General features: G+C 42.7%; 1 protein-coding gene across 2 annotated transcripts; it reads left to right on the top strand.

Moving 5' to 3' along the window:
* Window positions 1-27,426: 27,426 nt before the first annotated feature.
* On the top strand, window positions 27,427-66,196 carry ETS1 (ETS proto-oncogene 1, transcription factor). 2 transcript variants are annotated; one of them, XM_063436737.1, is made up of 8 exons: window positions 27,427-27,642; window positions 52,023-52,142; window positions 52,448-52,648; window positions 53,532-53,606; window positions 55,603-55,851; window positions 58,213-58,473; window positions 62,462-62,580; window positions 63,060-66,196. In XM_063436737.1, exons 1-8 carry the CDS (start codon window positions 27,561-27,563, stop codon window positions 63,273-63,275), a joined length of 1,323 nt encoding a protein of 440 aa, XP_063292807.1. In that variant the 5' UTR covers window positions 27,427-27,560; the 3' UTR covers window positions 63,276-66,196. The 2 variants fall into 2 exon arrangements, with proteins under 2 accessions (XP_063292807.1, XP_063292806.1); XM_063436736.1 differs by having other exon boundaries at window positions 53,529-53,606.
* Window positions 66,197-72,089: the final 5,893 nt, after the last annotated feature.

Here is a 72,089-nt window from a genome sequence, read left to right as displayed (position 1 = left end):
TTACTAGTAGAGGATGTAGGTTCAGTGTTACTAGTGGAGGGATGCAGGTTCAGTGTTACTAGTGGAGGGATGCAGGTTCAGTGTTACTAGTAGAGGATGCAGGTTCAGTGTTACTAGTGGAGAGATGCAGGTTCAGTGTTACTAGTAGAGGAGGCAGGTTCAGTGTTACTAGTGGAGAGATGCAGGTTCAGTGTAATTAGTGGAGGATGCAGGTTCAGTGTTACTAGTAGAGGATGCAGGTTCAGTGTTACTAGTGGAGGGATGCAGGTTCAGTGTTACTAGTAGAGGATGCAGGTTCAGTGTTACTAGTGGAGAGATGCAGGTTCAGTGTTACTAGTGGAGGATGCAGGTTCAGTGTTACTAGTAGAGGATGCAGGTTCAGTGTAATTAGTGGAGGATGCAGGTTCAGTGTTACTAGTGGAGGATGCAGGTTCAGTGTTACTAGTAGAGGATGCAGGTTCAGTGTTACTAGTGGAGAGATGCAGGTTCAATCTTACTAGTGGAGGATGCAGGTTCAGTGTAATTAGTGGAGGATGCAGGTTCAGTGTTACTAGTGGAGGATGCAGGTTCAGTGTAATTAGTGGAGGATGCAGGTTCAGTGTTACTAGTAGAGGATGCAGGTTCAGTGTTACTAGTGGAGAGATGCAGGTTCAGTGTTACTAGTGGAGGATGCAGGTTCAGGGTAATTAGTGGAGGATGCAGGTTCAGTGTTACTAGTGGAGGATGCAGGTTCAGTGTAATTAGTGGAGGATGCAGGTTCAGTGTTACTAGTGGAGGATGCAGGGTCAGTGTAATTAGTGGAGGATGCAGGTTCAGTAGTACTAGTGGAGAGATGCAGGTTCAGTGTTACTAGTGGAGAGATGCAGGTTCAGTGTTACTAGTGGAGGATGCAGGTTCAGTGTAATTAGTGGAGGATGCAGGTTCAGTGTTACTAGTGGAGAGATGCAGGTTCAGTGTTACTAGTGGAGGATGCAGGTTCAGTGTTACTAATGGAGGATGCAGGTTCAGTGTTACTAGTGGAGGATGCAGGTTCAGTGTTACTAGTAGAGGATGCAGGTTCAGTGTTACTAGTGGAGAGATGCAGGTTCAGTGTTACTAGTGGAGGATGCAGGTTCAGTGTTACTAGTGGAGAGATGCAGGTTCAGTGTTACTAGTGGAGGATGCAGGTTCAGTGTTACTAGTGGAGATATGCAGGTTCAGTGTTACTAGTAGAGGATGCAGGTTCAGTGTTACTAGTGGAGAGATACAGGTTCAGTGTTACTAGTAGAGGATGCAGGTTCAGTGTTACTAGTGGAGAGATGCAGGTTCAGTGTTACTAGTGGAGGATGCAGGTTCAGTGTAATTAGTGGAGGATGCAGGTTCAGTGTTACTAGTGGAGGGATGCAGGTTCAGTGTTACTAGTGGAGGATGCAGGTTCAGTGTTACTAGTGGAGAGATGCAGGTTCAGTGTTACTAGTAGAGGATGCAGGTTCAGTGTTACTAGTGGAGAGATGCAGGTTCAGTGTTACTAGTGGAGGATGCAGGTTCAGTGTAATTAGTGGAGGATGCAGGTTCAGTGTTACTAGTGGAGGGATGCAGGTTCAGTGTTACTAGTGGAGGATGCAGGTTCAGTGATACTAGTGGAGAGATGCAGGTTCAGTGTTACTAGTGGAGGATGCAGGTTCAGTGTTACTAGTGGAGGATGCAGGTTCAGTGTTACTAGTGGAGGATGCAGGTTCAGTGTTACTAGTGGAGAGATGCAGGTTCAGTGTTACTAGTGGAGGATGCAGGTTCAGTGTTACTAGTGGAGAGATGCAGGTTCAGTGTTACTAGTAGAGGATACAGGTTCAGTGTTACTAGTGGAGGATGCAGGTTCAGTGTTACTAGTGGGGAGATGCAGGTTCAGTGTTACTAGTAGAGGATGCAGGTTCAGTGTAATTAGTGGAGGATGCAGGTTCAGTGTTACTAGTGGAGAGATGCAGGTTCAGTGTTACTAGTGGAGGGATGCAGGTTCAGTGTTACTAGTAGAGGATGCAGGTTCAGTGTTACTAGTGGAGGATGCAGGTTTAGTGTTACTAGTGGAGAGATGCAGGTTCAGTGTTACTAGTAGAGGATGCAGGTTCAGTGTAATTAGTGGAGGATGCAGGTTCAGTGTTACTAGTAGAGGATGCAGGTTCAGTGTTACTAGTGGAGGGATGCAGGTTCAGTGTTACTAGTGGAGGATGCAGGTTCAGTGTTACTAGTGGAGAGATGCAGGTTCAGTGTTACTAGTAGAGGATGCAGGTTCAGTGTTACTAGTGGAGAGATGCAGGTTCAGTGTTACTAGTGGAGGATGCAGGTTCAGTGTAATTAGTGGAGGATGCAGGTTTAGTGTTACTAGTGGAGGGATGCAGGTTCAGTGTTACTAGTGGAGGATGCAGGTTCAGTGATACTAGTGGAGAGATGCAGGTTCAGTGTTACTAGTGGAGGATGCAGGTTCAGTGTTACTAGTGGAGGATGCAGGTTCAGTGTTACTAGTGGAGAGATGCAGGTTCAGTGTTACTAGTGGAGGATGCAGGTTCAGTGTTACTAGTGGATAGATGCAGGTTCAGTGTTACTAGTAGAGGATACAGGTTCAGTGTTACTAGTGGAGGATGCAGGTTCAGTGTTACTAGTGGGGAGATGCAGGTTCAGTGTTACTAGTAGAGGATGCAGGTTCAGTGTAATTAGTGGAGGATGCAGGTTCAGTGTTACTAGTGGAGAGATGCAGGTTCAGTGTTACTAGTGGAGGGATGCAGGTTCAGTGTTACTAGTGGAGGATGCAGGTTCAGTGTTACTAGTGGAGAGATGCAGGTTCAGTGTTACTAGTAGAGGATGCAGGTTCAGTGTTACTAGTGGAGGATGCAGGTTCAGTGTTACTAGTGGAGAGATGCAGGTTCAGTGTTACTAGTAGAGGATGCAGGTTCAGTGTAATTAGTGGAGGATGCAGGTTCAGTGTTACTAGTAGAGGATGCAGGTTCAGTGTTACTAGTGGAGAGATGCAGGTTCAGTGTTACTAGTAGAGGATGCAGGTTCAGTGTTACTAGTGGAGGGATGCAGGTTCAGTGTTACTAGTAGAGGATGCAGGTTCAGTGTAATTAGTGGAGGATGCAGGTTCAGTGTTACTAGTAGAGGATGCAGGTTCAGTGTTACTAGTGGAGAGATGCAGGTTCAGTGTTACTAGTAGAGGATGCAGGTTCAGTGTTACTAGTGGAGGGATGCAGGTTCAGTGTTACTAGTAGAGGATGCAGGTTCAGTGTTACTAGTGGAGAGTTGCAGGTTCAGAGTTACTAGTAGAGGATGCAGGTTCAGTGTTACTAGTGGAGAGATGCAGGTTCAGAGTTACTAGTAGAGGATGCAGGTTCAGTGTAATTAGTGGAGGATGCAGGTTCAGTGTTACTAGTAGAGGATGCAGGTTCAGTGTTACTAGTGGAGGGATGCAGGTTCAGTGTTACTAGTAGAGGATGCAGGTTCAGTGTTACTAGTGGAGGATGCAGGTTCAGTGTTACTAGTAGAGGATGCAGGTTCAGTGTTACTAGTAGAGGATGCAGGTTCAGTGTTACTAGTAGAGGATGCAGGTTCAGTGTTACTAGTAGAGGATGCAGGTTCAGTGTTACTAGTAGAGGATGCAGGTTCAGTGTTACTAGTAGAGGATGCAGGTTCAGTGTTACTAGTGGAGGGCAGGCCCGGACTGGCCATCGGGCACACCGGGCAAATGCCCGGTGGGCCGCGGTGGCCAGGGGCCGAAGCCGGCAGGGGAAGTCCCAGGATCTCCCCTGCCGGTCTATGCAGGGCCGGCACTATCCGAGCGCCGGCCCCGCTGTTTTCAATGAAGGGCCGGTGAGGAGATCAGAGATCTCCCTCACCGGCCCACTTGGAGAGACATGCGGCTGGGGAGGGATGGAGAGGACCCGGCGGAGCTCTATCTTGCAGCTCCGCCGGGTTCCACTCGCGAGATCCGGCGCGTTGCCATGGCAACGACCGGATCTCGCGAGAGTGAACTCTAGCCTCGCAGGCTAGAGTTCACTCACCCACTGGACCGCCAGGGAAGATACCAGCGTGCCGGTTCCCCCCTCTCACTCACCAGCGTGCCGGTACCCCCCCATCTCCCAGGCTACAGGTAAGAAGGGAGGGGGGGGCATAATGCTACATTTTATTTTACCCCCCCAACACTCAATCCCTTCTAACATTCACACACAGCACACACAGCACTCTCACTCCCATCACACACAGCACTCTCACTCCCATCACTCTCACTCCCATCACACACAGCACTCTCACTCCCATCACACACAGCACTCTCACTCCCATCACTCTCACTCCCATCACACACAGCACTCTCACTCCCAGCACTCTCACCCCCATCACACACAGCACTCTCACTCCCATCACTCTCACTCCCATCACACACAGCACTCTCACTCCCATCACACACAGCACTCTCACTCCCATCACTCTCACTCCCATCACACACAGCACTCTCACTCCCATCACACACAGCACTCTCACTCCCATCACTCTCACTCCCATCACACACAGCACTCTCACTCCCAACACTCTCACTCCCATCACTCTCACTCCCATCACACACAGCACTCTCACTCCCATCACTCTCACTCCCATCACACACAGCACTCTCACTCCCAGCACTCTCACTCCCATCACTCTCACTCCCATCACACACAGCACTCTCACTCCCATCACACACAGCACTCTCACTCCCATCATTCTCACTACTATCACACACAGCACTCTCAAACCCATCACAGCACTTTCACACACAGCACTCTCACACACATCACACTCAGCACTCACACACAGCACTCTCACACACATCACTCTCAGGACTCACACACACATCACACTCAGCACTATCACAAAACACATCACACTCAGCACTATCACAAAACACATCATACACAGCACTATCACACACATCACACTCAGCACTCACGCACATCATCCACAGCACTATCACACTCGGCACTCTCACACGCATTACCCTCAGCACTCACACACATCATCCACAGCACTATCACACTCGGCACTCTCACACGCATTACCCTCAGCACTCACACACATCATCCACAGCACTATCACACTCAGGACTCACACACATCACACTCAGCACCCTCACACACATCATACACAGCATCCATCATACACACATACTGCACCCCTCACATACACACAGAACCTCCCCAACACACATACACAATACTTCCAAACATACACACACACACACACACACACACATATATATATATACACACACACTCTGGATGCCCTATACACACACTAGATTCCTTGTAAGCAAACGCATACTACACCCCTAAACACACACTCTCTACAAACACTACATCACATATATACACACACCCACACACACACACTATAGCCTGTATGCACACACTTGCTACATCCCCTATACACACATTCTCTACAGCCCCTAGCCACATATGCATTACATTACACCACAAACACAACACGACTAAAACCGACCTTATTACACAATACCACACCACAATCAGCTCACACTATACACACACACAATCCCACAAGCAAGCTCCAAACACATGCACAATACTCTTTCCTGGCATTTTTGTCTCCTGGTATCCATTTATAGAGACACCAGAGACAAGTTGCAAGGAAACACAGTGCAAGCATGTTATTAAATTTGCTTGCACTGTGCAGAACAAATACAGGGCTTTTTTCTAATGCTAGAGATCTTTAGCAGAGCTCTGCGCATGGTCTGCCCTGGCCTGCACTTTGAGAAGGGGGCGTGTTTGTCGTTAGTGATGACAAAACACACCCTCTCTGCCCCGCCCCTTCTTAGTGGGCCGCTCTGATAAAAAAATGCCTGGGCCGAATTTTTATCCCAGTCCGGCCCTGGTGGAGGGATGCAGGTTCAGTGTTACTAGTGGAGGATGCAGGTTCAGTGTTACTAGTAGAGGATGTAGGTTCATGTTACTAGTAGAGGATGCAGGTTCAGTGTTACTAGTGGAGAGATGCAGGTTCAGTGTTACTAGTGGAGGGATGCAGGTTCAGTGTTACTAGTAGAGGATGTAGGTTCGGTGTTACTAGTAGAGGATGCAGGTTCAGTGTTACTAGTGGAGAGATGCAGGTTCAGTGTAATTAGTGGAGGATGCAGGTTCAGTGTTACTAGTAGAGGATGCAGGTTCAGTGTTACTAGTGGAGGATGCAGGTTCAGTGTTACTAGTAGAGGATGTAGGTTCAGTGTTACTAGTAGAGGATGCAGGTTCAGTGTTACTAGTGGAGGGATGCAGGTTCAGTGTTACTAGTAGAGGATGCAGGTTCAGTGTTACTAGTGGAGAGATGCAGGTTCAGTGTTACTAGTAGAGGAGGCAGGTTCAGTGTTACTAGTGGAGAGATGCAGGTTCAGTGTAATTAGTGGAGGATGCAGGTTCAGTGTTACTAGTAGAGGATGCAGGTTCAGTGTTACTAGTGGAGGGATGCAGGTTCAGTGTTACTAGTAGAGGATGCAGGTTCAGTGTTACTAGTGGAGAGATGCAGGTTCAGTGTTACTAGTGGAGGATGCAGGTTCAGTGTTACTAGTAGAGGATGCAGGTTCAGTGTAATTAGTGGAGGATGCAGGTTCAGTGTTACTAGTGGAGGATGCAGGTTCAGTGTAATTAGTGGAGGATGCAGGTTCAGTGTTACTAGTGGAGGGATGCAGGTTCAGTGTTACTAGTAGAGGATGCAGGTTCAGTGTTACTAGTGGAGAGATGCAGGTTCAGTGTTACTAGTGGAGGATGCAGGTTCAGTGTAATTAGTGGAGGATGCAGGTTCAGTGTTACTAGTGGAGGATGCAGGTTCAGTGTAATTAGTGGAGGATGCAGGTTCAGTGTTACTAGTAGAGGATGCAGGTTCAGTGTTACTAGTGGAGAGATGCAGGTTCAGTGTTACTAGTGGAGGATGCAGGTTCAGTGTAATTAGTGGAGGATGCAGGTTCAGTGTTACTAGTGGAGGATGCAGGTTCAGTGTAATTAGTGGAGGATGCAGGTTCAGTGTTACTAGTGGAGGATGCAGGTTCAGTGTAATTAGTGGAGGATGCAGGTTCAGTGTTACTAGTGGAGAGATGCAGGTTCAGTGTTACTAGTGGAGAGATGCAGGTTCAGTGTTACTAGTGGAGGATGCAGGTTCAGTGTAATTAGTGGAGGATACAGGTTCAGTGTTACTAGTGGAGAGATGCAGGTTCAGTGTTACTAGTGGAGGATGCAGGTTCAGTGTTACTAGTGGAGGATGCAGGTTCAGTGTTACTAGTAGAGGATGCAGGTTCAGTGTTACTAGTGGAGAGATGCAGGTTCAGTGTTACTAGTGGAGGATGCAGGTTCAGTGTTACTAGTGGAGAGATGCAGGTTCAGTGTTACTAGTGGAGGATGCAGGTTCAGTGTTACTAGTGGAGATATGCAGGTTCAGTGTTACTAGTAGAGGATGCAGGTTCAGTGTTACTAGTGGAGAGATACAGGTTCAGTGTTACTAGTAGAGGATGCAGGTTCAGTGTTACTAGTGGAGGATGCAGGTTCAGTGTTACTAGTGGAGAGATGCAGGTTCAGTGTTACTAGTAGAGGATGCAGGTTCAGTGTTACTAGTGGAGAGATGCAGGTTCAGTGTTACTAGTGGAGGATGCAGGTTCAGTGTAATTAGTGGAGGATGCAGGTTCAGTGTTACTAGTGGAGGGATGCAGGTTCAGTGTTACTAGTGGAGGATGCAGGTTCAGTGTTACTAGTGGAGAGATGCAGGTTCAGTGTTACTAGTGGAGGATGCAGGTTCAGTGTTACTAGTGGAGGATGCAGGTTTAGTGTTACTAGTGGAGAGATGCAGGATCTGTGTTACTAGTGGAGGATGCAGGTTCAGTGTTACTAGTGGAGAGATGCAGGTTCAGTGTTACTAGTAGAGGATACAGGTTCAGTGTTACTAGTGGAGGATGCAGGTTCAGTGTTACTAGTGGGGAGATGCAGGTTCAGTGTTACTAGTAGAGGATGCAGGTTCAGTGTAATTAGTGGAGGATGCAGGTTCAGTGTTACTAGTGGAGAGATGCAGGTTCAGTGTTACTAGTGGAGGGATGCAGGTTCAGTGTTACTAGTAGAGGATGCAGGTTCAGTGTTACTAGTGGAGGATGCAGGTTCAGTGTTACTAGTGGAGAGATGCAGGTTCAGTGTTACTAGTAGAGGATGCAGGTTCAGTGTAATTAGTGGAGGATGCAGGTTCAGTGTTACTAGTAGAGGATGCAGGTTCAGTGTTACTAGTGGAGAGATGCAGGTTCAGTGTTACTAGTAGAGGATGCAGGTTCAGTGTTACTAGTGGAGGGATGCAGGTTCAGTGTTACTAGTAGAGGATGCAGGTTCAGTGTAATTAGTGGAGGATGCAGGTTCAGTGTTACTAGTAGAGGATGCAGGTTCAGTGTTACTAGTGGAGGATGCAGGTTCAGTGTTACTAGTGGAGGATGCAGGTTCAGTGTTACTAGTGGAGGATGCAGGTTTAGTGTTACTAGTGGAGAGATGCAGGATCTGTGTTACTAGTGGAGGATGCAGGTTCAGTGTTACTAGTGGAGAGATGCAGGTTCAGTGTTACTAGTAGAGGATACAGGTTCAGTGTTACTAGTGGAGGATGCAGGTTCAGTGTTACTAGTGGGGAGATGCAGGTTCAGTGTTACTAGTAGAGGATGCAGGTTCAGTGTAATTAGTGGAGGATGCAGGTTCAGTGTTACTAGTGGAGAGATGCAGGTTCAGTGTTACTAGTGGAGGGATGCAGGTTCAGTGTTACTAGTAGAGGATGCAGGTTCAGTGTTACTAGTGGAGGATGCAGGTTCAGTGTTACTAGTGGAGAGATGCAGGTTCAGTGTTACTAGTAGAGGATGCAGGTTCAGTGTAATTAGTGGAGGATGCAGGTTCAGTGTTACTAGTAGAGGATGCAGGTTCAGTGTTACTAGTGGAGAGATGCAGGTTCAGTGTTACTAGTAGAGGATGCAGGTTCAGTGTTACTAGTGGAGGGATGCAGGTTCAGTGTTACTAGTAGAGGATGCAGGTTCAGTGTAATTAGTGGAGGATGCAGGTTCAGTGTTACTAGTAGAGGATGCAGGTTCAGTGTTACTAGTGGAGAGATGCAGGTTCAGTGTTACTAGTAGAGGATGCAGGTTCAGTGTTACTAGTGGAGGGATGCAGGTTCAGTGTTACTAGTAGAGGATGCAGGTTCAGTGTTACTAGTGGAGAGTTGCAGGTTCAGTGTTACTAGTAGAGGATGCAGGTTCAGTGTTACTAGTGAAGAGATGCAGGTTCAGTGTTACTAGTAGAGGATGCAGGTTCAGTGTTACTAGTGGAGGGATGCAGGTTCAGTGTTACTAGTAGAGGATGCAGGTTCAGTGTTACTAGTGGAGGATGCAGGTTCAGTGTTACTAGTAGAGGATGCAGGTTCAGTGTTACTAGTGGAGAGATGCAGGTTCAGTGTTACTAGTAGAGGATGCAGGTTCAGTGTAATTAGTGAAGGATGCAGGTTCAGTGTTACTAGTAGAGGATGCAGGTTCAGTGTTACTAGTGGAGAGATGCAGGTACAGTGTTACTAGTAGAGGATGCAGGTTCAGTGTTACTAGTGGAGGGATGCAGGTTCAGTGTTACTAATAGAGGATGCAGGTTCAGCGTTACTAGTAGAGGATGCAGGTTCAGTGTTACTAGTGGAGGATGCAGGTTCAGTGTTACTAGTAGAGGATGCAGGTTCAAGGTTACTAGTAGAGGATGCAGGTTGAGTGTAATTAGTGGAGAGATGCAGGTTCAGTGTTACTAGTAGAGGATGCAGGTTCAGTGTTACTAGTAGAGGATGCAGGTTCAGTGTTACTAGTGGAGGGATGCAGGTTCAGTGTTACTAGTAGAGGATGCAGGTTCAGTGTAATTAGTGGAGGATGCAGGTTCAGTGTTACTAGTAGAGGATGCAGGTTCAGTGTTACTAGTGGAGAGATGCAGGTTCAGTGTTACTAGTAGAGGATGCAGGTTCAGTGTTACTAGTGGAGGGATGCAGGTTCAGTGTTACTAGTAGAGGGTGCAGGTTCAGTGTTACTAGTGGAGAGATGCAGGTTCAGTGTTACTAGTAGAGGATGCAGGTTCAGTGTAATTAGTGGAGGATGCAGGTTCAGTGTTACTAGTGGAGAGATGCAGGTTCAGTGTAATTAGTGGAGGATGCAGGTTCAGTGTTACTAGTAGAGGATGCAGGTTCAGTGTTACTAGTGGAGGATGCAGGTTCAGTGTTACTAGTAGAGGATGTAGGTTCAGTGTTACTAGTAGAGGATGCAGGTTCAGTGTTACTAGTAGAGGATGCAGGTTCAGTGTTACTAGTAGAGGATGCAGGTTCAGTGTTACTAGTGGAGAGATGCAGGTGCAGTGTTACTAGTGGAGAGATACAGGTTCAGTGTTACTAGTGGAGGGATGAAGGTTCAGTGTTACTAGTAGAGGATGCAGGTTCAGTGTTACTGGTGGAGGATGCAGGTTCAGTGTTACTAGTGGAGGATGCAGGTTCAGTGTTACTAGTGGAGGATGCAGGTTCAGTGTTACTAGTGGAGAGATGCAGGTTCAGTGTTACTAGTGGAGAGATGCAGGTTCAGTGTTACTAGTAGAGGATGCAGGTTCAGTGTTACTAGTGGAGAGATGCAGGTTCAGTGTTACTAGTGGAGGATGCAGGTTCAGTGTTACTAGTGGAGAGATGCAGGTTCAGTGTTACTAGTAGAGGATGCAGGTTCAGTGTTACTAGTAGAGGATGCAGGTTCAGTGTTACTAGTAGAGGATGCAGGTATAGGGTTACTAGTAAAGGATGCAGGTTCAGTGTAATTAGTGGAGAGATGCAGGTTCAGTGTAACTAGTAGAGGATGCAGGTTCAGTATAATTAGTGGAGGGATGCAGGTTCAGTGTTACTAGTAGAGGATGCAGGTTCAGTGTTACTAGTAGAGGATGCAGGTTCAGTGTTACTAGTAGAGGATGTAGGTTCGGTGTTACTAGTAGAGGATGCAGGTTCAGTGTTACTAGTAGAGGATGCAGGTTCAGTGTTACTACCGGTAGTGGAGGATGCAGGTTCAGTGTTCCTAGTAGAGGATGTAGGCTCGGTGTTACTAGTAGAGGATGCAGGTTCAGTGTTACTAGTGGAGAGATGCAGGTTCAGTGTAATTAGTGGAGGATGCAGGTTCAGTGTTACTAGTAGAGGATGCAGGTTCAGTGTTACTAGTGGAGGATGCAGGTTCAGGGTTACTAGTAGAGGATGTAGGTTCATGTTACTAGTAGAGGATGCAGGTTCAAGGTTACTAGTAGAGGATGCAGGTTCAGTGTTACTAGTGGAGGATGCAGGTTCAGTGTTACTAGTAGAGGATGCAGGTTCAGTGTTAGTAGTGGAGGATGCAGGTTCAGTGTAATTAGTGGAGAGATGCAGGTTCAGTGTTACTAGTGGAGGATGCAGGTTCAGTGTTACTAGTGGAGGATGCAGGTTCAGTGTTACTAGTGGAGGATGCAGGTTCAGTGTTACAAGTAGAGGATGTAGGTTCGGTGTTACTAGTAGAGGATGCAGGTTCAGTGTTACTAGTGGAGAGATGCAGGTTCAGTGTTACTAGTAGAGGATGTAGGTTCGGTGTTACTAGTGGAGGATGCAGGTTCAGTGTTACTAGTAGAGGATGCAGGTTCAGTGTTACTAGTGGAGGATGCAGGTTCAGTGTTACTAGTGGAGGATGCAGGTTCAGTGTTACTAGTTGAGGATGCAGGTTCAGTGTTACTAGTGGAGGGATGCAGGTTCAGTGTTACTAGTGGAGGATGCAGGTTCAGTGTTACTAGTAGAGGATGTAGGTTCGGTGTTACTAGTAGAGGATGCAGGTTCAGTGTTACTAGTGGAGGATGCAGGTTCAGTGTTACTAGTGGAGGATGCAGGTTCAGTGTTACTAGTGGAGGATGCAGGTTCAGTGTTACTAGTAGAGGATGCAGGTTCAAGGTTACTAGTGGAGGATGCAGGTTCAGTGTTACTAGTGGAGAGATGCAGGTTCAGTGTTACTAGTGGAGGATGCAGGTTCAGTGTTACTAGTGGAGGATGCAGGTTCAGTGTTACTAGTAGAGGATGTAGGTTCGGTGTTACTAGTAGAGGATGCAGGTTCAGTGTTACTAGTGGAGAGATGCAGGTTCAGTGTTACTAGTAGAGGATGTAGGTTCGGTGTTACTAGTGGAGGATGCAGGTTCAGTGTTACTAGTAGAGGATGCAGGTTCAGTGTTACTAGTGGAGGGATGCAGGTTCAGTGTTACTAGTGGAGGATGCAGGTTCAGTGTTACTAGTGAAGGATGCAGGTTCAGTGTTACTAGTGGAGGATGCAGGTTCAGTGTTACTAGTGGAGGGATGCAGGTTCAGTGTTACTAGTGGAGGATGCAGGTTCAGTGTTACTAGTAGAGGATGTAGGTTCGGTGTTACTAGTAGAGGATGCAGGTTCAGTGTTACTAGTGGAGGATGCAGGTTCAGTGTTACTAGTGGAGGATGCAGGTTCAGTGTTACTAGTGGAGGATGCAGGTTCAGTTTTACTAGTAGAGGATGCAGGTTCAAGGTTACTAGTAGAGGATGCAGGTTCAGTGTAATTAGTGGAGAGATGCAGGTTCGGTGTTACTAGTAGAGGATGCAGGTTCTGTGTTACTAGTAGAGGATGCAGGTTCGGTGTTACTAGTAGAGGATGCAGGTTCAGTGTTACTAGTAGAGGATGCAGGTTCGGTGTTACTAGTAGAGGATGCAGGTTCAGTGTTACTAGTGGAGGATGCAGGTTCAGTGTTACTAGTGGAGGATGCAGGTTCAGTGTTACTAGTGGAGGATGCAGGTTCAGTGTTACTAGTAGAGGATGCAGGTTCAAGGTTACTAGTAGAGGATGCAGGTTGAGTGTAATTAGTGGAGAGATGCAGGTTCGGTGTTACTAGTAGAGGATGCAGGTTCAGTGTTACTAGTAGAGGATGCAGGTTCGGTGTTACTAGTAGAGGATGCAGGTTCAGTGTTACTAGTAGAGGATGCAGGTTCGGTGTTACTAGTAGAGGATGCAGGTTCAGTGTTACTAGTGGAGGATGCAGGTTCAGTGTTACTAGTGGAGGATGCAGGTTCAGTGTTACTAGTGGAGGATGCAGGTTCAGTGTTACTAGTAGAGGATGCAGGTTCAGTGTTACTAGTGGAGGATGCAGGTTCAGTGTTACTAGTGGAGGATGCAGGTTCAGTGTTACTAGTAGAGGATGCAGGTTCAGTGTTACTAGTAGAGGATGCAGGTTCAGTGTTACTAGTGGAGGATGCAGGTTCAGTGTTACTAGTGGAGGATGCAGGTTCAGTGTTACTAGTGGAGGATGCAGGTTCAGTGTTACTAGTAGAGGATGCAGGTTCAAGGTTACTAGTAGAGGATGCAGGTTCAGTGTTACTAGTGGAGGATGCAGGTTCAGTGTTACTAGTGGAGGATGCAGGTTCAGTGTTACTAGTGGAGGATGCAGGTTCAGTGTTACTAGTGGAGGATGCAGGTTCAGTGTTACTAGTAGAGGATGCAGGTTCAAGGTTACTAGTAGAGGATGCAGGTTCAGTGTTACTAGTGGAGGATGCAGGTTCAGTGTTACTAGTGGAGGATGCAGGTTCAGTGTTACTAGTAGAGGATGCAGGTTCAGTGTTACTAGTGGAGGATGCAGGTTGGTGTTACTAGTAGAGGATGCAGGTTCAGTGTTACTAGTGGAGGATGCAGGTTCAGTGTAATTAGTGGAGAGATGCAGGTTCAGTGTAATTAGTGGAGAGATGCAGGTTCAGTGTAATTAGTGGAGAGATGCAGGTTGGGTATGATATAGTGTAATAGTGTGAGGTGCAGCACGATTTACACATATTGCTCTTTAAATTTCTATTGGTTTAATTTGATTTAATGAAACACAAAGCTACAGTAGATAATGTGTACTCTATAAATCAGCCTATACTGAGCTTTAGCTGGGAATTCCCTGTTGTTGCTTGTCGGTTGGATTGCAGCAGGTAAGATTTAATGCACATATTGCAGAGCTGACAATGGTTTATGGCTGTTCTGACTGCGACCTTTGTTAGCTTGCCACATGCGCACTAGCTGGAAGACAGATTTATTCCTGAAAACCATGTCAGGATTTTAATTGATATCAGTCACCTCCTTAGCAGACAGTGTTGTCACTACGGTTGCTTCCCAGCCAAGTTTGGCTATTTTGTTTTTCCCAGCCATGATACATTTTTAGGGTCGAGGTTGCGTTTTTTTTAAATTTGTCATCTTTTTATTTTATTGTGCAGAAAAAACGTTGTATTTGTTAACACTATCCTGTCTACCGCCGCTTCCCGGTTTGGGACTGCCCTTAATGTCACTTTTACCCTACTCCTGTGAACTGCGGGGGTCACTTCTTCCACCGGATTGTCCCCTCTAGAGAGATATCCCTTTTCTCTTCCCTCAGTCACACCTTCCTGACCTCCCTCCCTCACAAGGGTCTTCCTCAGACCCCAGTGAAAACTCAGCTGTCACTCTCCAGAGATTTGGGGGGCAGGTTGGCTGGCTGAAGAGTCCATCAAAGAGCGGGCTATGGGACGAGTATGGGGAAGTGCTTATTGAAATAAATCAATAAAGGATACAGGACTCAGTGGAAAGGACTAGAGGACGAGTAGGCACACAGAGTGAGCAGCCCGTGAGTGAGGCGAGTAGCCGCGTCCTGTCACTTTTGCTGGAGGTTGGCAGGGTGTGAGAGGGGGTGCAAAGGGAGGCATTTTACTCCCCAAAAAATCCAGCAGAAATTGCTGATTGGGGTTTTATTGGGCTGCAAAATTGAGACCTACTACTAGAGAGAGAATCTATTAAAGAGAGACTGTCAGAATCTGAACAAATTGAGTGCAGCTTGTAAAATATGTTTTGGGAGGAGTCTGGCACTGGATAGGGACTGGGAGTCCGGTGAATTTCAAACAGTGAAGAACGTCACAAGTGTCTGTACAGTCAGTGAAAGAATTAAAGAACAATTCGATACCGTAACTGAATTCCAGACAGTGAACATCGACCATTTTGTCACTAAACACAAAGTTACTTTCATGTGTTGCAATGAGTTTGGGGAATAATTGGGCTATTTTTGGTTACATTTTGGGAGCAATCGAGGTAGATTTTATGAAGGACTTGACATTAGACAGCAAGAGACCTAGGCAGAACCACCTTCTTATTCACCCCTTATCTGCTATCTAGGAATCTACGCTCTTTGTGACAATCAAAGCTCCTGTGATAAAGAGTCGAGTGACAGTAGGGGGTCAGTGGGTATCAGGAGGGCATCGATGACCTGAGCAGGGATGTATCAGGAATGAAGTATAGAGGGCATGACACACGCATAGCTAGGGAACGCAGGACTGGAGCCTCCAATGCTTACTTCATTAACACAAAATGGGATCTGTACCATTAAATTGGGCTGAATGCCTGTTTTGTCTGGAAAGTTACTCATGAGACCATGTTCATGAAAACATGAGGTTATCACGGGGTATCGAAGTGCAGTTATGCTCTCTTGGTTTTTCATTGATACATGCTAAATGTGTTAATCTTAATAATAAAGGGGAATATTTCATTCACCCCAGAACCGACAGGCACTTCCCCATTAGAAACTTCTTCACATGTCCGTCAAGCTTCGTGTTACACATGCTAAAATGTCCATGAGGACTTATTTACATCGGGGAAACTACACATAAGATTAGCAATGGTTTGGCAAGCTTTAATCCACTACTGAAACCGGAAAGACAGAACTCCCCCCCAGAATATTTCATCTCATGTGACCATTCTATTTCTCCACACCGATTTCAGATTATTGACTGCCCCCTCCCCACCCCCCAGGAGGAGCTGAAGCAAACGTAAAAACCTTTTGCAGAAAAGGAAAAAATTCTGGATTTTTTTTGACATATATGTTCATATGGTTATTTAACTATACTTGTTAATCCTCTCTTCCAGGTGCCGTTGGTACTTCATCCCCCCCCCATGGTACTTCATTCTCCCCTGCACTCAAAACAGGTGGTGTTGTGGGTCGTGGCACACCAACAGCTTCCTTGAATTTGGGGATTTTGTTTACTGTATAGTAAAATACTTTGCTCAATATATATCATATTGTGATATTTTCATGTCTCATACTATTCTTAGAATTAGGAGAATTACTTCATGCAATAATATATACATGATTGTTTAAAAAATATCTTAAATTTTTTTTGTATTATACTTTGTGTTTTATATTTGTTAACTATTATGCACTGCTTAGTAAGCATACCACTTTTCATATAATCATAGATTGATTTGAGGGGCTGGGGGAGGAATCTGTGGTCATGCGGATTTGTTGACCAGAGTTATGTGTGTCTGTATACTTTGCATTTTCCCATTGTAATTATTTGCATGATTAAGGCGACAGCCGAAACGTTGCATGTATTTGTGTTTTCCATGTTCTCTGGCTAAAAGAATAAAGACAGCCCTTTAAATGCATTATCCTGCGATTCTGCTTTCCAGTAGTTCTATTTTCGTGACTGAGGGAATTTGCAGGGAGGACGGTGTGTGTGTCACTCCAGTTATTACTCAGCATCTGGCTGGGACTCCTGGCAGTAAATGAAAAGATTTCTCACGTGTCCTTCCGGTTGCCAGTTTCACAGATAATTTCCCTATCTGCTTATTTAGCGGGCTCATTCTAAGAGCAAACAGTGACCCCATCACCACTGCGCCCAGGCAAAAACATAGCTTACACCTCATGGGCAGGGGGGCAAAGTGGCCAAACGTGGGCAGAGCGGGTGATTCATGGCATGTTACAAAATCATACAATTCTAGAAATTGTGACGTAGACTAAGGACTGAGAATTGCCATGAGTCCCCCCATCAAGGGACTGGCCACAATGCGAAATGCCAACAAAATAAATAATTAGTAGCTCTGGTGGGAGAAATGTCATTAACCAAAAATAATGAGATGGAAACAAACTGCACTTATGGGGAATAATTTACTAAACAGTGAGCTATGTAAATACAAATCCAGAATGGCAGAAATGTGACAAGAAATGCACGCGACTTGCCAGAACAAATAAGGAAAGGCAGGATAATAATAAAAGCTGAATACAGAATTGCAGTTAAAGGGTTATTCCAAACACCATAACCACTACAGGCCACTGGAGAGATTATGATACCAGCAGTGCTCTGACATCATTCCTGGTATTGGGGTTCTGAGCCTCCTGTCATGGCAGCTTGTGGAGAGCTGCAGGAGCCAGATACCTCCATATGCCCAGATCCCGCCGGTACAACATTAGCTAAGAGCCAAAGTGTGTGGAATATGCACAGAATTGACATTAGACAGCCACAACTCTTATTCCGGGCTGGTTACTGATGGTTACACCCCCAGCAGAAATATGAAATATCTCTGTATGTGTTGCATATACAGACTCCAAGCACCATGACCACTGCTCGTCATGTCATTTCTTCATTTCATCCATTAAATGCAATGGATGCACAAACTAGCCTAGCAGGGAGATCAAAAGATCGGCACGTCCCCGCGCTTTATCACAGGGTTGTGGTCAATACCAATTATGGTACAGACCACTTTAAGCATGCCCTTCTGGTCTCCTAGTGCTTCTTGATGATGCACAGGACCACAGCCAGTGCGGAGCCAATGACAGAGCACTGGAACCATTACGGCTTTTTTAAAGTGGTCTGTAACTGACATTAGTGCAAACGATGGTGTTTCCACACCGGACCACAAGGGATCTAGCTTACTGACCTCTAGACCACCAGGGATTCAGCTTGCCCGACACTAGCAACCACAGATCCTTCTCAACCTCAAATGTATCAGCAGGGAAGGTAAATGGGATGGGGGCGGGGCAAAAGGGGGCATGCACACACATAACACTCGGACTCCCCACACACAGAAACACACATAAAATGCAGCCACCACACTACTCAGCCTCTGTCTATATACAGTTGTACTCAAAATGATTCAACCCCCATTAAAAACTAGGTTTATTGTCCATATTTACAGACTCTCAGCTGTTTGCAATGAACAAATCAAAGTTCAACTGAAAATGCAACATATATTGACTTCTCCAGTCTCAAAATTATTCAACCCCTTCATGGCAAGCATCTTTAGTACTTAGTACTTTTGCTGTTATGACCTACTCCAATCGAGATCCATAGTCAGACACCAGCTTCTGCCAGCGTTCCTGAGGAATCAGTGTACTCTAGTTCGGTATATGTTTTGGTTTTCGTGCTACAAATGCCTCCTTGAAATCCCACTGAATAGTATCTATGGGGGTCAAGTCAAGTGACTGTGTTGGCCACTGAAGACATTTTCAGGACTTCTTCTGCAATCAAACCTTGGTGAAATTTGAGGTATGCTTGTGATCATGTCTTGTTGGAAGGCCCAATGATGCCCAAGCTTCAGCTTCCTCACAGATGGCATTACGCTTTCTCCTAGGACAGGGGTAGGCAACCTACGGCACTAGTGCCATGCACGGCACTCGAGGTGTCTTTCCACGGCACTCAAGGCTGCTAGAGCCAAACAGGGTCTGGCCTATCAGGAGTCTCAGTGAAACTTCAGATATCTGCTAATACAAAGAGGTAGTGAAGGACAATCCTCAATTTATGCATTGCAGCACTTAGAGAAAGTGATCTCAGATCACTTCCTCCCAGCATTTGTGAATGGGAATCCACACTGTAGTAGAGCAGCCCACAACTGATGTTGCAGCTCCTGTCCTTGACCTGTACCTGCCCAGGCTGGTCCCCACTGGAACCCAGGGAAGCCACCCACACTGCTAGATATCCACAGACCTGCAGAATAAGCCTCCCCTCATACAAATAATACGAAAAGCCCACACACAAACATACACACAATCCCCTCAAACTCAACACCACTACCAATCTACATACATGCACACAATCCCACATGCAGCCTCTCACGTGCAAAACCCCAAACAGCCTCCATACACTACCTAACACACAATGTGACATATCCATCTACACACAATTTCACAAGCAGCCCTCATACACAGCCCACATTCATATGTATCATACATGATACCATAAACTACTAATGAACATATACAATATAATAGCTCATTTACGCACAAATACAACGATACAAAGCAATTACAGTATAAATAACACAAGCAGAATACGGCAGCACACACACCTCAATTTAAAAAAATAGGATCCGCATGGCCGTTTGAAGGAATTTGGGGGCCCCAAGCAAAATGGACATGGTGCCCCCCCCCCCCGCACGCAAAGCCTACAGGAACCACAGCATAGCCATACAGTTTAAGTTCACCCACACTTTATATCAATAAAAAAAGTTTACAGTCCAAATACTGCTGTTGCATATAATGTGCATAAAATTCCATGTGTTCTCCTCATCTCCCCTTCTCCTCACCCCCTCCCTGTGTTCTCCTCAACCCCCCCCGTGTTCTCCTCATCTCCCCTTCTCCTCACCCTCCCTCCGTGTGTTCTCCTCATCTCCCCTTCTCCTCACCTCCCTCCCTGTGTTCTCCTTATCTCCCCTTCTCCTCACCCCCTCCCTGTGTTCTCTTCATCTCCCCTTCTCCTCACCCCCTCCCTGTGTTCTCCTCATCTCCCCTTCTCCTCACCCCCCCTGTGTTCTCCTCATCTCCCCTTCTCCTCACCCCCCCTGTGTTCTCCTCATCTCCCCTTCTCCACCCCCCTCCCTGTGTTCTCCTTATCTCCCCTTCTCCTCACCCCCTCCCTGTGTTCTCCTCAACTCCCCTTCTCCTCACCCCCCTCCCTGTGTTCTCCTAATCTCCCCTTCTCCTCACCCCCCCTGTGTTCTCCTCATCTCCCCTTCTCCACCCCCCTCCCTGTGTTCTCCTTATCTCCCCTTCTCCTCACCCCCTCCCTGTGTTCTCCTCATCTCCCCTTCTCCTCACCCCCCTCCCTGTGTTCTCCTAATCTCCCCTTCTCCTCACCCCCCTCCCTGTGTTCTCTTAATCTCCCCTTCTCCTCACCATCCCCCTCCCTGTGTTCTCCTAATCTCCCCTTCTCCTCACCTCCCCCTCCCTGTGTTCTCCTAATCTCCCCTTCTCCTCACCTCCCCCTCCTTGTGTTCTCCTCATCTCCTCACCCCCCCTGTGTTCTTCTTGCTCCTCCCCCCTCCGTGTTATTCTTACTCCTTCTCCCCTCCCTATGTTCTTCTTTCTGCCCCAATGTTCTTCTTACTCCTCCCCTTCCCTATGTTCTTCTTACTACCCCCCCCATGTTCTTCTTACTACTCTCCCCCTCCCCATGTTCTTCTTACTCCCCTCCCTATGTCCTTCTTACTCCCCTCCCACCCTCCCCGTGTCCTTCTTATTCCCCTCCCCCTGTGTCCTTCTAATTCCCTTCCCCCTGTGTCCTTCTTACTCCCCTCTCCGTGTCGTTTTTACTCCCCTCCCCCGTGTCCCTCTACTCCCCCGCCTATGTTCTTTTTACTCCCCCCCTCCCTCCCTCCCTATGTTCTTCTCACCTCCCCTTCCCTGTAGCGTGGCCGAGCTCAGGGTGCACTTCCTGTCAGTCCGGCCGGGAACAGGAAACTTAATCTCCTGTACCGCGTGGTACCCAGCCGGACTGACAGGAGGAAGAGGAGCTCGGCCACGCTACAGGGAAGGGGAGATGACGAGAGAGGCAGTGCTGCAGCTGCCTGAGGCTCTCTATAGAGCGCTCAGGCGGCTGCAGCCTTATAGAAATGGCCGGCCCTGCTTGGGGGCCCAGGCCAGCTTGGGGCCCCAAGCAATTGCTTGGTTAGCTTGCCTGGTAGCGACGGGCCTGAGGATCGGCACGCTATGGGACATCACAATCCTATATCGGCACAGTGCTGCTAAAAGGTTGCCTACCCCTGTTCTAGGATATCGTAATAATTAAATTAATCCATCTTGTCTTCTACACGCTGCAGGTTTCCAGTGCCCCAGAGCATCACCGAGGCACCACTATGCTCAACTGTAGGCAGTGTTTTTTCCAACGTTTGCTTCATTCTTCTACCTCCAGACATACCACCGCTGATCCATGGGGCCGAAAAGTTCCGGTTTTGTTTCATCGCTCCATAGAACAGAATCCCCAAATTGCTGTGGCTTCGTTATGTGATTTTGAGCATATTGGAGTGACTTTTCTTGTGCTTTTGGGTGAGCAGTGATTTACGTCTTGGCGGTCTGGCATGGAAACCTTCTGTATTTAGTTTGCACCTTACTGTGCTCACTGAAACCTCAGTGCCTGTTGCCACCAAGTCATGTCTTGAGTCACTTGAGTGTTTTTCACAACCTGCCTTCTCAGAAATCTGTTTGCAGCCATTGATAGCTTCCTTTTTTCTAACCACTGTTCCTTCAACGTTGAACTTGCAAACTATGCTTCCAATGTTTTGTCTAGGAACATTCAGTGCCTTTGCTATCTTTTTATACCCTGTTCCTGGTTTGTGAAGGGCGATGATCTCTTCTTTTAACATAGCAATATTTCTAACATGCAATCAAACGTGACACTCAACAAACCTCAGGTATTTCAAGTGTACATCTCAAGCACACTTGGTGCAACTAACGAAGCCCTTGATTAGTTGCATCAGATGTACTTGAGACAACGCCTGTTTTGCATATTTGTGCTGTTGTAAGGGATTCTATTCAGGGGGTTGAATGATTTTGAAACTGTAGAAGTCACTATAAGCTGCATTTTTACTTGAATTAGTGGAAACCACATGAAGCATTTGCTGTGTTAAGCTGTTTTAATTTATTTTGTTTGACTTGTTCATTGCAAACAGCTGAAAGCCTGTACATTTTTACAGTAAACCTGATTTTCAATGGTAGCTTACTACTTACCCTCCTCCACACATACAACACGCAGCCACTACACACTCTCAGACCCATACACAACACACCATTTACAGAAACAGAGCCCAGGGCATCCTGCCTAGGACCTGGGCAACCTTAATCCGACTCTGGTGAACTCTTACTTTTAATGTACATTTTACATACCTGCCAGCGATCCTATTTCAGGAAAGACGTTCCCTACTCTGAGCACACATTCTCTGCCATCCTTTCTTTCCTAATTTCTTTTAGGAGCTCCATATTGTTAGTGATTAAACCCCATACAAAGTAATTTCTAACCCTTTTGTTGATTGAGAATCCCTGCTAAGGTGGTTTCGCAAAATACCCATATATTTTAAACCACCCTTACTGTCCAGAGTCCTATCGATGGCATTACTAAGTACTGAGTACAATGTCAGTTTTTTTAATGTGTAAACTCATGCTTAACCCTATTTAGGACACCTAATAATAGTTCCATTAAAGTCCGCTCATGGTAGTAGCTCCAAAATAATGGCGCAGGTAGGTAACGAAAAAGTGCACACTTTACGAAAAAATAGATGGAGGAAAAATATAACAAAAAAAGGCAGCAACTAGTGGCCAATGCTTAACCCTGTCAGGAATAGGGGGTACGAGTGAATATCTTTAGCTATACAGGGACCAGGTGGTAAAATATACCAAGAAGAGAATTTTCTTTTGCACGATCCCATGAGATTTGGGCAGTGGGTTAAGGAATTGAAATCATGACTCTGTCACATTTTTCCTCTAGTCAGTGGACTGGCTTACAATTTATATTATCACTCCCCCATTCTATCTGATGGACGGGTCAGGGAGAACACTTATGGTGCATGTAGGTTGTCATGGAGGTTTAAAAAAAACCTTCAAATTGCCACCGGCTACATATAGACTGTAAGCTCGTTTGAGCAGGGTCCTCTTCAACCTATTGTTCCTGTAAGTTTTCTTGTAATTGTCCTATTTATAGTTAAATCCCCTCTCATAATATTGTAAAGCGCTACGGAATCTGTTGGAGCTATATAAATGGCAATAATAATAATAATAATAATTAGATAAGCTGAGGGTCCTATGGACCCCTATTTTAGTTACATCCCCCCTCTCATAATATTTTAAAGCGCTATGGAATCTGTTGGTGCTATATAAATGGCAATAATAATAATTAGATAAGTTGAGGGTCCTGTGGACCCCTCTTTATCAGAACCAACCCTCCTCACACTCAAAGCACAGAATGCTGCTATCGTCTGGGGACCCCTAACACTGTTTGAAAGGTTTCATTCCTTCAGGACAGATGAGGGAAGTACAACTCTTACTGTCAAGCAAAAACTTTCCTGTGATATGTGGAGACACTTGGAGATTTGTTTGGGATTAAACAGCAATTTGTCAGAATATAAGCGGATTAGGTATTTAGCAGAATTCTAGAATTCAGAGCCAAAATATATCAGAATTAGCAACTAAAAGAACCGCGCTATACCAAACATATTTTTCTGGAATGGGATAGAGGGGCGGTGTTATTCTGAATTCTGCCCTAAAAAATAGATAATTGGTGAGAATAATTATGATTGTTAGCTCAGGAGCAGTGGCTAAATGTTGATTTAATTCACAGATCACCAAAGAATGGACCGATAGAGAGAAAAAAATAACCAAGTAGCAGGAAAATGCCCCTATTGGTGTTCTGCAGACTATATACATAATATTTATATTTTTGAGCCGTTTTGGTTTGCTGCTTTCTGAATCGACATTCGGCTGAGCTGAATCGACATCTGGACGTATTTCTCAAATGTCCATAAAATGTTCTATCTTCTGAAATAATGATTGGTCAGAGCTTAACGTTCTTGCGGCTGTGCACACGTCTAGTGCAGAGGGTGTGGAAGGTACTGGGTGATGGGATTTTTTTCCCCCCATTTTTTACACTTGATATTTTCTTATAAAGCAGCTAGCGAGTAAAATGCCTTGAATTCCCTGAATGTCTCAGGGAAATCGCATGGCAGTCAGGAAATTACCTTTATATCTGATTATCCTACAACTCTGATACAAAGCTGTTATTCTAATGGGAAACCTGTGTGTTAGCAGAGCCAGATAAATTAAAACTATTTATTAACTGCATATTAAGATAAAAAAAAAAACAAAAAAAAAAACACAAAGCATCCCTCATTGTTCCACCTTCACTTATTCTTTGTGACACCTGCAATGCCCTGTGACTCTAATGTCGTCTGTATCGCACCAGCATCATATATTAAAATGTTATTAAAAATAGAAAGGATCAGACACACATGCTGAGTGAGAGTGATGGGAGTTGGTGTGGCTAATTGCCAGAAGCAACTTCTTCAGTTTATAAACATTTCAGAATAAATAAGGGTGTATTAGTGTGTACCCCATGCAATGTTATATATAATGTGTACTCCATACAGTGTGTACCCCATACTGTGCTGTATATAATGTGTACGCCATACAGTGTGTACCCCATACTGTGCTGTATATAATGTGTACGCCATACAGTGTGTACCTCATACTGTGCTGTATATAATGTGACTCCATACAGTGTGTACCCCATACTGTGCTGTATATGTGTACTCCATACTGTGCTGTATATAATGTGTACTCCATACAGTGTGTATCCCATACAATGCTGTATATAATGTGTACCCCATACTGTGCTTTATATAATGTGTACTCCATACAGTGTGTACCCCATACAATTCTGTATATAATGTGTACTCCATACAGTGTGTACCCCATACAATGCTGTATATAATGTGTACCCCCATACTGTGCTGTATATAATGTGTACTCCATACAGTGTGTACCCCATACTGTGCTGTATATAATGTGTACCCCATTCAGTGTGTATCCCATACAATGCTATATATAATGTGTACTCCATACAGTGTGTACCCCATACTGTGCTGTATATAATGTGTACCCCATTCAGTGTGTATCCCATACAATGCTATATATAATGTGTACCCCATACAATGCTCTATATAATGTGTACTCCATACAGTGTGTACCCCATACAGTGCTGTATATGTGTACTCCATACTGTGCTGTATATAATGTGTACTCCATACAGTGTGTACCCCATACAATGCTGTATATAATGTGTACCCCATACTGTGGTTTATATAATGTGTACTTCATACAGTGTGTACCCCATACAATACTGTACCCCATACTGTGCTGTATAAAATGTGTACTCCATACAGTGTGTACCCCATACAATGCTGTATATAATGTGTACCCCCATACTGTGCTGTATATAATGTGTACTCCATACAGTGTGTACCCCATACTGTGCTGTATATAATGTGTACCCCCATACTGTGCTGTATATAATGTGTACTCCATACAGTGTGTACCCCATACTGTGCTGTATATAATGTGTACCCCATTCAGTGTGTATCCCATACAATGCTATATATAATGTGTACTCCATACAGTGTGTACCCCATACAATGCTCTATATAATGTGTACTCCATACAGTGTGTACCCCATACAGTGCTGTATATGTGTACTCCATACTGTGCTGTATATAATGTGTACTCCATACAGTGTGTACCCCATACAATGCTGTATATAATGTGTACCCCATACTGTGGTTTATATAATGTGTACTTCATACAGTGTGTACCCCATACAATACTGTACCCCATACTGTGCTGTATAAAATGTGTACTCCATACAGTGTGTACCCCATACAATGCTGTATATAATGTGTACCCCCATACTGATCTGTATATAATGTGTACTCCATACAGTGTGTACCCCATACTGTGCTGTATATAATGTGTACCCCCATACTGTGCTGTATATAATGTATACTCCATACAGTGTGTACTCCATACTGTGCTGTATATAATGTGTACCCCATTCAGTGTGTATCCCATACAATGCTATATATAATGTGTACTCCATACAGTGTGTACCCCATACAATGCTCTATATAATGTGTACTCCATACAGTGTGTACCCCATACAGTGCTGTATATGTGTACTCCATACTGTGCTGTATATAATGTGTACTCCATACAGTGTGTACCCCATACAATGCTGTATATAATGTGTACCCCCATACCGTGGTTTATATAATGTGTACTTCATACAGTGTGTACCCCATACAATGCTGTATATAATGTGTACTCCATACAGTGTGTACCCCATACTGTGCTGTATATAATGTGTACTCCATACAGTGTGTACCCCATACAATGCTGTATATAATGTGTACCCCCATACTGTGCTGTATATAATGTGTACTCCATACAGTGTGTACCCCATACAATGCTCTATATAATGTGTACTCCATACAGTGTGTACCCCATACAATGCTGTATATAATGTGTACCCCATACTGTGCTGTATATAATGTGTACTCCATACAGTGTGTACCCCATACTGTGCTGTATATAATGTGTACTCCATACAGTGTGTACCCCATACTGTGCTGTATATAATGTGTACTCCATACAGTGTGTACCCCATACTGTGCTGTATATAATGTGTACCCGATACAGTGTGTACTCCCTACAGTGTGTACCCCATACTGTGCTGTATATAATGTGTACCCCATACAGTGCTGTATATAATGTGTACTCCATACAATGTGTACTCTATACTGTGCTGTATATAATGTGTACTCCATACAGTGTGTACCCTATACAATTTTGAATACATGTACCCTGTACAGTGTTTACCCAATACAATGCTGTATATAATATGTAGCCCATACAGTGTGTACCCTATACAATGCTGTATATAATATGTACCCCATACAGTGCTGTATAGAGTGTATATTCCATACAGTGTGCACCCCATACAGTGCTGCATACAGTGTGTACCCCATACAATTTTGAATATATGTACCCCGTACAGTGTGTACCCTATACAATGCTGTACAATATATATATATAACCCATACAGTATGTACCGCATACAATGCTGTACAATATGGACCCCATACAGTGTGTACCCCGTGTAGTGTACACCCCATACAGTGCTGTATATAATGTGCACCCCATAAGATGCTGTTTAGTACAGTGTGTACTCCATACAATGCTGTATATAACATTGTACCCCATACAGTGTTTACCCCATAATGTGTACCCCAAACTATGTTGTATATAATGTGTACTCCATTCAGTGTGTACCCCATACTGTGCTGTATATAATGTGTACTCCATACAGTGCTGTATACAGCATGTACTCCATACAGTGCTGTATACAGCATGTACTCCATACAGTGTGCACCCCATAAAATGCTGCACAATATGTACCACATACAGTGTGTACCCCATACAGTGCAGTATACAGTGTGTACCCCATAGAATGCTGTACATCGTGTACCCCATACCGTGTTGTATACAGTGTGTACTGTATACAGTTTGTACCTCATACAGTGCTGTATATAATATGTAACCCATACCGTGTGCACCCCATACAAGCTGTATATTGTGTGTGCCCCATACAGTGTGTACCCCATACAGAGTGTATAGCATACAGTGTGAGTAAGCACTCCCCTTGCTGCTCTCCCATTGGCTGGGCCCAGTCTCTGCCCCCGGAGCTGCTGTCACTCCGGACCCTCCTCCCTCCCCCCCACCCTCTCCATCCTCACTCAGGGACCCGAATAACAAAAGCCAGGCGGGTGGAGGCTCACTCTCTGCTCACAGCCTGAAACACAGGGACCCCCAAACCTGCGGATAATCCCCCCAAAACGGAGTACAGGATCTGGGACCCCCAAACCTCAACCAGCCATGAAAGCAGCTCTAGACATCAAACCCACCTTAACCATCATCAAAACCGAGAAACCGGAGTATGAGTCCTACCCGTGCACCGGTAAGTCATCCTGGCACTCTAACACCCAACCCACCGGCACTCTAACTCTCAGCACCCTAACACCCAACCCACCGGCACTCTGACACCCAGCACTCTAACACTCAATCCTACTGGCACTTTAACACTAAACTCTAACTCCCAGCACTCTAACGTTCAATCCTCCTGACACTCTAACACCCAACCCACCGGCACTCTGATACCCAGCACTCTAACACTCAATCCTACTGGCACTTTAACACTTCTCTAACTCCCAGCACTCTAAAATACAATCCTACTGGCACTCTAACTCCCAGCACTCTAACACTTAATCCTACTGGGACTCTAACTCCCAGCACTCTAACACTTAATCCTACTGGCACTCTAACTCCCAGCACTAACACTTAGTCCTACTGGCACTCTAACTCCCAGCACTAACACTTAGTCCTACTGGCACTCTAACTCCCAGCACTCTAACACCCAGCACTATAACACCCAACCCACCGGCACTCTAACACCCAACCCCACTCAGCACTCTAATACTCAGACTGTCGACACTCTGACTGTCGGCACTCTGCCAGCAATCTATTTGTTCTGTAGGTCTCCCTGCCGGTATCCCGGGCTCTGCCAGGAGATTAGTTCTGGGTCAGCGTTCGAAATATGTATCAATCAGCACTAACATTCCATTGTTTCCATGGTGATTGCTCTACTTTTAGTACTTTACCCCTAAACTGTGCGTGATGTAGAATTCTGGGAAGTAAACACATCTAGGGGCTGGGATGGATGGATGGAAGGCTATGTATATTAATTATTATTATTATTATTATTATTATTTATATAGCGCCAACAATGGCGTCTGTCTGTCTGTCTGTCAGTGAATCTCATGTCTGTGCTGTATATCTGTGTATCTCTATGCAATATGTTTATATGTATTTATAGTCTGGCACTGCCATGTGTGTGTAATGAAATCACCCACCTTGTGTGCCTGTGTGTAGTATAGTCTGTATTGTGTACAGGGACCCCCAGATCAGTGCAGCCTCCCTGGGAGCTGGAATTCACACAGATCTGGCTTTTTGTGTCTTTGCATTAGAAGAAACCCCTTATTTTGTGCTCTTTTTCCACCATCCCTATTTTTGCAGCTGCAGATGAACATCTGTCCTGCTGTGGTCAGAGTAGGGTGTGAGTTATTGAGGCCCTAATCCTGCCTTCCTCTGCCTCCCTTCAGCCACTCATGGGTTAAAGGTGGCCTTAGGTCAGCGTTTAAACCGTGACAGATCCGTTCCCTCAGTACAGATGGGATATTCATGGCTTGCTCATTCAGCAAGGAGGGGCCCAACATTTACATACAGTCTCTCTGGCAGTTTCAGGGTTAAGCAGCATATTCCATTTAGGATCAGATCAGATGATAAACCTTCCTTGCTGTAATTAGCTGCTGGAAGGCAATTGATCTCCTTATCTCCTGGAGTTGTTAAAAGCAAGCTCTGAACCTTTATCAGGGAGTTTATTAGAGGCCTGATACTAAAATGATCCATTGTTTATATACACTGCCCCTGCTCCCCCATCTGGGTTCTAAGCAATGGCTGCAGCAATGTCTAGCAGGGATAATTAACCGTTTGTTGACCAATGATCTTAAATGAATATGGAATTGTTTCTACCGTTTTATTGCTTATCATATGGCAGTAATTTAAGAGTTTTGACCATATTTATTTTTTTACATACATCCTGCTACCTGCCAGGGATGTGTATTAAAGTGTAATGTGTAGTAATTTGACTTATTATTATAAACCGCCAAGTTCTATATTTGGAACATCCAGTTGATGTGGCTGCTGCTTGGCATTCGCTTTGGGTATATCACCAAGTAGAGGCGTGGGGGCTGGGGTCGTCTGACCCTGTAGCTCACTTTATCTGTTTTATTTCTAAAGAATTATTAGAAAGATGGTGGATGATAAGTGGACTGTCCTCAGGCAGAGTGATGCTTGGGGCTAATGTTTTATCTCAGTTTAAAAGGACATTGGGGGGGAGGGAGGGTTATTCAATAAACTGGGGTCGTGAAGAACTGATAATGAAATTACAGAATCAATGGCAAAACAGTGAGTTACCAAAAATGAGATTTTTATCCAATTTGGACACTTCACCCAAGTTTCCATTTCCATGACAATTCTTGACATTTCTAGATATAGTGTATAATGCATGCCACACAGAGCAGTATATAAGCGCTCGGTGTTTTTACATAGTGTTCATGCACATGAAGGCAGAAGAGTCACATTTTGAGCTGGAGAAAGTAAATTACAGCAATAAGAACTGCTTCTATTATTAGATATTTCTCTGAGTAATACATGATCCTATATGTTGGTTAAGAGATCAGCCAGTAATTCTACCCCCCTGTGTAATGAATCTAAGGGCTGGAGATAAGAAGATTACTGTAATCTGATTATTCCTGTGATATTCTGAACACTTACTTCTTCTCTGATGTCATATCGTCTCCTATACCCCTGTATCTCTATACTGGGAGAGGATCTGAGCATTGGGCCTATTGTCCACCATAGGGACACCATAATAAGGCCCACATTGTGCTTTATAGAGTTATATGCTAACTCAGGATTTTAGCAAATAACATCTGAATGGAAAATTGATCTGTAACTTTAACTGAGCTGAAGAATAATTACAGATCATATTTTAGTTCTCTAACATTTGTTTATTGAATAACCACAGGTGTGAATTTACAGACAGATTGATGAATAGATAGTTCAATCAACTTTCCCAGAAATGCTTCACTGGGTCCACAAAGCTTTTTCCTTTTTTTTTTTTTTTTTTTTATTGCATCTAGAGCTTACTGGTTTTTGCATTGTGTTATGGGTGATAGCTTCTAGACGTGGGACTGTGAGGATAGATTGTCTATTCCTAGATTGTGACTGAGAGGATAGCTTGTCTGTTTCTGGATAGTTAATAGGCGATAGTTGTCCTGTTTCTATATTGTAACTGAGAGGGTAGCTTGTCTAGATGTAGGACTGAGAAGATAGCCTTTATGTTTCTAGATTTAGGACTGAGAGGGTAGCTTGTCTAGATGTAGGACTGAGAAGATAGCCTTTATGTTTCTAGATTTAGGACTGAGAGGGTAGCTTGTCTAGATGTAGGACTGAGAAGATAGCCTTTATGTTTCTAGATTTAGGACTGAGAGGGTAGCTTGTCTAGATGTAGGACTGAGAAGATAGCTTCTAGATGTAGGACTGAGAAGATAGCCTTTATGTTTCTAGATTTAGGACTATGAGGGTAGCTTGTCTGTTTCTGGATTGGAACTCTGAGTATCAGTTTCTGGATAGTTTATTAGGTTATTGCTTGCTTCTAGATTGGGTCTGAGAGGATAGCTGGATTGTTTCTGAATGAAAGATGAATACAATTTTTTTTATCGTGATTGAGAGTAGAACATTTTTATGTAAGCATAAAGGGTCACTGGTTTTAGTTTGAAATAGATTTGTTTTTCTCCAGAATTGTTCTATATAAGTAATTTTGTGTAGTCTCTTGGCTATATACTTTGTGATTTGTCTATTAAAGCTGTGTTGGAGACTTTCTCAAAAATGAGCTTTGAGTCTTTGCCAAAATGTGAGAACTATGCAGTTTTATACCAATGTTACGAAGAATGTTGTATTTCATTGATAAATCGTGCAGTGAATATACAGTCTGAGTCTCAAGTCATTTACAGCCAAGTAGGACCTGTTCCAGGTTCCAAGTCGGGAGCTGTCCGACCCCCATCATACCCTACTCATCACTTTACGTAATAGCACAGTATTCCCTTTTAATTGTCCATCAAACTGTTTGGTTTGAAAAGGATTCTCTTACTCGTTAGTGTAGTAATTCTGCAATTTTACAGAAAAATGTTTCATGTCACTATCTGTGCGTTTATCAACATAGAGTGTAACGGCCCATCAGATATGCAAATACCCATACATTCTGCAAGATTGGCGCTTGTTAATGTGTAGAAAGCTGGCTTTTGGCAATTAAGACTTTCAATCCATTTTATTGACACGTATGTAAACCCATAAAAGTAGGGATTATTTGTGTGTGCATATGTGAATCTGATAAAGAACCTAAGTGAGGAGGACACACCAATGAGTCTGATTAGGCGGTCAACTGTTAAGGGCATTGTAAAAAAAAGATGACAAAAGTCCTGCATATGTAATAGCTGTCACTGATGGGTGTAAGCAGGCCTCTCCTACTTCTGCAGATATTGCTTCACCGTTAAAAACTGGGGCGTGTGGGTTTACATGGGGTTTGCCAGTTACATCTCACCCATGGTTATTGCCGTGAGATGTGTAGGTTAATGAAAACAAATGGAATATCCTCATTCAAAGCAAAAATAACAATTTTGAATGCTGATATAAACTGGGGATTTATAAATAACTATTTGCAAGTATACACTTTACCAAAAACAAAAAAGAGAGTCTAAGTGAATACAAAAGCTGTTAAGCTTTTCTCTGGCTGAAAATTTTACTCAAATCTATCCCATCATGTATAGGCTTTATTCAAGATGGCCAAAATTAGGGGATCTTCAAGAAAAATAGTTAGTGATCAGAACTGCAATTCTATTTAGCAGAATAAAAGGAGATTGTTTGCAAAAAAAGGTTGCTTAGATAAATGTTTACTACGGTATGTGAACATTATTTGAGGCTAGCTGGTATAGATCTTAGGTTAAGATATATACATATATTACCTACATAGACATACTAGGTACTTATGTCTTAGTATAATGGTAGCTAGTTACAATTATCTCCTAAGATACAAAGTTCTATTTGATTGAAAGGACATGCAGCATAGATTAAGAAAAAGCCTCTTCCCTGTTAAACTCACTAGACAGTCAGAGATTGAAAAAGAGAAAGAGTTACGTGCTAATTAAAATTTCCCATGCTTAGGTATGCATGGTATGATACACCAACGTGATAGTGTTTGCCCTGTGAAGTGAAAAGAATGCCCGACGCGCGTTTCGGTGCACAGCGTGTGCACCTTCGTCAGGGATAAAATATACACTCACTCAGAGTCACTCCAAAAAAAAAAAAAGTGTGCTGGAACCGACGACGCAGTAGGCTTGTAATAAAAGAGGGCCCACGCCTGAGGTGTAATGAAAAGTATAGATAGAGGGAGTGGAGGGTGGGGACATGCGAATCGCTAAAGCACGTACAGGGCGGAGGAAGGTGAGTAGTGGCTTTAAATAGGGTAACATGCCCCTCCCACAACTGCAGGCCAAGCCTTCGCCTTTATTGAAATTATGCCAAAGAGCATGTCTTGTTCACTTTTGATGAATTGGCAGCATTAAAACCCCCTTTGCTGCAACGGGAGGCTCCTTATGTAACCCCCTATTCACGGACTTGCTTGGAAATTGGGGTTCGATGCAAGCAAACTTGGGAAACTGAATGAAACATGCCAACATTTCATTTTACTAGAGTATCATGGGAAAATGAAGTTTGCATGAAATGCCATGTTAGTGCCTTTTCAGAAGGCTATAATGCTGTCAGAATGTAGTTTTATTAAACACTCGGGGCCCAATAGCAACTTAATCTCAATGTGTGCCTTATAATGTTAAACCCCTTTTAAACGATTTGACCACAACGTTTATTTCAGTGTGTTGCCGCCTGACCAGCCCCTTTGCCTCTTACTCTGGCGCCTGGCTCTAGTGAGGAAGCAATTCTCTTCGATGCCGGTGATAAGCTGAGAGTGTAGGCTTATGTTTCCAGCCGGCCATTGCTGCGCAGCTTGTACACAGTATATATTGTCATTATTTTCTGCTAGTGGTGACGTTACTAAAGCGGAAAAGGGTTAATTGTAAAACTGAAAGAACACCTAAATAATTTTTAATGAAAAATGACCACAACAAATATAGATATTTTAAGTGCTTGATTGCAAAAGCTCTTATCTCCAACACAGTTCCTCTTTAGCCGGTTTGTCATGTTGCAGCAAGTTATTTTTGCAATAAAACTAGTTACTGAACGCTATATGCCAATCTGTGCCGACGTTAAGTGTGTGACGAGTTGGTTATATCTGTCCCAATACAGTTCAGATTGCCATAGGGAATATTATTATGATTTTATTATTTATATAGTGCCATTAGATTCCGTAGCGCTGTACAATGGGAATATCCAGTCATTTTAATGACACAGGGGCCAACCAGGGCAAAGATGGGAGACTGCGCTGACAACGTATGGTCCTTCAGCTCTTGTGGCATGTGTTTCCTATGACACCTCTGATTGAATGAGCATTATTGGAAATGTAGTATGTGACAGCCAGGGTCCCAGGGTTCAGCCAACATTTCTCTAGATCAGGGCTGTGCAATGTTTAACGGGAGGGCAACAGACTGCACGGCAGATTAGGTTTGTGGCTGGGCTTATGCTACTTGGGGTAATAAAACCCATTGGTTTTCTGTCCTTTAAAAGGTCAGAAGGTCAATTTCAGGCCCAAGGGCCGCCATATATGGTTTATCTAGATAATCTAGAATTCTCTACCAGGCAGTGTGATCTGGAAGTCAACATACCCCAAATCTATATCAATGTTTCACACGTACTGTAAGAAATGTGTTTGTCTTTTTATCAATACAATAATTATTATGGTTTTGGTAGAAATATTGATTACTATGGCGGTGCATTCAATTAAATGATATACTTGTATATCATGGAATACATTGTATGATATAGTAAATAAATAAGACAAGTATATCGTAAATAAATACGGTATTGAATACATTGTATAATATAGTAAATAAGGCATGGAATACATTGTATGATATAGTAAATAAATAAGACAAGTATATCGTAAATAAATACGGTATTGAATACATTGTATAATATATTAAATAAGGCATGGAATACATTGTATGATATAGTAAATAAATACATTATTGAATACATTGTATGATATATTAAATAAAAAAAAAGGCATTGAATACATTGTGTGATATAGTAAATCAATACGGTATTGAATACATTGTATGATATAGCAAATTAATACGGTATTGAATACATTGTATGATATATTAAATTAATACATTATTGAATACATTGTGTGATATAGTAAATAAATACGGTATTAAATACTTTGTGGGATATAGTAAATACATACTATAAATTCCTGCAATGGATATTTTGTTACTGATGTTAGCCGGACCGTGTATAATGTTTTCAGAGAACATGTCTCAGAATTTAATTGATTGAATTCCCAAGAGTCTTCATTCCTGGAAGTCGCCCTGGCCAGGACAATAGCGGCTAAAAAAGTCCAAATTTTATGTAGATCCAGGAAGTGGATAATGAATTCTTGCTCTCTGACCTCATCTGCCCTTTATCTCACTGAGACTAAATTAGATTATGTTAAAGTCATGATGGCTCTTTGTGTGTTAATTCCAATTAAACTGGATTATACCCCAGGTGAACACCAGGAGAATAAGCCCCCACCCTTATTTTTCAACTTGTTTTTTCAAACCTGGGATTTTTTTGAATGTAGAGAGCGTTTACCTGCCCACACACATGCTGAGTGGAAAGCACTTTTAGTGAAACTAGAGTTGAGTTTTTAGGTGTAGTGTGGTTAACATTTCGTGTCAGTATGCTCAGCTTTTTGTACTGCTTATTAATTAAGATTCACTGGCCGTTTAAAGCGAAAGAGCCATACAAATCTTTTACTATCTCATTCTAAGCACAATTCTTTAAATAATCGTTTTTAGAACATTATAGTCTATGGATTGTAGAATGAATGCAATTTAATGATGCTGTTTACTGATTGTATGTGTTTCCGTTCCTTTCATTTACCCATTCTGTGAAAAAGAGTTCCAGTTTTATAATTGCATATTATATATATATATATATATATTATTCTTTTCAGCTGAACTATGAATTGTAAACTTTATTCTCAAATAATAAAAAAAAAAAATGTGCATCTGTTGTCTTAAAATCTCTCTTGTCACATCGCTAAAATCCCCAAACTCGTTGAATACATCTCAGTTGCCCTTATTGGGACTTTGATTGGGCATCTCCAATAGTAAAACCTCCCATGAAAGAAGAATTTATTTCATTTATGCCCCAAAATCGTAATGTCCGACTGTGTCTTTTTAAAACCTTGTTGTTTTTGCCACTTCATTACCAAGCTCTTATTATAATTCTCTCGCCAGTTCACCACCTTCCATTTTAATGAATAAACCTCTCTGTGAATGTGTTGTTGGCCCTGACTCGCTCGTCTATACCAATGATGAGCCAGTTGAGAGGACATCCACAGTGTCCAGTTTAGCCATTGCTGGTATTAGAGGGACACTCCGGACCCCTATCACATTTTATCTTGCTGAAGTGCTTTATGTGTGAAGAGTGTGTCCTCTTTTTGTCATTTTATAAAAAGTGCAGATTTCTTTAGAAACTGTCACTTTTATAAATTAACCTTGTTAAACCCCCTGACTATGAATCCGACACCCGGTCATGTTACTTCCTGGTTTGGTTAGCTCAATGGAGCTGCTTCAAGAGGCAGCAATTGCCCAGAGCTCCAGACTTGTAAAGACTTCTCATTGAGCTGCATTGGGAAGTCTGTGATTGGACAGCCGCAGAAAGTCAAGGCGGGGCTAAAAGGGGAGGCCCCGCAATGGCTGCAGACTAGAGGTCTGCAGCTTTTGTAAGCTATTTTTAGCTTTACATCCAATGAAAAGTACATATTTAAATGCATGCATGTTTTCATTGTGGTACATGTTTTATTATTTTTGGTATTTGAGCAGTGAGGGGTTACTTTAAAGGGACTCTATTATCATCACCATCTGAAGTTTGCATCATTTGCAAAGACACCCGACAGTGACATCGCCGCTGGGTGCAGAGGAAGGTGAGTTATATTTACCTGAAATAAAGACAAAAGAGGAGAGGCATGTGCAGCTACCCCAAATAAGGAAACAAGAAAACAAGTTTTTTTTAATTTGTTGGTAAAAACTAATGAGAATCAGTGTACAGAATGTCACAAGAGCAGCAGGATAGTAATTACTCACTCCAGAATGGCAGTGTATGTGCTCCAAGTTCTTGCCGGCAGCAATTGTCTCCAATTCTGAACATTCTCACAAAAATAGCAATATCACCCTCAAAAGAACTTAATGGGATAAAACGAAGCGGTATCTGGAGAACGAGTATCCTCGTAGAGCAGATTTATCACAATATCACGAACATGGCATGCCCACCGTAATAAGCCCAACTCATAGGAGTTGTAACTGAAACATTTCTGCTCTGGGCATCAAAAAAGAAAGAAGAGGGGGACAAACCAACCCCAAAACTAAATAACCTTCGGAACTGATTGAGTTTCACGTCACTACTGGACGCCTTTTTTTTTTCTCATTGACAAAGCGTTCAGTGAAACGTGTTTAGTTCCAGTTTCATTTAGTTTTTATTTATTTTTTTGTCCTCTTCCTTTTTTTTTGATGCCCAAAGCAGTGATGTGTTATGGTGGGCATGCCAAGTTCACAATATTTTAATAAATACACTACAAGGATACTCGTTCTCCAGATATCTCTCCGTTTTATCCAATTAAGTTCTTTTGAGTGCTATAATGCTATATATATATTTTGAGAATATACTTACACGAACCTGTCCCTCGCAGACACTGCCACGCTTTTCCGTCTGATCCTCTTTAGCGCAAGGCTTTTACTCCGCCTTATGTCAAGCTTTGTCAAGCAGAGGAAAAATACTGAGATTAAGTAGTCCCTACCTTGTCTTAGTAATTCATTTGACTGGGTTGGAATTTCAGTGAAATTCGAATACAGTAAATGTGAAAGATTTTAATGAAATTCTCATTGGGGGGGGGGGGAGGGGTGACAGAGTTCCTTTATCTCTGCTGAATGAACAACGTAAAATAAAATATCTAAGCTGGCGAAGTAAACGTTATTCCAAATAGTTTAAATGTTCTGAGATCTGATGTCTGCATTCTTATAAAAAGTCTGACATGTTTGTAACCGTTAAACAAATCATCTTGCTTTTTGACTTAATATATCTAGGGACAATTCTGCATGTTTTGTCTCTGTACAACTTTATCACATACGGTACGTCATGGTACGGTGTTGTTACCTTTTGGGGTTCTATAAACGAGGAATTACTTGGGCAAACTTCTAAAAGTGGAGCAGTTTCAGGAGCCCTGCATTGGTTTCCATGGTTACTGCCCCATTTCTTTAGCCCTGTGCCCCAGAGTTGCTGGCTATACAGAGAAGCGATTGTGGTGTTTCTGGATACTTACTTTTGTGAGGGGGAACAGCACAGTGTGTGTGTGTGATGCAGAAAATGTTTGTGGTGTGACTGTTGCACGCCTGAACATCACTGGCCAATGAAGAATGTTAGCCGGTGGTGGCTGCATGTGCGATGGTGGGCGCATAATGTATATATAGTATCGGTCACTATGCAGATCTACAGCCTGGTATCGAAGGACTAGTAGAAAGCGTCTGTTTCTTTCTGTCTCACTATCCAGGAAGCGCATTATCTTGTTACTACAGCTGACGTGATGGTGAAAGGCTGCCGCCTCTGTCCATGAAGCTGTGATAGATTTATAACATGCAGCGACATTCATTTATATAGTTAGGTTTTATTATATTGATAATATTTTTAATAAATTAACCCCTCCCAGCAATATAAGAGTGGAAGCCGAAATGGAGAGCAACATTGCAAAGTAACCTGTATCTTTACTCCACGCTGGGGTTACACCCAGCAGAGAAACAGATTTCGCTACCAGGAGTCCCTTGGTATTTTTAAAGACTTTGCAGTCTGCCACTTACCTGAGTGCCCGGGTGCCTTCAATCTGGTCCCTTTTTACTGATGTGGCTATGGTGGGGCTTCCTACGTGTGCATTAGCGACATCAATGAAGTCCATATTTGGACAGAATTCATTGGCCACGAGGGTCTGGTGAACTGGAAATACTTTACAATTTGGCGATTTTTGCACAGATTTGCAGTTCTTGTGTTAATACTCAGTTAAGTGCATAAACCTGTGGTTTGTGTTAGTGCTTAGTATAGTCTATGTAGCCTTCACTATGTGCTTTACAAGTTGTTTTAAGGCCAGATACACACATCGTTTCAACCCACATCTTTCTAGTACATACAGCTACTAATGCCTGGGGTTTAGACTCAAGTGATAAATCGTTTCAGGTTAATTCTCTCTTAAACTTTGGCGTTTATTCGCTAACAGGGATTTTGACATACTGACAAGGGAATAGCAAATAATTGATAAACCGGAAATTCTTCAACGCTGTTTTCAAGTATGACTATATTGGCCTAAAATGTGTGATTTGTCGTGATTGTGTTTAATGAACACATTCTGGGAATGGGAGACACAAAACATATTTCATGAAACTTAAACTTTATCCCAATGTGTTAGAAACTGATCAATATTTTCTATCCCAGACTGCGGAACCTTCTAATGTTGGGGTCCTAATGCTGCGAAGGAGATCTGAGTTATGGTTTTAGGGACCCTGTAGTACAGATGTCCATCGTGTGACACTGAGATGTATCACTTCTAAACACATTGTTAGATGAGATTTGGTTGCATGTTTAACCCCTTAAGGACACATGACATGTGTGACATGTCACGATTCCCTTTTATTCCAGAAGTTTGGTACTTAAGGGGTTGGTGCTCCCTAAAAGCAAAAAAAAAAAAAATAGTTTATTTGTCTTCGAGAGATATTGACTTTTATTTACTAAAAAGTGAATTTCAAATTTTATGTCAAAATAGCCAAACTGGAAAAATCCTCTAAGTCAACTCCGCTTTCAGTTTGACTGATCCGGCCTTAAATTAGAAATTCTCATTGAATGCACTTTGAAATCTCACTAGTGAATAACTCTGCAAATATTTACTGCGTTTGCGCTGATGCTAACCGTGTGTCGATTGCAATAATTTTATTCATCATCCTGAGTGTTCGTTTATTTTGGCATTTTCTCTCAAAACATTCCTACGTATTGATCTGTCCAATGTCTGTGACTCGGCTGTGCATGCATTTTCTGCGTTGGAACCCGATCACAAAGCAGCGTTAATCGTTGTCATGAAGGCCACACACCCAGAAACATATCTTGCCAAATTGGATTTTATTTTTTGTATATTTCTTGTAGTATATGTTTTTTTTTGCGTGTGTGTAATTTGGGTTAGTTGCCTGAGACGTAGACTCACACCCAGCGGGGCCTGTTGGTTTTGCAGACAATGTGGTCAGATGTAGCAGGCTGCACTAGCTGAGCCCTTTAAGTAACGGTTTTCACACCTCTTGCTGCAGCTGTGGGCTTGCCTTATGAAATTCTTATTACCTTATACCTTGTGCTGGATACATGTAGCTCATACACTACCAGGGGCCTTTCTATCATTATCCATCACACACTGCTCAATGAATTGACATGGGAAATCACAAAGTGAGCACAAAGTGTCATTTTGGAGCAAAGTTCTAAACGTGGAGCAATAAGTAGCAACATTCCACTGGTTTCCATGGTGATTGCGCCAGTTTATAACCCCTGCAGTGTGCCTCATGCTATCATGCCTTCGTCGTTCTCCTGCTCGTCTTGTCTTTACCAGTTGATATTGTTATCTAATTGATTCTGGGGGTCCTTATGGCGGTTCTGTGGGTTGCTCATGGTTCCTGTCTCTGTTGATGCTGCCTGTCTCTGTTAATGCTGCCTGTCTCTGTTAATGCTGCCTGTCTCTGTTAATGCTGCCTGTCTCTGCTGATGCCGTCTGTCTCTGCTGATGCCGCCTGTCTCTGCTGATGCCGCCTGTCTCTGCTGATGTTGCCTGTCTCTTCTCATGGTGCTTGTCTTTGCTCATGTTGCCTGTCTCTGTTGATGCTGCCTGTCTCTGCTCATGGTTCCTGTCTCTGTTGATACTGCTTGTCTATGCTAATGGTGCCTGTCTCTGCTGATGCCGCCTGTCTCTACTGATGCTGCCTGTCTCTGCTCATGGTTCCTGTCTCTGTTAATGCTGCCTGTCTCTATTGATACTGCCTGTGTCTGCTCATGGTTCCTGTCTCTGTTAATGCTGCCTGTCTCTGCTCATGGTTTCTGTCTCTGTTAATGCTGCCTGTCTCTGCTCATGGTTTCTGTCTCTGTTAATGCTGCCTGTCTTTGCTGATGCTTTCTGTCTTTGCTGATGTTGCCTGTCTTTGCTGATGTTGCCTGTCTCTGCTGATGTTGCCTGTCTCTGCTGATGCTGCCTGTCTCTGTTAATGCTGCCTGTTTCTGCTGATGCCTCCTGTCTCTGTTGATGCTGCCTGTCTCTGCTCATGGTGCCTGTCTCTGTTGATGCTGTCTGTCTCTGCTCATGCTGCCTGTAACTACTTTGTCATACAAATTAGTAAACCTGTATAACAATATAAATAATATTAATAATAATAATAATAATAACTATATATTTTTACTAGCTTGCTGATCTGTTGTGTTGGAAGAGGGCAGAACTATGGTGAATTCATGTTTTCCGTTTTCCCCTCAAAATAAATAAATAAAATAATATGTCTGCTGTGTGCATTGTTGTACTTGTGCTGCTTGCTGTGTCTCTAACTATATTGCAGCATGTTACAATGTGACTAACAATGTATGTGTGAAATGCAATGCAGTTAGCCCTATCCAGGTGATTGAAGCCCAGCACACTCACTATGTGTCATTTGCTGCTTTGGGGCAAATATTCCAGTAACCCCATTTATTGCCAGTAATAAACCATTCTCATCATATAGATACTGAATGGTTCTCACTATATTTTACACGCGTTTAGTCATATGAGGAATTCCGTAATGATGAGGCAATGCATGCACACAGAGATCGAGCAGGCTGGATGCTCTGTTGATCTTTGAAATATTTCTTTGTGGTTGGTTCAGAGTTAACTGTCTGTAAAGCCAAGTCCCTCACTTTAGTCTCACCAGAGAGAGAGCATCAAGGCTAGTGTCTCATAGCAAGAGACAGCCAGATAAAAAGAGCCAGGTGACAGTCATTCTGAGATGGAGACATTTTTAGCCTGGTACTATTAACCAAGATTACTCTTCTTCACATAGGTGTTTGTCAGCTACAATTCCAGTGACTCCCAGCCTAAAGGATGGCTCGTGGTAGTGAGAACATCTGAGCTGACAATATTACTGTTTAAATTATGGGCCATTAAAAGTGATTTTTGGAGCAATAATTGGAGACTCGCTCTAGATGCTGGATGTTTAATGATAGTTTGTGCAGGATGGTGGGGTCAGCTTTTACAAATAGCGACCAGTGGTTTCTAGTGACTTCAGTTTAACAATTCATGGTGCCATCATTTTACTTACCCTTCCGGTATTACCAATATATACTCTGTATTTATCCTGGCAGGCCCAATTGATGGCCCTTTTTTTTTTTAAAGGGTTGCTGTTGTAACTTGCTATGGTATATGTTGGCATTTTATTAAGCATATGATTGTGTTTCAGGTTTACCCTTGTGCTAGGTGAACCATTTGCTCTTGGTGCCCAGTTATAGATGGGCGCTGCTCTTTCAAACTGATAATTCTGGTGCAAATTAGTCACGTTCTGGCCTGTTGAAAAACCCAAGCCAGAATAATGTAAAATCAGGAGATATTTCTGTGTGCCAGTGTCACAGTTATTTTTTTACTGAAAGTTGCTTGCCGTGCCTGCAAGAATTAACATTTATATCTGTTTGTGCTGAATTTTGAGACCCACCAATTGTTTGTTTATAACATTTGGCAAAATATTTCAGTCGATACAACTTGAAACAATTATCCTGGAGTGCACTGTGGGGGTTCCTGGGGCCCCGGGCTCTATTTGGCTGCTATGATCTCTGCTGGAGTGACCGGCCTGGGGGGGGATCCGCTCAAATCTCCTATCAGCAAGGAACACATTAACAGCTCACTTTAGCCATATATTAGACACTGTACAGTATCCATACCTCCCAAGTGGCCCTTGTTAGGAGGGACAGTCCTTATTTTGGGCCCATCCCAAAGTATTACTGGTATTATTGCAGTTTGTACCAGTGATTAACCGGCATTCCAACCACACTCTTTGGTTCTGTCCTCGTCCAAACTGTACAATAAATCAGTGCCTCTCATTGTACCTGGTCATCTGTTGTCATGGCAACCCAACACCAAGGCTTGCCAAAAGGGTACATCTACGGGCTACTGTAAAATATCTCCCATAATGCTTTGTCAACAGTACTTCTACAGAAGTGGAGGACATACTTTTTAAATTGAATCCCTGCATCATTCAATTTTTATTTTGAATATTTCCCAGTGTGTTTGTCTTTAAAAGGGCCTTTTCACTAAGCAGTGGCTAGACTCGACCCAAACTTTGCAGTCTGTTACTGCAACTCACCCTCCTTGTGTGATGTCCAAGACCTCATATCCTATAAAGTAACCTTGGCACAACTCCAGCGCTCTATTCCCCTAGTACCCTCAAAGCTGACCCTGCTCCCTGTGTCCTGTTACAGTGGATGGAACTTACTCTCTCCCGGCTTTGTGGTGTTTGCAGAGAGGACATGTTGAGACTCTCAGGCGACGTTTGTTTGGAATTTTTCCCACATGTCTGAGGCATGTTTTGGGAATATGATAAAAGCATGTTGAAGTGGCATGAAAGGGGCGTTGGTGTGAGTGTGAAGCCATCGCAGTGCGCCTCGGCCTGTGAGAAGATTTTCATGTTTTAAGGAAGGTTCCCTTGGGGAGCAGCACTGCAGGGCTGTGAGAAAAAATTCCTCCATCAAGTCAGCCCTTAGAACTGTAATCACTTCCATATGAAGGGGGCACCACTGGGGGTGTGAGAAATTGGCCTTCGCTGAGTGGTTTGGTGCGGGCTGTTCACAAGCAACATGGAAAAAAGGAAGGAAAAAATAAATAAAATAAATGTTTAGATTTCTTTAACCCGTGTGCAGCTGCAGAGTCTTGTGGCACACATCGCCATAAAGGGTCCCAAATATACATTCCGCATAGGACTTTGGTTCCCACATAGGGATTGTGTGCGAACGCCATGTGTCTGCGCGGGGGGGAAGGCGGGGAATCTGTGCGTGAGGGCTGCGGGCCTAGGAGGAGGTTAATCAGGCAGTGTGGGAATATTTGGAAAGTGCAGTCAGTTTGGCTGCAGAACGCGGAGATGTGATTTAGCTCTCATGCACGTCATGACGATGAACTAGGACCGTCCCTTCTGGTGGTCTTACATTACACTGCAGTGACTCAGTTTCTAGATGTGGAGAGAGTGGAAATTAACCTTACCGTATCTGGACACAGTAACTGAGCAGGATTTTATAACAAACATTTGCTTTATTGTGAGATGGAGATTTGAAACTTAGGGGATAAAATCTGCAAAGTGAAATTACCCTTCTTGTTACTCAGAGTGAGAGACTAACGCCAATAAAGACCACGTCATAATTGTCTAAACTCATTTCTTTATCCCTTTAAGAATTGCAACATTCGGAAATTGGAACGATCCCAACAAAAACCTGGCGAATCTTCCTGATGATTCCATCAGTGTACATAGTAGCTACCCCACAATTAGAATATTTAGCATTCTGTAGGTTTCCATGGCGACTGCTCCATTTTTAGAACTTTGCTTCATTGCGTTACCGGTACCTGTCTGGAAGATTGCTTAGAATTCAGGGCGTTTCTGTAATTGACACAATAAAAAGCTAATTCTTTACTCTTTATACATGGTGCTAAGAATCCGGCATCCAAAAGTGGTTTTATAAGGGATACACGCTAATGTATGTTCATCCGATGATAAATTGTAACAGGTAATAGTTACAGCTGTGGGCTCTTAGGGTTTATAAAGATCTGAGATAAGTCTAGTTTTGTTTGAACATCGTCCCAGTGGAGTTTGGCCCATAAAGGTGTGAAGATAATCCATCTTCTCACATGCATTTAATGTTAGATCCTGTGCAGAGAATAATGATAGCACCTGCGATCAGCATTTCACAAGGTTCACGGAAGAGGACAGAGATCATGTTTTAGAGTTAAATGATATGGCTGTGTCTTATCACTGATAATACCCACATACCTCTTCTGCAACTGTCACTAGTCTAATACTATCCTTACCTTTTTGTGTCATTTTACCCCACTCCCTCTAGCATGTAAGCTCATTGAGCAGGGCCCTCAACCCCTCTGTTACTGTGTGTCCAACTTGTCTGGTTACAACTACATGTCTGTTCGTCCACCCATTGTAAAGCGCTGCGGAATTTGACGGCGCTCTATAAATAATATAATAATAATAATACCTAGTATAACCAATAAGGTGTCCTTGCTCTGGTATAAAGAGATTTGTATTGTAATAGTAGATTTATCCAATTAATTTACAAGACCATTCTACCTTGGACAAATATACGTCTTCCATAAGCCGTAGCACATCACAGTGAAGCCATATTTTAGGATGATGACATTTTCTGAATTTTAACAAAGACTAACAAGACGTTCATGGTGACGTCAATGGTGTCCTTGTGATCAGGGCGGAACTGATTATAAATTGTGCTTTTCACAGTTAATATTTTGCAGTTTTTGCTGTCAGCTGCTAGTAATATTCTCTCATTATTTATAGCAGCAGTATTTTACAGAAAGGGGAGTTAAATGCTGTAGTACAAGGAGCCAGCACATGGATGTAAACCAGTTGCACTTTATTAATAATACTAAGATCTTTACTCCTGTTAGTGGAGGGGGATATAAAGACTGTCGAATGGTGACTCGATGCTGCTTCTTCGTCACACGTTGAGCTCCGGTGACAGTCACTGCAGCCGTGTTTACATGTATTAGTGTGCATGTTTATTTACCGTGTATCTGGCTGTATATATAGTGATACCATTACATGGAGTCCAGACATTTGTTATTGTTATATGTAGAGCCAACATAGTTCATGGTGGTTTACTGTTGAAATATAAAAATAAAAACAAAAAGATGAATAAGATAAAATACAAACACAAGACAACCCCCATTCCTCCGAATTTAACCCCTTTAGATCCAGGGGTATTTAGATCCAGGGGTATATACGGTGACAGGCCTTGCCTTTTCTTGGTCCTGGAGTACCTAAAGGGTTAACATTGGAAGGTAGGTGAGAACCCTCCTGGTTCAGACATCAGGGCAGGGGTTTGCTCTTACCCTATCAGCGTCGCCCGCCTGTCATTTGTATGTTCCCCTTGGAGCTGCTGTGATAATCCGCTGTAACGTTTTGGCTAATGTTCCCTAATCCCCTCCTAGCACTGACAAGGAAAGGAACACCCGCTGGTTTCCAAGCCTGGAATCTGATCCTCCTTGAAGTCAGGTGGCCGCCTCGCTACCGCTGCATGGCAAATTTACTTTGTATCAAAGAGTCTAGATTAAGCACCGCCATGAGTTATCGGTTTAATGTAAGTTCCAGTTTGTTTATTATGGGGAGAGGCGTTCACTAACATCAGTTGCGAGAAATTAGAAAATAATTAAAAGTATAATTGGAATATTAGGCTGAAACAGCTGAACTAGAATAATTCTTTATGTGAGCTAAATATTAAGCTTGTTTCTTTTGGGTTTAGTTCCTTATTAATATGATTATTATTTATAAAGCACCAACAAATTCCGTAGCGCTGTACGATATTCCCTGAACACCTTAGCTGTGATGCTACTGATGGCTATGGTTTTAATGAGGGACGCGGGTCGGAGTTCGTACCTAGGTCACTCACTAGTTTGGCACAGAAAGCTGATCATTATGATGGATTGATGATATGATTGATAAATCCAGCCATTGCTACAGATCATTCCTGTTTGAAACCAACACGGTGACCGTCTAGACCATGATTCACAGAGCAATGGTATTGAAATGGTTAATAATCTCACTCTACGGATCCCAGTCAAAAGTAATTGGTTTCTAAGATAGGGTATGGCTGGAGGTGTGTCCAGGGGCGGGGCTATTTCAGGACATTTAAGGTGACTACATGATCTAATGATAAACATTTACGTAACTGAAAATGTAATTTAAAACAGGAACAATGTATCTTATTTACACAGACTGATTTCTAAACACATTTATTGTAGTTTAAAGACACATTACTGGGAGTATTATTACTGTGGAGCTCTGTTATACACTCAGACACATTACTAGGAGTATTATTGCTGTGGAACTCTGTTATACACTCAGACACATTACTGGGAGTATTATTACTGTGGAGCTCTGTTATACACAGACACATTACTGGGAGTATTATTACTGTGGAGCTCTGTTATACACTCAGACACATTACTGGCATTATTATTACTGTGGAGCTCTGTTATACACTCAGACACATTACTGGCATTATTATTACTGTGGAGCTCTGTTATATACTCAGACACATTACTGGGAGTATTATTGCTGTGGAGCTCTGTTATACACTCGGACACATTACTGGGAGTATTATTGCTGTGGGGCTCTGTTATACACTCAGACACATTACTGGGAGTATTATTACTGTGGAGCTCTGTTATACACAGACACATTACTGGGAGTATTATTACTGTGGAGCTCTGTTATACACTCAGACACATTACTGGCAGTATTATTACTGTGGAGCTCTGTTATACACTCAGACACATTACTGGGAGTATTACTGCTGTGGGGCTCTGTTATACACTCGGACACATTACTGGGAGTATTATTGCTGTGGGGCTCTGTTATACACTCAGACACATTACTGGGAGTATTATTGCTGTGGGGCTCTGTTATACACTCAGACACATTACTGGGAGTATTATTGCTGTCGAGCTCTGTTATACACGCAGGCACATTACTGGGAGTATTATTGCTGTGGAGCTCTGTTATACACTCAGACACATTACTGGCATTATTATTACTGTGGAGCTCTGTTATACACTCAGACACATTACTGGCATTATTATTACTGTGGAGCTCTGTTATATACTCAGACACATTACTGGGAGTATTATTGCTGTGGAGCTCTGTTATACACTCGGACACATTACTGGGAGTATTATTGCTGTGGGGCTCTGTTATACACTCAGACACATTACTGGGAGTATTATTACTGTGGAGCTCTGTTATACACAGACACATTACTGGGAGTATTATTACTGTGGAGCTCTGTTATACACTCAGACACATTACTGGCAGTATTATTACTGTGGAGCTCTGTTATACACTCAGACACATTACTGGGAGTATTACTGCTGTGGGGCTCTGTTATACACTCGGACACATTACTGGGAGTATTATTGCTGTGGGGCTCTGTTATACACTCAGACACATTACTGGGAGTATTATTGCTGTGGGGCTCTGTTATACACTCAGACACATTACTGGGAGTATTATTGCTGTCGAGCTCTGTTATACACGCAGGCACATTACTGGGAGTATTATTGCTGTGGAGCTCTGTTATACACTCAGACACATTACTGGGAGTATTATTGCTGTGGAGCTCTGTTATACACTCAGACACATTACTGGGAGTGTTATTGCTGTGGAGCTCTGTTACACACTCAGACACATTACTGTGAGTATTATTGCTGTGGAGCTCTGTTTCACACTCAGACACATTACTGGGAGTGTTATTGCTGTGGAGCTCTGTTACACACTCAGACACATTACTGGGAGTATTATTGCTGTGGGGCTCTGTTATACACTCAGACACATTACTGGGAGTATTATTGCTGTGGGGCTCTGTTATACACTCAGACACATTACTGGGAGTATTATTGCTGTCGAGCTCTGTTATACAATCAGACACATTACTGGGAGTATTATTACTGTGGAGCTCTGTTATACACTCACACACACCAACAATATAGAGCTCCTAGACATAAGGATAGAAACGAGGGCCAGAGGGATTTGGGCCTAAAATAGGGACAATTAGGAGGTATACCTAATAAATAAGTAAATGAAAGCAGAAGTTTAAATCTCCATCCCTCTGGCTGTTAATTAAATTCCAATGTCATCTAAAGCTGGCACAGAGTGATGGGTGTTGATAATAATTACATTGCATTAACAGGATTTCACCCAGAACTGAGCAGGTTTTATGATGTTACAATTACTCTAAATGGTGAAGAACTGTGTAATCACCTAATAAGAATAAATAATGTGCAAAAGTAACCCTTTTAGGGCTTCATGTCCAGCACCTTGTAGGGTTAAATGTCCCCCCACCCCCAGCCATTCCTGAGTAATTGGAAGCCTGGAGAGTCAGAGCACATTATCCCAGTAACATTCACTAGCCCAGATATTGCACAACTCCCAGCAAGTGTCCTTAGGAGTCTCCTGCTCTCAGTTTTCTGTTTATGAGAGAGATCGGAGGTGAAATGTCTTGTGATGTCAGACCGTATTTAAATTTACAGAAATGCACCCGCAGTCAGCATAGAGAGAGCATACAGAAATGAGGAGAAATGAAACAATGTCTCTCGTTCTCCCCTATGTTAGCCGTGTGCCCCCCCCCCCGTGTTGATGTTGCTCCTTTTATGACGCCAATGATGTAAATATAATGTTTCTGATTAGTCCTGTAACCTCTGCTTTGTCATGATCCTGGTGTGCATTAAATGACAGGTACCCTCTGTGTGATCACACAGTTCTAAACACCAAGTGCTCAGTATACAGCATCAGAACACACATACCAAGTGTGACTGGCCAGAGGTAGTTCTTTTTATCTTAGATTACAAATATGTTCCTTCAAGGCCTTCCCCCCCACCCCCCCCATCCACCGCGCAGGAAACCCAACGCGTACAAAAAGCAATGGGCTAGCTATTTTAACAAACAACAAAAAACATCACTTACTGCTTAGACCACGAGAAATATGTATCAGTTTGGGAAACAATACTTCTTAGTATAAGTGATGTTTCTAAAGTCTTTCTCAGATGTCTTTACCTGATCATTCTCCAGTTTGTCCTAATCATGCCTTGAGTGCGAAGATTTCTCAAAAAGCCTGAACTGTTTAGGGTGGAATGCTGCAGTGGGCTGTATACTGTGAAACTTGGAGAGACAGCCTCTGCTTTGACAGTAGCGTCTCCAGGATTCATACTTAGGGGGAAGAGGCACATAAGGGGCCAGAGACAAAAGTACAGGGGCAGTTATTAAACGTGTATATATGCGTCTGTGTGTGTGTGTGTGTGTGTGTATGTGTATACATACATACACAAAGCTCGACAAATTCTAGGCTCCAGGTTGCCATGGTGACTAGACATTTCGCCCTGGCGCCTGGCATATGTCAGCCCTTTGCTAAGCTGCGCAGGAAACATTAAAGCCGGGCGCCGCGGGGAGCATGGAGGCGGCGTGCGAGGGAGCAGTAACATTCCTGCAGTTCCTCTCTGCTCCCTTACGCGCTGTTTCGTGACATGACGTCACTCCGGAAGATTGAGAGGAGACACACTGGATGCCAGGTAAAGATCCACTCAGCTCTCCCAAAGGTAGGGAGGCTAGGTGGATTTAAATAGCAATTTGTGAGTGTGAGAAAATGTGTGTGTGTGTGTGTGTGTGTGCCTGTCACTGTATGTCTGTCAGTGTGTGTCTCGGTCAGAGACCGGGGGCGGAGCTTGTGTACGCAGAAGCTGCTGAACAGTGGCGAAACTAACGTAGAGTGGGCCCTGGAGTGAGTGGCCCCCTTTGTACCCCCCCTGTGACGCCCTAATTGATTAAGGCCAGACTGAATATTTTTTTAAAAGATCCAGCACCGACAGCTATTTTGAGTATGTTTGGGAAACCTTTTCACACGAGGGATCTCTTATTTCTAGAACTGCTGTTTTTCCATACAGAAGGAGGTTTGCACAGTCCCCAGGGGATTACATTAACATTTTGCTTTTTAATGCTCTGTCTTGGATGTTGTTTTAGATGGTGTATAAATGTTTGTGGGTTTGCTTTTCTTGTTTAAAGTTTCGGAAATGTTGTATATTTCCTCCAGCCTGATCGTACCAGTCTTGAAGCTGCATCCATTTAACAATGTATTGTTTATTGTGATTATCTGTGTATACAGAGTATACTGTACACCATGTGCATGTATTTGTGTATGATGTAGAGTCAGAGGTAACATTCTATTGATTTCCATGGCAGTTACTCTGACTTTATGGTCCATTTTGGAGCCTCTTTGCAGTGTTTCCAGCCCGGCTCAGTCCTCGGGAGCCATTATGCTGTCCCAGGATCAGGGGTCTCTCAGTGGATCCCATCCTGGGGCGATTTGACATGCTATAGCATAGCGTGTGAATGTATTGCTCTAGATTTGGCAAACTCCTATTCCTCGAGGTGAATCTGGATTTGTCATGCTCTCTATGCGCGTTCGTGTTGTGGATTTGGCTCCAGTCTCCGAGTCTCACATGACACAGCGCAATGTTCCTGGACGGAGTTTGCTTTCTTTGTTATTCTAAGAAGCCGTGCCTCGAGTCTCCGTTTAATTTTAACGCTATTCTGCAGTGAGCGCCGGACTGTATGTGTCTGGCCTGGAATGTTGAAAGCTGTGCAATCTTGGGAGAAAATCTCTCTCATGGTGATACTGTCACTGACGATATGGAGTTAATATCTGGCGTGTTACTACTAGCCGGGCTGGCCACCGTACACACAGGCCTGGTATGAACTGTCACAATGCTTGGAATGAAAAACAAGGCCTGTACCCGGACTGCGGGAACATCTGTACAGAATATAGTGAGGGCAATACTCTAAGGGCTGGCCGGCACTTATCGGTGTTGGCTGCTGTTTTCGAACTGTGTGGAGAATGATGAATGGGACACTTTGCTGATAAGAGACAGTGGCCGGTCTATGCATCTGACCTCTGTGTGTCATGGGCCCTTTGGCCACTCAGGTCAGAAGGAGAGGTGAAGAGGTCTCTCTGTGTTACCAGTTCTAATATATCTCCTATTGTTCCAGGTCTGTGACCAGCGACACTGTCTGACTGTTCTAAGACAGCAGGAGGGGAATGATTTCCCTAAAATGTGTCACCATTACTATGCATGACGGCAATCGTGAAGCTGGATTTCATTTATTGATTTCCTGATATCACTTCATACCTTTCTCTAGCTCCCTGACTATAAAATGTTTGTTCAGTGAATACGAACGGCAGATACAGGACCTGGATTCCTGTAGGCGCCTTTTAATAAATCGGAATATTTCATTTTAAGAGGCAAATGGCAGTGGCGGCTATTTAAGTTGTTAATGGGCCAGTGACTCTCCCTCGCTTTAATAAAGTCACGTTGTATTTGCTTATTTACGGGTTACAGTATGTGATAGCTGGCTGCTCACTGAATTCTGTGATAATGAATTATACGGGTCTTTTCAAATATACACAGAGCCATTGCAATTTTATAAGAAAATAGACCCCAAACACATTTTATGTCATATGCCCTACACAGAGCTAACCGTCTGGCTATAATTAACCCCACTGAAAGACATGGGACAGATATTTGGGTCCTGACTTTCCTGAATTATGTGTAAAACAGGCTAATTTGTGATGCAGTCATATTTATTCCCCTGCCACAAGCCCCTCCCCCGCGGAACTGACCATGCTCTTTTATTTCAGATATGGAATGTGCGGACGTTCCCCTTCTAACGCCAAGCAGTAAGGAGATGATGTCACAGGCGTTACGAGCCACCTTTAGTGGATTTGCCAAAGAACAGCAGCGTCTGGGAATACCCATAGGTGAGGAATTTGTTCATGAACGATTGTTTTATCCAATATAATCATATATTTCACATAAATGCCGAATAGACGGTGCTGATTCCTACCAGGTATGTTTTTGACATTGTAAAATTCTAAATGTTTTTTTTTTAACAAGCTTTTAAATAAAGATTTCTAATGACATATATTCACAGGAGCGTACTGACTGCTGATTAACCCTAGCCTATCATGGAATCAGTTAAACACACTCCTCTTTTAAGTGTACAGCACCCTCCTTGTGCTCCCCTCCTTTTAATATGTACCCCTCTTGTTGTTCTCCCACGCAGACCCCCGGGAGTGGACAGATGCCAATGTAAGAGACTGGGTGTCTTGGGCTGTTAATGAATTTACTTTGAAAGGAGTGGACTTCCAGAAGTTTCGAATGAACGGAGCCGCATTGTGTGCCCTTGGCAAGGAGTGCTTCCTTGAACTCGCCCCAGATTTTGTTGGGGACATCTTATGGGAGCACTTAGAGATCCTGCAAAAAGGTAGAGTAACAGTCTTCATCCGTAATATATAATGAGGGCGGTGTATAATAACAATTCCAGGGAAACGTTCTACATTTGTCTCAATCAGCAGGAACATTTCATTGGTTTCCATGGTGACTGCTCCACTTTTAGCAATTTGCTCCACAATGTTGACTTCCAAGGGCTATGCTGTTAAAAGCATGTCTACAACCTTGGTGGTTACTGTAGCCAGTTGCACTTTTTATATGTTATGTGCAGTAAGCACGCACATGTATAGGTCCACCTGCTGCGCCAACTGCGTGCAAGATTAAAATAAAACTAGGCCTGTTTTCTAGCAATGGAAATTGGCCCCACGATCGGCTGTTTTCACATTTAATATGAGGTTAGAAGTGCTGAGAACTGCTCGGCTGCCTGTATCCCTTCTCCAAGGCGTGAGATCTGTTATTCCGCACTTGATATTTTGTTTTTCTGCAAACTCCTACGTTTTGTATCTCTTGTCCAAGCATTGGCAACGATACCACAATCACACCATGCCAGGACCATTTATACAGACGCTTGTTAGAAGAAATTTGTTCTTGTGTAAGAGGAGCCACAAATTGCCATTTAACACTATAATGCTTCATCTCACGATATTCTGCTGGAAAATCCAGATGTCTCAGAAAAGCGCAAAATCCCTCAAACTCAGTGTTAAGTCTGAATCCAGGAATTGCGGAGTACCATGTAAAATGAATCTGCATTGTTACCTTGCGTGAGCTTAACCATTAATTAGAGTATACGCGTTATGAGTAAAACCTGCATGTTTGCTTCTGTAAATACACAATATTTTAATTAATTTTTTTATTTTTATTTCTCTCTCTGTCTGCTCTTCTGTTGCCACCCTGTGCCCCTCAATTCTCCACAGAAGACTCAAAATCATATCAAACAAGTGAGCTGCCCCCAGTGTACCCCGAACCCCGATATACCTCAGACTACTTTATCAGTAAGTATTACAGAGAGATCAATGAGTTAAAATGTGTCATCTTGTTTGCGGTCATCGTTAGAAACATGTGAAAGCCCGCAGACTTGCTGTGTTTGTTTTTATATGTTTAGTCCAAACATCCTCCCACTTTGCACAAGTTGAAATTCTATCACTTTTTGCCCAGAGAAATTTGCAATTTCCAACAAGCTCCCCGAATTCTGTGGGTTTAAGGTTCTGGGAGTTGTAGTTATGGGAGGTTTGCGCCCCTGTAATTAATACAGTGGTAGAAACATATCATATCTTCTTTCAAATAACAAACTTAAAAAATTTGTTAGAGATGGAAAAAAAGCAAATGAATCTGTTTATGAGTCTGCGATGGCTGCGGCACAATCCGCTTTCTCATGTGGAAGAGAGCGACGTGAGCTGGTGTGTAAAACCACAGTGACACAGTCTGTACTGCGGACAATGCCACTAGTCATCGCTGTGAGAGTGCCAGCTATTGCGCCACTGCAAAGAAAACTGTCAGCCAGTCAGTGGGCGTCATCGTGGGCAATTTGTCTAGAAATGGAACCATGCCAGTTAACGGAGCATGTTAACATTTAATCCTGCTGGGTACAGTAACGTGGAACGGATTCTTCAAAACGCAGATTCACGCTTTGACATTATGAGGGATGTTTGGGGATTACTGCCATGAAATTAATATTGTTTGCATTTATGAATATTCTCGCACTAATTATTCCTCTGAGTCCCTGGGGTTTACTCACTAAATGCTCAGTTGTAGAAATGTTAAATCTGAAAGTTTAATATCAGGCTGGGGCTGGAACTGTTTGGATTTCAATTCTCTACAATATCCAGTTTATTGAATAAACCCTAGAGTGACCCATTTCTTTATATACTACTATTTGCCACAATAGGCCGGATACCATGTTTGCAAAGTGCGTTGTGTGACGGTAGTCTAGCGAGTAACACGAATGTAACATTGTGCTCAGTACTTGCTGCGAGGGTTCATTTCTATAGAAAATAAATTATGATTGTATTTCCTTGCATTCTTTTGTCATGTGATTTGGTGTCCGTTAATCTCATTGAATGTGTCTCTTTTTTCCAAGCCTTGATTGCTGTATCTTTCTATATGATCAGAGTCACTTTGTGGTTTCTTTGAAGCTGTCGTGAAATAATGTCGTTTCCTATTGGCCAATTATATTGGGATAATTTTGCAACACACACGTTCCCATCCTCTGTAAGAATTGTTCACTTATTTTTGGAAATCATTTTCTTGGGCCCCGTACTTGGGAGATAGTGAGTAAGATAATGTTGTAAGACATACAGGGATATTTATTAAAGTGAGAATTGAGAGTGAACTTCAAATTTAAGGCCAGAGTAGCTGAGCTGAAAGCATAACTGACTCGGAGAATATTTCCGGTTCCGCTGTTTTGACCTTAAAGGGTTACTCCAAGCATCATAACCATTAAAGTCCGCTAGGGTGGTTGTGGAATAGGATCATGGTTCACGGCTCTCCATTGATGACTTGACAAAGAAACATTTGTAACGAAACGTTGCCTTTTCACATTTTTTGGTGTGATAAACATGACACCTTACCGTAGTGTGCTACGGATCGTTTATTGAATTTCTGTTGTGGTTATGATGCCAGGATTATCCTGGCCGGTTCCCTGGTAATGGGGCAAAAGGTTAAGCAATTGTTTACCTGGGTCTCCACTGGGCTCTGATGGTCCTTGCCTTGGCGGTCCTAGTTTGAAGTTGGATTTGACAGAATTGACGCCAGCCGGAGTTGGGTGGCTGTTGTCACCTCAATGGCTCGGTCTGAGGCGGAGTTACACTTCTGACAGCGAAGGGGTTAATCTCTGTATTTGCAGCATCACAAATCACTGAAGCAGTTATGGTGCTTGGACTAACACTTTAAATTTAGAATTCACTTTTGAGATCCTGACAATTCCCTGTGATGACAGTTTACATTGTGAAGTGTTTTTTAAGGTGCGTCTGATGTGCCTCTCTGTTTCAGGTTACGGCATTGAACATGCTCAATGTGTGCCCCCCTCCGAATTCTCCGAACCCAGCTTCATCACTGAGTCATATCAAACTCTGCATCCCATCAGCTCAGAAGAACTCTTGTCTTTGAAATATGAGACAGAGTATTCTTCTTCTCTCTTGCGTGACCCTCTTCAGCCTGATTCGCTACAGGGCGAGTATTTTACCATCAAGCAGGAGGTTGTATCTCCTGACAACATGTGCGTAGGACGTATCAGCAGAGGTATGTATATAAATATGTTTAATTGTCTGTGTATTGCCATCTGACTGACATGCATGCTTTAATGTTATTTCATCGCTCACTCTGTACTAAACAAGAGGAGGTCGAGCTACTCTATTATCTTAAATAAAATGTAATGTTTATCTGTAAGAAGTTCAGACAATAAAACAGAAATCGTATCAGTGCTAAAAAAAATCTTAATTCTATGCACTAGGCTAGTGTGCCCTCAAAGGAACATCACAAATCCCCCTGAATTTCTTTGTATCGATTTAATTTCTCTCCCATTTCCTGTGCTTGCATCGCACAAATCCCCCTGAATTTCTTTGTATCGATTTAATTTCTCTCCCATTTCCTGTGCTTGCATCGCACAGTACGATTAGTCTTGTATTTCTTATAAGAGTCATTAAAATCAAGGTATCGCTGGCACTTTAATACTAAGGAAAGTTCAGCTTATAGTAAGAGGGACACTTATTCAGACTGTGTGCAAACATAGGCAGCCATTGTTCCAGAGGGATTTTATAAAGCGTGGGGAGATAAATTGACTTGCCTCAGGTCAGGAGTAGAGTTGCGATCCACATCAAAGGCAGGCAGACTGCACCATGCTGTATAACACACTGTGATTAGCCCAAGGTGTCTGGTGGCTGGAATCCGTTAAACTGGACTGGAGGGGGGCAATCATTCACACAGGGAATTTATTTTGAAATACAGTCACTAAACAGTGTGGTCTTTAATCTATTTCTTTAGCAGCTTTGGGCATTTAGATAGGATTTTGAATTGCCCTCCAGCAATGTCAGGTCAATATATTTTATCAATAATTATTCATTTAAACGGTACATAGTAAAATATACACATTGTGCGATATTGTCATTCGAATAGTTAGGCCGTGTTTGTTTGTTTCTTTGTGTTCGGTGCATCGTGTTCTTTCCAGGGTTAGTAATTTGCTGCTGTGCAGAGATTTTTATCTTGTTTTTAACTTTGCTCTGAAATCTTGCTTTCTATAGAATGTGACGGCAGATAAGAACCATTCGGCAGATAAGAACCATTTGGCCCATCTAGTCTGCCCAGTTTTCTAAATACTTTCATTAGTCCCTGGCATTATCTTATAGTTAGGATAGCCTTATGCCTATCCCACTCATGCTTAACCCCTTAAGGACCAAAATTCTGGAATAAAAGGGAATCATGACATGTCACACATGTCATGTGTCCTTAAGGGGTTAAACTCTTTTTTACTGTGTAAACCTTCTGTGGGGTCAGTAAACTGTGTGAGAGCAGACGCAGCGGTTCCCAGCATTCATAGTGGAATGTCTGTTCTCAAACCGGGGTCCTGCTGTATTGTTTGTCCATTTAAAAGCCATGTATCTTAAAGTGAAGTGTTGATTTCTTTTTTAAATAGTATTTTCTGGTCTGTTTGCCTGCGAGTTAATCAAGAGCAATGTTTGCACTCTCTACACCAGATAATACTTGAATAGGCAGCACAATAGGAGAGATTAGAGCAGTAAACAGACACATTGTGTACAGAAACACTCCTGGACAGTCAATAACTCACCATTGTATACAAACCTTACCCAATGGCACATGTATTTCAGGTTAATACGGCGGCTGTAATGCAATCACCACGTTCCTTTAAATTGTGTTTCTATGTGTCGTTTGTCAGCATCATTGCTTAGATCAAGGCAGTGGATAGATCATGCTTCCTATGATATTAGGTCTATCCTAGGGTGAAGAAATTCTCACATTTACCTGATTTAAATACTCCACCATTTATGTGTATAGGCACTGATTTCTGTGCAAAAGGTTAGTCTCATTGTGCAAAGCAGAATATATTTCTTATTATTTGACCTGAGGAGGCAGCAGAGAAGGGTGCAATGTGAGCCTTGCTCAGAGCGTTAACTGTTACAAAGAAAATAGTTATAACGTTTGCCAATTTCCAAGAAATGTAGGTCACCCATTTTGCGCTCAGAGATTCTAGGTTTGGGGAAATGTTAGTTATTTAGGTTAATATCATGGTGTCAGCTCTTTGATTGTCAGACGGTTCCTGCATTTAACGACCTATATTTGCAAAAACATTTACAAATTAGAGAAACAGAGATCAACACCTTTTATTTTTTTTATGAATTAAGTAGGTACAGTATGTGTTTTTTTCAATGAGGATGAATTGTGATATTTATACCAGTTACCCCCTGGGCTTTACATGGCTGCCCACCTTACAATGTGTAGGTATCAATGCAAGTTTGTAGTCTGATGGTCTTGTATGTCCGTCATACTGTGAACATTTAGTCTGGGAGCTGAATACAACATTTATTGTATTGCATGTACACCGTAATGTATCCAGGTACACTCACTCTGACTGTTTTCACTGGATAGGCAAACTCGGTGGGCAAGAGTCGTTTGAAAGTATTGAGAGCCATGACAGCTGTGATCGTCTCACACAATCTTGGGGCAGCCAGTCGTCATACAACAGCCTACAGCGTGTCCCATCCTATGACAGCTTCGACTCTGAGGATTATCCACCGGCATTGCCCAGCCATAAACCCAAAGGCACTTTCAAGGACTACGTCAGAGACAGGGCTGAGCTGAACAAAGACAAACCAGTAATCCCGGCCGCTGCGCTCGCCGGTTACACAGGTACGGTTCTCCTCTGTCAATACTACAATACAAAAAGAGACAGCTGATTCAACTTATTGTGGTAGATGGCAAGTGGCAAGAATTGTATTTCAGTGATCTTGAGAACCTCATTTTAAAATTCCCAAATGGCAGTGGAGGGGTGCAGACTGGTTTCCTTTGTGTCTCTGTTTGTTGTTCAGTAAATGCCCTCAACACCTACTCACCAAGCACATAACCGAATTATCTTTCTCTTTCACTGCTTGCAGTTTGTTAAATTGGGTCATGATCTTGGGTCTGATAACTTCACAAACTGTGCTTGGATTTCCGGCTGCACTCCCTTTCACACCTTCTGTGTGTCTCAGATGATATCTTAATGCTGTGACAGTATCGACAATTAACTGTGTTTGTAAAATACACTTTTATTAACATGTTTACAATGCAGAATTTAACTCCTAACTCCATGCATTCCCTGATACTTTATTACGCATTCATTTATTATTTAATTCATTTGTTATCCATGTGTGGACTGATCCCACGGACAAAGTATGATACTAGCTTCTGCATAACACGATGGTGGATTGAAAATATCTTATTTACACAGACTGATTTCTAAGCACATTTATTGTAGTTTAAAGACACATTACTGGGAGTATTATTGCTGTGGAGCTCTGTTATTCACTCAGACACATTACTGGGAGTATTATTGCTGTGGAGCCCTGTTATACACAGACACATTACTGGGAGTATTATTGCTGTGGAGCTCTGTTATACACTCAGACACATTACTGGGAGTATTATTGCTGTGGAACTCTGTTATACACTCAGACACATTACTGGGAGTATTATTACTGTGGAGCTCTGTTATACACTCAGACACATTACTGGGAGTATTATTGCTGTGGAGCTCTGTTATACACTCAGACACATTACTGGGAGTATTATTGCTGTGGAGCTCTGTTATACACTCAGACACATTACTGTGAGTATTATTGCTGTGGGGCTCTGTTATACACTCAGACACATCACTGGGAGTATTATTGCTGTGGAGCTCTGTTATACATTCAGGGCCATCACTGGGAGTATTATTGCTGTAGGGCTCCGTTATACATTCAGACACATTACTGGGAGTATTATTGCTGTGGAGCTCTGTTATACACTCAGACCCATTACTAGGAGTATTGTTACTGTGGAGCTCTGTTATACACTCAGACACATTACTGGGAGTATTATTGGTGGGGAGCTCTGTTATACACTCAGACACATTACTGGGAGTATTATTGCTGCGGAGCGCTTTTATACACTCAGACACATTATATGGAGTATTATTGCTGCGGAGCTCTGTTATACATTCAGACCCATTACTGGGAGTATTATTGCTGTGGAGCTCTGTTATACACTCAGACACATTACTGGGAGTATTATTGCTATGGAGCTCCGTTATACATTCAGACACATTACTGGGAGTATTATTGCTGTGGAGCTCTGTTATACACTCAGACACATTACTAGGAGTATTATTGCTGTGGAGCTCTGTTATACACTCAGACACATTACTGGGAGTATTATTGCTGTGGAGCTCTGTTATACACTCAGTCACATTACTGGGAGTATTATTGCTATGGAGCTCCGTTATACATTCAGACACATTACTGGGAGTATTATTGCTGTGGAGCTCTGTTATACACTCAGATACATTACTGGGAGTATTATTGCTGTGGAGCTCTGTTATACACTCAGACACACCAACAATTTGGAGCTCCTGGAAAAGAGAGGCATTAGGAGAAAAAAGAGGGACAGAGATATTAGGACCCAGAAAGGGACTGTCCTTCCTACATAGGGAAACCTGGGATGTATGCATTTTACCTCCACTAGCATCAGTGTGCCCATAGACCAATAATTAGTGTACCCTCCTAATGTCAGGTATAAAACAGGGAACACAAGAAAAATGCGCCAGTTTTCAGGTGATCTGAGTTGTGGTGTTTGGTGATCTGGATAGCTACTAGACGTGTGCTTACACTATCTAAGGAAACGTTTGGTTTAGACCAGGATCGGGCCCATAGATTGAGGTTAATGGCCTAACTATAGTTCTATAAATTCCTTTTATTCTTGTGATGTGAGTGATGGCTAAGGCAGGATTACTAGCCTAATGATGATTACATTGGATCTCAGTTCCATAAAAGCTGACAGTTTTGTGAATAACCCTTTCTATCTCAGCTAATAGGGTTCTCCATATGGAAGCAGCCCTCGCGGGTAAATCCTTTTTTCCTAAACAGGTCTAATGCAGACACACTACAGAGTTTCGTGTAGTGCTAAGCCACAAATATGTATACAACGGAGACGTAAAGATTTCTCCAGACCCCAAACATGGTGCAGGCATCATCCTTATTGGCCAACGCAGGGAATTACTGTCCATTCACGTTCTCACGCATCGCATTCCTCTGACAGAGACATGGCGTCCTGTGTAAATTAACCATTCCCATCATCCTCTGCGTAGTGAAACACATATTGCTCATCATTGCAAACGTATTGGTGAGGAATTCCCTGTTTTACCAAACTTCCATGAATAGAACAGAGTTCGCATTGAAGTCAAATTTCCACATTTCTTGGAAGAGGCTGTAATGTCAGAAATATTTGGTTAATGGAAATATATAAAAAAAAAAAAAAAAAAAAATAAAGTCTCACAAATGCAGTAATATCTATTTTACGTGCTGTATTCAATAATACCATTGTGTTGTATGTAGGATCTGTTGTATCTGAAATGTAACAGATCCCCCTTAATTGTCACAATCAGGCTGCCGTCATGTTTTATAATGACATACTGTACTGCCTGTTCATAGTATGTCTCTGGCCATTTAAAGAGAATGGTGGGATTTTCATAGGCTAAATGTAGAGCAGTGGGGGTGGACATGTTGGGGTGATGAACGGTTTAATAGATATCAAGAAAACTATGTTCCTTTTTAGACGGAGAATTTTGTTTTTTTCCTGGGAATTTTCTTGTCCCTATGCCCTGCTGTCAATGCGGTCATAGTTGTGGGATGATAAATAAAGCAAAAAGTGCGCATGGTTCACAAAGTCTCTCGGCTTCACTGGGTTTAATGGCAAGTGATATATTTATTGCAAGACTCAAGAATCGTTCTATAGGGGGATGCCCTCCGTTCTCTGACTGTAGTCTTGTCTGTTCCTCATTTGTTTGCCGTCTTGAATATGATTTTCACGCAGGACATTACCAGTCCGAGGTCAGCGCCGAACACTGCATTAACAATTGATGGAAAAATATAAAAAGTTCATTATTTTGCGAGAGACCAGACCTTGTCCTAAAAAAGGGAATAGACAGACCTCCAGGGACAGAACAGGGTGCTGTCTCTTTGTGTCGATATTTTTAGTTGCAGGGTTCCCTTGACCCCCTCCCTTACTCCAAGGGCCTGAATGAAGAGAGATTTTTTTCCAGTGAAGCTACCACATTCCTGACATGTGACAGACTTAATAAGCCTCCTGCTGTGGCCGCCATGACTGGCCGTCCACACACAGAGACCCCATTGTACATGACAGTAGCATGTGAGTCTCATTGACTGGGTTTAGTCTTTGAACCCAATTAAGGGCATGGGTCATAGGGTTACTGTAGAAGACAGAAGCTCGCTTTTGTAAGCTATTGCTGGACTTTGCAGAGCATGCGGACATGAAGAATGCATTGCCACACTGTACATAGCGCCATGACGCGTTTAAAGGACGTTTTAAAGGCGAATGTCGCTTGGCCATGGTGCTTTCTAAATGGGAGATATCTATGCACTTATGCACAATACACTTATTACTGTGGCACACACAGTAATGTATATTCAGGGTATATTTTCATAGAAGTAGTATTTCCTGTGACCTTTATCAGTGCGCATTCACTTTTATATTAAATAACTCACGGGGAACCAGTGTGATAAAGTTTACAATAAAGTAACGGTCTTCCTTTAACTGTAAATAGCACAACTTATAAAATATTAACTATTTCCTTTCCTTGCAGGAACTGGACCCATTCAGCTCTGGCAGTTCCTTCTCGAATTGTTAACAGACAAATCGTGTCAGTCTTTTATCAGTTGGACGGGAGATGGCTGGGAGTTTAAACTGTCAGACCCTGATGAGGTACGTACAGGGACAATTCATTTCCACCCAGTGGGATATTAATTCTAAAATACAATAAAATTGGTCAAATTTGGCAATATGCAAATTCCATGGATTAGTATAACCATTTTAAGAGATGCATCATGTTTTCAATTACTTTAAATTGTTCTGATAAAAACCATGTTTTAACTTGTTTCTGAGTGGCTGTACAGTGACTGCACACTTTGTATTTAATACGCAGAAATAGAATTTCTTCAAGAAATGCTAGTCTGATGTGTGCCGTAGAAGGCTCAGCACTTATTATTTATTGTATACTACGTCAGCATTTGACAAGTATTGTAAACAGTACTAAGAAATATTTAACAAATAAAAACAAAAAAACAAACGTATGTTAATTGTGAATTATCGCTATACTTTTTAGGTGACAGGACCCACGTTTACTGCTTTGGATGTAAAAAAACCAAACAAGTAAAGATTCATTTGTTTTCTTGTTTTAACAGGTTGCAAGGCGCTGGGGAAAGAGAAAAAACAAGCCTAAAATGAACTACGAGAAGCTGAGTCGTGGGCTGCGCTATTACTACGACAAGAACATCATACATAAAACGGCAGGAAAACGATATGTCTACCGTTTTGTTTGTGATTTGCAAAGCCTGCTGGGGTATGTGCCCGAAGAGCTTCACGCCATGCTCGACGTTAAGCCAGATACGGACGAGTAGGAAGATGTTTGTCGCTTAAAAACTGAAAAACCATAGACCCAAGCGCCTTTAACTGCGCCTTTTTCACAGCCATTAAGGCAGATGCAAAGGATTCTGGGACAAGCATACAAAAACCGTGAAGGCGGGCAGCCGACCTGGGCGAGACTTAGGAAAAAACGGTTACTCTGCTGTGTCGTCAGGGAATAGTCCAGGTCTTGTCTCGCCCACTTTATACATGGAACAGGATCGCGAGCAACTTGCTTATTTTAAAAGCCATATTAGTTCCAAATGTTGTGCCAGTATTTCCTATATTTTTATTAATTAGCGCAGTTTTCCTGTTCTTTGTTTCATGCCTCCCCGTTTTACGTCAGCAGTTTCAACCGTCAGAATGGGCGCAGGAAGCAGGAGGAGTCTTTAAAGCCCTTGGCTATTTTGTTAAAAAAAAAACAACATTACAGTTTCAAACCATTGTCTGAACTCTCCTCTGCAAACTGGGTTTCAAAGGATATTTTACACCAGAATGGAGAAACTGTAGCGTGTGGGACAGACAAGGTGATTCAGATACTTTTTGGCCATATTCCTGCAGCGTTTGGAAGACGTGAGGAATTTCTCTCAGGACCAATCAGAGTCCTCACCCATGCTGAGAACGACCTCCGTGTGGACATACACTTTTCTTATTTTATATTTGAATTTACGTTTTGCTGAGCCACACCCCATATGATCATATTTACATTGTGTACACAGTGCTGAGCATTCCCAGATTGTATTTTTACAGAGAAAAAAAAAGTATAAGTGTATATATTTTATAAGAAACTTTTTTTTTTTATTAGAAGGATGTACAGTTATATTATGAATAGCGTGCGTTAGCTTTTTTATACCAGTGCCAAAAGGCATGACCGCCCTACTTCCCCCAGTACGTCACACTGGCACAGGTACCGAGCTTGGTATTCTTAATGCTTTTGCAATTTCATAGGGAATTAAATTAAACTCTGCATTATTTCGTTATCACACAGACCAAAGGATGCCTTAACCCAAGTTCCATTATTCGAACTCTTCCGTTACCGGACGGTGAGCTGACCAGAATGAGTTATTGCTCACCTCGCTAGCACTCTGCCTGACATTTCAAATGCTCAAAGAGAGTAGAATTGTATGGTTTTACGTGGGACCAGAATTATTTTGTAAAGTTTTAGTGATAATCTTCTGCAACCTATTTAACATCTGAGGGGAAAAAAGTTATTTTGAATAAGTATTTCATGGTTACAAATCCAATTCCAAATACGTTATTACATTTTAAAGACACATTGCGTTGAGTTTTATTGTTTTGGAGCTCTGTGATACACTCACACACTGTACATTACTATGAGTTGTATTGCTGTGGAGCTCTGTGATACACTCACACACACTGTACATTGCTGTGAGTTGTATTGCTGTAGAGCTCTGTGATACTCACAAACTGTACATTACTGTGAGTTGTATTGCTCTAGAGCTCTGTGATACTCACAAACTGTACATTACTGTGAGTTGTATTGCTCTAGAGCTCTGTGATACACTCACTGTGAGTTGTATTGCTGTAGAGCTCTATGATACACTCACTGTGAGTTGTATTGCTGTAGAGCTCTGTGACACACTCCCTGTGAGTTGTAGTGCTGTAGAGCTCTGTGATACACTCACACACACTGTACATTGCTGTGAGTTGTACTGCTATGGAGCTTAAATCCTCTTCTCCCACTTACAGCAAAATAACAAAATGCTTAGTTACCATGTAAACATGACAATAAACTATTCTGCTTAGTAAATTGTTTATATAGAGCAGCAGGCAGTTGATTTGGTCTGAAAATGCTATTTCGAAAAATGTGTTACTTCCTTTGAGAAGTGCTGGCTCTCACAGAGCTTTGGGGTATATGTGCGACATTAAAGCTATCACATTCCCATATCTATCTGGGGAGAAAGGGGGACAATTTGCGCAGAGAATAGTCTGCTGTGTATATTCCAGGGGTTTGCTTCTTTATCCTTTTCCAAATGGAAGGTTTAGTTTTGTGCTACTGAAAATATAATTTAAAAAATGACAAAGGTTTATGGGAGGATGCATTCTCTTGCTAATGTATAGTTTATTTCCCCCTCCCCTTCCATTAAGAAGTTAAGGGTAATATTTAAAGAACCAGTCACTTGAACCAGAACCAGTAATGTGACTGCGTCCTTTTTTCTTATTTGACTCATTTTATGCATGGATAGCTACATGCATGAAATAGGCTGAATGCAGACAAACTACGTGTTATGCTGAGTGCAGTAAGCGTGAGCTTTGTGGACAAACATTCCATTACTCTCCACCTGCTACACGTTACCTTAGAACACACTGTAAATTAGGAGACAGGATTCTTCCTCTGTTATGTCTCCTGTAGACATACAAAGAAGAACAGTAATGCATTAGTTGAGTCAAAAACGTATTGTCCATCCATCAATGCGCAATTCAGTCTGTGGCATTTAAATGAGGAACTGCATTAAATATTAATTGTCTTCTCTCCCCCACTGGTGGTGAATCATCCCAGCCAGTGCTTAACGCTAGGAGTACCAGATAAGAGTTTATTATACATAAGATTGGGTTTACCGAGAAGTTGAAATATTTTTCGATGGAAATACTGGATGTTTGTGTAATCTATAGTTTGCATAACAAGAATTATTACATTTTAGCAATTTGATCAGCTATCCGTTTGCTCTCTGTCACACGTAATGAACATGTAATAATAAGTGTCAATATTTATTGTGTTGGCACTAAATTATGGAATGGTGCAGGTATTGGAGGTAATCCAATCATAATGAGTGTCTTTGAGCATTCACTGAGGGACCTATTATCGAAACAGTGGACAATCAATGTGCAAAACTTCAACCAAAATAGGAAAGATTAGGAACGTTTGTTTTCCCCCCCAGATCTGCATTCTTTTATTTCTTTTTTTTTAAGTCGTGGCTATTTTTTTTAATTAAACTTTGTAATTTAGTAGCCATCACACATATTTTACTGTGAACATAGCTTGTCTTTGCAGGATGATGCTTGTTGTAGTCTGTGGTTAATGAAAATTTGCACCTTCATTGTTAATGAAAAATATAATATTTAAAGGGACATTCCAAACACCATAACCACAACACAATGTGTCAGATTAAGGTTAATGATGATTCTGCTCAGTTAAATCTTATTCTCTCACACAAATATTTCGAATACACAATAAAGAAGGTGATTATTCTTCATGTAACGTCCCAAGCTCACAAAAGTAGGCTGTGGGTTGTAGGTGCCACATAAAAATAAGGTCTGTCTCCAAAAAATAAAAATAAAAGAGGGACTGCTTCCACAGTGTCCTACGGTAGTAAACTGTTCGTTAAGCTGCAGTGGTTGTGGCGGGTAGAGTGATTGAAAACATTCCTTATCACTCTACCATAAAAAAATAAAAAATTGCAGGTGACAATCTGATTGGCTAAAATGTGAGATATGGCCCCTAAATGCTAAGACAAGCAACGTCACTGCACCTCATGTCTGTTTTCCAATGTGCCTTAGTATAAAGATACTGAATGGCAAAAGTGCGGTGCGCGCTATCGCTCTGTTACTTATCAGTGATCTGTCTACATTGTATTTATAATGAATGTCCTGCACCTAAAATGAATCTCAAAGAAGATCAACTGTAAAAGTGGCCACGTCTTAGAATTTCTTGCTCAGCCACTAATGGTCTGGAAGAAATTCCGTACCACTTACTTTGCTCCTGTTTAAATATGGAAACTATCCTCCTGTTTATTATTTAGTTTTTGCAGAATCTGGTCTTCGATTAGCGATATGTGGTGGTGCTGCCTTTCGAAAACATTCCAAAGAGATTTATTAGCTAAAAAAAAAACTTATATGTATTAATTAATTAATTGTATGCACTCCAAGAATATAGTTTATATTTCTATGCATCAAAGTTTTTGTTTTTAAATGATTTCTGATATTGTTACCACCCTCACTGTTTGTTTTCTTTTTATTTTTTTTTTATAATTTATAAGGAAGATACACAGGATCTCGTTTCACAGGTAGCTGACTGGTGTAGCAATTTCATAAGTACTGTTTGTCGGAGTTTTTTTTTTTGCTAGTTGTTTTTTGTTTGTTTTTTTTACTATGGCTAAAGAAGATCAGGATACAAACATGTCCGTGTTTGCGTAGTAGCTCTTTGTGCCGTTGTGCATGCGCTGCTACGTTGGCATGGTCTTGAAGTTGTTATTTTTTCCCCCTGTGGTTGACTGATGCAGGAACATCATCTATGATAAATATTTTTATACGTGTGTATATGTGAATATATATTCAGCGTTTTCATTTGTTACTGTGTTTTAAATCTTTTAAGATTAAATGAAGCATTTATACAAAAGAACAAAGTTTGTGTTTGTATTTTGTATTTCTCACGGTCTCATATCATCATATAAATAGGATTTAATGTATCCATTAAATTTTCACCCATTGCCTTCCAACTCTCTTTGGTCAGTAGGACAATCCCGATTTTGGACGCAATTGTTTGCCAAAGACAGGCCAGGTCGGGTGTGCCATGCGTCCTTGATTACAAACCGCTTTTTGCAGCAGCGCAAGTTATGCCAACACTCCAGCCCCACCTCTACCCCATGTCAGTGTTGGGAGCAATGTTTTTACCAGCGTTTGGCCGACTATGATCAAACAAATGATTGACAGGAAAAACCACAGCTGCAAGTCTAGAGTTTGAGTGGCACATCTATAAATCATGGACTGTTGTACTATGCGCTCTGTTTTGTATTTCTATCCTTCTGGAGATGGTTCCCAGTAGTGACCCAATGGTTAGATGTATTAAAGAACACTGGTGGGATAAAAGGTTGGGTAATGTAGCACTATCAGTCCAAATAATCTGTTTTGGTACATAACCTTTGGCGTTCGATCTTGGAGATCAAAGCAGAGATCCTTAAAACAATGTTATGAGTACTTCACCTAGTATAATCTAAAGAGTCATGAATTTACTTAAAGGTTTGCTCCCAGCATCATGACCAGCTCAGCAATTTGAAGTGGTTGTAGTGCCTGGAGTCTATATGTGCAATATTTTGCTGTGAAATGCTGCAAAACATTATCAGAGGTGAAACTCATCAACTGCAGAGCCATCTGGACTAGCGGTCTGGACTGGGTAATGTCCAATTTGTGCATAGTGGATGTTTGATGTCTGCACACACAGCATGCTGGGAACAGCTCGTCCAATGTCGGCATACCTCCCCCCATGTACCAAGGTAAGTTTATGGGGCCAAGATAGGCAGTCTAACAAAAAAAAATATATACTGTTTTTCAATATGATTCAGCCCTTAAATGAAAATTCAGAATACAATCTAAATTTAAAAATTGATGATTTGGAGAACAGGCCGCTTTTTTTTTTTTCAGGTGAGTTTTATTTTTCTCAGAAAATTAAAACAGGTTTTGTATACTATTTTTTTTTTTTTTTTTTTCAATTTGACAATTTTTATTTTTCAAATAGGTGGGATCAGGGTTAGGGTTACAGAAAGGAAAAAGGGGGAGTGGGGGAGGGGTTTACAAAGGTATCACATTAGAGACATTAGAAACATTAGAAACATCTCACTGAAGACGTCACATTAAATACACATTGCAGCGTCGTGTAATAGCATAGTCTAATCACATTACGCAGGCTTATTTTTTTTTTTTTCCCCAGCTTAGACTGTTGGCTCTCTGCTAGGAGTAAGTGCGAGGTTGATGTCAAATTCTCTGTTATGTTGTTTGGTGCACTTTGTTGTTGGAGCTGGCACAACATTTCTCTGTACATTAGCCACAATCTTACTTTCATTGGTTTATTGTGGAGTGCGTCCAGTGAGCTTTGTGGGTCATTGCATGGGGGGGAAAGCGGTTAAACGTTAACTTATGTACAAGTGGGTTCCTATACTCAGTAGTGGAATCATCTGGTGGGTCATACTACAGTGTGGGCTTTACCTTACTCGGAGTCGTTGTTAACTCAGGTGGTGCCTATCCTCAGGTAGGGGTTCTCCATAAGGAGCATTATGTTGATGGTGGTGATGAGGATTGTGGGGAGCAACTCAGTTTATGCTATTTGTAGGGCCTGGTACACTCGTGGTTCATGGGTGGCTTGCCCTTGCTTTCCGTTGTGTAGTTCCTCCTCAGTTTGCTACGGTGTAGTATTATGTGACAGTGTTGCAAGCTTGTCCCTAGTTTGATTTTAAGTCCGTGGGACTTTCTAGTATCCTAACTATGACATGGGTTACTGCCTGAATTCACATGGGTCAATCGCTCACTCCCCTCCCATGTTCTGTATTCCCAGTGTTTGCCAATACCTTTCCCACATCTGCCCCGCATCCCGTGTCACCCCCGGTTGCCTAATGTGTCGGGCAGCCATCAGTTCATACTCCCAGTTAGTCTGTATTTGTAGCTTTAGTGAGTGGTTTGTGGGGGGGGTTGCCGCTTTCCATGCTCTAGCAATTAAGGTGTTGCTGCTATTAGGGTTTGGAATAGAAGTTTAGCATGGACCTTAGAGAGATGCTCGGGCCATATGCCCAAGAGGCACATCTCAGGGGTTAGTTCCATTGGTATTGGTATGATGTGGGCAAGTATTTCGGCTACTCCTGCCCAATAAGGACGGATAAGCGCACACGTCCACCATATGTGATATAGCGTGCCAGTCTCAGCCTGGCATCGCCAGCAGTGAGTGGGGGTGCCTGGGAACATGTGTGCCAATCTCGTTGGGACCAAGTACCATCTGTATTGTATTTTCCGTAGTTGTTCCAGATGGGCTATGCATGCTGTGTTACCTTTATGTATGATATATGCTCTGTTCCATTGGTCAGGTGTGAATGTTCGGCCTATATCGTCATGCCATGCTTGTGTGTATTTGCTTATAGAAGCTGTTGTGTTGTCAAGAATTGTAGAGTAAATCAGTGAAAAGCATTTCTTATGCGGTTCGCCTTTGAGGCACCATGAGTCAAACTTCGAGATGGTAGGCGCCCTGAGGTTGCTTGTGGTCGATTGCATGAGGGATTTGAGTTGGAGAAATGAGAAGATTGCTTTGTGTGGCAGGCTAAATTGAGTCTGTAAGGTTGGGAATTGCTTTAAGGTGGTCCCCTCATATAATTGGTGTACATGTGTGCATCCTGCTTTTATCCACGTGTGGTGATCAAATGATTGGTTCCTGAGATGTATGCTGTGCATTGGGGTGGCCAGCGACACCGCCCCGGGTCCGCTGAGACGGTCCCGGTATCTGTCCCATGTGTTTACCAGTAGTGTGGTTGTTGGTAGCATGTCTGGCATCGCAGGTCTCTGCGTTTTAGGTACCCAGAATAGGTAATGTAAGCCTGCTTTGCTGGACCAGTGGGATTCTATGGCCACCCATTGTGATGTGGCACCTTGTGAGCGTGTATGTGTGTTCGCCACTGTAGAGAGGATCGCTGCTGTGTAGTACAGTTTAATGTCGGGGACGCTCATCCCCCCTTTCCCTACCGGTCTTGTGAGTGCAGGCAGTGCTATTCTAGGCCTTTTTTTCGCCCAGATGAATTTCGTGACTGTTTTTTGCATTGCCGTCAGGAATTGTTTAGATAGTGGGATCTGAAGTGTGCGGAACAGGTACTGCAGTTTGGGGAGTAGTGACATTTTGAACGCCGCTATTCGGCCATACCAGGATATGAAGTAATTGCTCCAAGATTCTAGCGTTCGTATTATTTCCCCGTGTAGTTTCTCGTAATTATATTTGTGTAGGAGGTGTATCGTTTTGGTTAGTCTAATCCCCAGAAAAGTGATGTAGTCCTCCCTCCAGTCGAAGTTAAAGGATGACTTGAGGGTCTGTAGGGTGTGTCTTGGAATGTCCAGACCCAATGCCTGTGTCTTGGTTAAGTTGAGTCTGTAGTAGGAGACCGCGTTGTAGTCTTGTATGCTTTGTAGTAGATTGGGGAGTGATATGTGGGGTTGCGTCAGGGTCAGGAGAATGTCGTCAGCAAATAAATTTAGGGTGTATGTCTCACCGCCTATGGATACACCATGTATGGATGGGTTTGTACGGATCGCTGAGGCCAATGGCTCCAGCGCCAAGACATAGAGAAGGGGGGACAGGGGGCATCCTTGCCTAGTGCCGTTAGTAATTCTGAATTTGTCTGATACAAAACCCGAGTTCAAGACTCGTGCTGTTGGCGCCGAGTAGAGAGCCCTGACCGCCGAGATGAAGACCCCCGGGAGCCCAAACTTTAGGAGGGCCGCCTCCAGGAATCCCCAGCCCAGCCGGTCAAAGGCTTTTTCTGCGTCAAGAGAGAGCAGTAGTCCCCCTCCTCCCGATTTTTTAAGGCTCTGTATTACATTTAGGACTTTCCTCGTATTATCTGCCCCCTGTCTCCCCATCACAAACCCCACCTGGTCACCGTGCACCACATGGGGGAGTATGGGTCTCAGTCTCAGTGCGAATAGTTTGGCTAGTAATTTTGCGTCCGTATTTAGGAGTGAAATCGGTCGGAAATTTTGTGGGCACGTTGGCGGTTTCCCCGGTTTTGGGAGGGTAACAATGTGAGCCAGCTGAGTTTCCTCAGGGAGTGATTCCTCCCTTACTGCCTCATTAAAAACCTCTGCTAGCTGAGGTGCCAATATGTCCTGGAATTTGAGATAATAAGAGTTGGCGAAGCCATCTGGGCCCGGAGCTTTGCCCTTTGGTAAGGTCTGTATTGTAGCGGCGACTTCTTCCGCTGTTATGGGATGGGATAGTGCGTCTCGTTGGTGGTCCGTCAGTGTGGGTAGGTTAATTTTATCTAGGTATGTTGCTATGTCCGAGGTCGAGGGGGTGTGGGTGGTCGGGTCTCGTTTGAGGTTGT

The sequence above is a fragment of the Pelobates fuscus genome, chromosome 11 (genome assembly GCF_036172605.1).
Source record: "Pelobates fuscus isolate aPelFus1 chromosome 11, aPelFus1.pri, whole genome shotgun sequence".
NCBI lineage: Eukaryota > Metazoa > Chordata > Amphibia > Anura > Pelobatidae > Pelobates > Pelobates fuscus.
This window is presented reverse-complemented; position numbering and strand designations above follow the sequence as displayed.

What these genes read in the sequence shown, in the direction of transcription:
- ETS1 (XM_063436736.1), top strand. Translation starts at nt 27,561, where the DNA reads ATGAAAGCAGCTCTAGACATCAAACCCACCTTAACCATCATCAAAACC. An exon ending in TGAGTCCTACCCGTGCACCG is followed by an intron (nt 27,643 to 52,022) that starts GTAAGTCATCCT and finishes CTTTTATTTCAG; the next exon opens with ATATGGAATGTGCGGACGTT. An exon ending in TACCTCAGACTACTTTATCA is followed by an intron (nt 53,607 to 55,602) that starts GTAAGTATTACA and finishes TCTCTGTTTCAG; the next exon opens with GTTACGGCATTGAACATGCT.